The sequence below is a fragment of the Anser brachyrhynchus genome, assembly GCF_964034855.1.
Source record: "Anser brachyrhynchus genome assembly, chromosome: 12".
Lineage (NCBI taxonomy): Eukaryota > Metazoa > Chordata > Aves > Anseriformes > Anatidae > Anser > Anser brachyrhynchus.
In genome coordinates this window covers 15,116,267-15,188,355 of record NC_137707.1, presented here as the reverse complement: position 1 = coordinate 15,188,355, position 72,089 = coordinate 15,116,267, and the positions used below count along the sequence as shown (strand labels likewise).

Here is a 72,089-nt window from a genome sequence, read left to right as displayed (position 1 = left end):
ACTCTGTGAGGAAGAATACCAGGACAGGCTTCAGAAAACTAACAGATTACTCTGGAAGATAGAAGATATTGGTGCATTTCAATGAAAAGTCCCAAATACTTATTATCACCCCTCCAAATCTGATATTTACCTATTACAGCATGACTGTCTTCGCAGATACGTTTGTTATCTCATTATGGTTACTTCAGCTGAACTTCTAAATTATTAAATCCTTAACTTTCAGAAGGAAATCAAGGAACAGGCTGCCTATGAATAGGCTGCTCAGGGAAGTGGTTGAGTCACCATCCCTGGAGGTCTTTAAGAGACGTTTAGATGTTGAGCTTAGTGATATGGTTTAGTGGAGAACTTGTTAGTGTTAGGTCAGAGGTTGGACTGGGTGATCTTGGAGGTCTCTTCCAACCTAGAGGATTCTGTGATTCTGTGATATAAATACTGGCAGTAATAAAGGCTTCATGAGATGTTTGACCTCCTGATAAACTGTGCTGCCAAATGATTCTTAATTTCAGAGCAGTGATAGTGGAGTTTGATAAGTGAGGGATCGCATCTGTAATGTACCCATAGGTGAAATCATTTCTTCACTACATGCAGACTAAAGTCAGGCTTGGGAGAGAGAGAACAGTAGACTAAAAGGGATCATTCACTTATACTTTATGTACCTGCATCCAACCCATCATAGAACACAGTGATTCTTCACAGGATATGACCCAAATGCTGACACACAAATCCAGCTGATATTATTCCTCAAAAATTTATCCTAAATCCCTACAGTAACTAGCTTTCTTATAACACTATCTTATCCATAGTGGTGGAACGTAGAAAGATGCTTATGTGAAGTTGGTTCCATCTTTTGTCTACTACGGACTCTGCATCATGCTTCTTGACAGCAGAAAGAGGTTAGAATTTCCTTGACGAGGAGGAAAATATATATAAGAGAAATAAAAATCAAAACATCTGGGTTTTCCCCCATTTTTTGCTATCGGATGCAAGTCAGGAAGCAACAGGAAAGGAGAAATCGCAAGTTCAAGAGTATCAGGTAAAAAGAATTAGGACACGGGACCAGTAACTCTAGGGTTTATTTTTTCCTTCAGATTTCTGGAACCAGTAGCTTTGCATTGCCCAGAAACTCAGAAGCACTCCTTTCAAGTATGCAAATAGCACTTCCACATGGGAATCAAGTTCAGGAGAAACTTTGGTCCTACAATCCAGTGGAGCACTGTGTGGGAACTCTGAAGCAATCTGGATCCCAATCTAGGTCTCCTTTGCGCCCAGATCCCTTTTATATCTCCTGGTGAACACAGTTACTATATGAATGCACATGGCAACCCCCATCAGGATGCATTTCTGGTTAGAAAATCCCCTGTGGGCCAGCAAGAGCAGCAGTGAGGTCAAACTTCCCCCTCCTTCCCAGATTATTTTGATTTCTTGCTATTTCAGCACTTCCTGCACACAGATCTTAGGCCTCTTCTTCCCCCAGCTCCATTTAAGAACCAAATTCCCATTGACTTCAACAAGGATTCTCAACAGAATATGTAATCTATCCTCAATAGAACCAGCAGAAACAATTCTAAAAATATCCCTTAAAGATTCCCAAGTATTTTCTTCTCTTCTGAAGGTTATATAAGAAAACTAAGGGTAGTAGAGACTTTTAACTTTTTAAAACTTCTCTCTAGATGTTAACCAGATTTGTCTGATACTATTTATTTGGGAGTACGTTAAATACTTTGAAACATCCTGTTAGTGGGAGCCCCTGAGGATGTGTGAAGAAGAAAATGGGTTAATAAAAAAAAAAAGTGAAACCTTTGCAATTAACCTTTGATCAAATGCTGAAAAAACTCAGTTTCATGATGTTGTCTGAGGAATTACAGCACTTGACATGCGCACACATCAAATTTTATTCCCTAAGAAGAATGACTTTAATATTGAATTTTACAAATGTTGTGAAGACAAAGTTATGCCATGCTTTGATGTTATCTCTTTGTTATAATAAATTCCCTGAATTCATTTAGGTGACCTTGATTTCTTTAATCTATAAAAAGGGCAAAGTTCCCCCTCCCCATCATGTTTTAGCCATGGCACATAGCAGATTTACATGTCATTTCCATCAAGAATCCTCAGAATACCAAAAATCTCGGAGCTCAAGGCTCAGACATTGAAGGATGCCCTGACCAATTACTCTTTCATGGTAGGGTTTAGTTAGGCATCATTCCACAGAAGACCAACTTAGTAAATACTTTAAAGAAGAGTTTTCTCCCCTTTTCTTAATGTCTTTCCCATCTGGACATGCATATTTTGAAAGTTGGTGGGAAGACACATCCTTCTGCCTTTATTTCCACTCAGGATAAATCAGAATTGTCAAACTGTAATGAAGCCTTCAGCACAGCTCAGGTAATTAAGGATAAAGCACGAACCTGAGAAAGAGGAAGAGAAGATCAGTGTTAACATTCTCCCCATGTGCAGGAGCAGCTCTCTGAGATGTTTGCCACCGTAAGTGGAAACATAATGAGAGCTCCACTAGACCCGTTCAGTGTTACGAGTGCCGGAGCCAACTCATGGCAAAGCAGCGTCTCTCGTGCCACATCTGCCTGAACACTGCAGTGCTCCTCAGCTGTGTGGTCACTGGGCTTTAAAGGTCACTAGCTCTCTGCCCCATGGCATTACTGACTGTCACAGCAAGTTCACAGCGCCATAGAGAAGAAAAGTTTTTGCTGCTATCTGCGGGTCAGGCATCCCGCACAGAGGTGATCTGAAGAAAGAACATTAAATCCACCCTACAGACCCCAATTCTGGTAAGAGCTGAAATCCCACTGACATCTCTGGGACAGACAACTGTTTAAGCACTTTTACACCACTCCACGATGCCTGGTCATGTTCATACTTGAGATCAAAAGTCTTCCTAAAACTCTGCTGGTTTTCCAGTCAGGCTGTCTCTGTTTGCATGTACTCACTGGTGAAGCCTGAAGAGACCCAGCCACTCTCAGAGGGGTTTCACCTCTGGGGCTGGGACTACTCTGCCCCACCAGCAGCCTGCTATCTCAGTGAGCCCGGACCTTACAGCCACCTGCTAATTACAGAAGTGACCAAACAGCACTTAAAATGCACCATCCAGGTGGGGAATTAATGTAAGATCCACGGACATTTCCACCAGCTGGCAACTGGAAAACCAAGAGAGCAGCCATGCTGGGTCAGCACGGTCCTCAGGCAGCAACACATCACCATCACTGGGAGCAGCGACTAACCGGTGCTACCCAGCACTTTTCAAAGCCAGCCTTTGTTTTCTGAATGTTTGTGAAATACCACTGTGGAGCTGGCTGCAGGTATCTGACCTTGGTAAGTGCATTTCAGAGGGTTTAAGATGTGTTGAGCAACCCTGTATAGACCTGCTAAGCTGCAGTTTTGCTGTGCCGCGCTGGTAGGGGACTCCAAGTCAAACGGCAAAGCATCAGCACTGCTTCTTCCTCTCCTGCCTGCCTGCGATTCTTATCAGGAGGCTTGGGAAGCAGAAACCATCATGACACAAGCAAAGGAAAAAGTGCTGCACTTCAAATATGGTTTTTGTTTTCCTTTTAGTTTTTTGCTTTTAGACGAAAAACAAATACATACAAAGGCTCTTTGCTTTTAAAAAGAAAATAAATGCCCGCAAAGGCTCTTTGAAGGTCTCAGGAAAATACCCAAACAGAAAACAACTTTGGATCATAAATATTTACAGAAACAACTCTGTGCCTATGTAACATCCTTAAGCCTGGGATTTGAAAGCACTGGTTCCAGCGGTAAGCGTCATACTCTGCTCTGCTTTTCCATGCACACCAGCATCCCTTTCTGAGGTCACCAATTTGTACCAAAAACTACCTTAAGTACCTTAAGTTTAATGTGACCTCATATCTGCCTCCCCCCCCGCCTTTTTTTTTTTTTTTTTTTTGAAAGAGCACAGAGGTCACATCAACTGCTCCAAGTAACGAGATGACACTCGGGTAACAGAGCCCCTTAAATCCTGACTGCCATTGTAGCCATTATGCCAAATATTTTCCTCTGCATTGCAATAAAATATTTAAAGATAGCCTGTGTTTAAAGTCAGGGAAGGGAAGTGTGTAAAATAATCCTGAAGATAAACTAAATCCCTCTATCCCATACTAGCTTTACACCAGAAAAAGCCACATCTGACTTGAATTGTCTTAAAGGCTGCAATAACAAACTCCAGCAGCCTAAGGACAGGCCTAAATCACACAGCTTGGATTGATGTTAAACAGAGCCAAGGTTTCGGGTGTCCGTTACGGGACCCTGAACTGTCAGGCACTGACCTACATTTTGGAGAAATGAGAGTTGTGGTTGTACCGGCCAATTACTGAAAATATACAAGTACTCCAAGACATCTCAATTCCTCTGTCTCCTTCATATGCGAACAGTCATGGAAAAGTGCCATTTAATTTCCTTCGCGCCTTTTTTTTTTTTGCTGCTGTTGATAAAACAGCTTTTAACGTTTCCCCAGCTTCGCAGAGGTGCCTTAAATTGCTTTACACTTTTGGCAAGCGTGCAGCAATTTATTGAGCTAGACGTTTGTCGCACGATGCCCAAAGCGGCTTCACACCAGGACATTGCTTCCCAGTGAAACACCATCTTATGCCTCCCACCCCAAAAAGCAGAGCTAACTGGGGGGGGAGAACGCTGCCACCTCGTAACCTTGCAGGCTGTGACACCACCACCTGCGTTACCCCAAGCCCAGGGGTGTCTCTGCATCCCGAACTCCCAAGCGTTTACGTTTCTGCTGAACTGCTTGGGTCAAATTAACCAGAGGAAGGGAAGGCAATCCATTATGTACATGGGCAACTATAACCTAGCTATAGCTTGCAATCAAATACCCAGACTTTCTTAATTGATACAGCCATTTGACAAACTAACCTTTTTCCTTTTTGACACAGGTTCTTCCTTGCAAAAAAATAAAATAAACCTGCAAGACTCGTCACAGCACGTCACAGCCACTTAAACTCCTCTAACAGCAGATCAGTAATAAAGCTAAACTAAAACGTGCAAACAGCAGAGTAATTTGTCTGCAGGTCAATATGGATTCACACAGAAAAACAGAAGAAAACGTTAAGGTACAATTACAGAAGATAGAAATTGCATAGACTAGTAGCTAGAGATCTAGGACCTGATAAACCAACTGTAACTGGCCCAGCAACAGCAATAAAAAGATGCAAAAAGTCACAACGATCTTGCATCAAGTGCATTGATGGACTGACTGGTTAACTTCCCTAACTGAACTGACACTCATCAATATCCCCAAAAGGCTACAGTTGACTTTTAAAAATAAATAAAACCCTCTAAATATAAAAAAAGTATTGTATAAGAGTTTGATTTTTTTTCTTTCTTTTTGTCTGAAGAATGAGTTGCAGCATTATTTCTTGTGTGGTTTCAGGGGACTGTTGATGAAAACTTTCTGAAAATTAATGTAGGGTTATGGAAGATTTATGTTTCTGAGCATTGTGTTCAAGGAATTGCACCGTAAGTAGGCAACTGGGTCTAGTGGGGGCATCCCTGCCCACAGCAGGGGGTTGGAACAAGGTGAACCTTAAGGGTCCCTCCCAGCCCAAACCATTCTGTGATTCCATGAAATATAATCACCAGCAGTTACCAAATTTTACATTAAGGTATCTGTAATTCCTCTGTGCTGGAATGTACCAGATTTGTTCAGAAATACACAGGTGACCCACATAAGCTCTGGATAATTTACGTAGTTCCCAGTTACACTTAAGTCCGGAATGACCATGTAGTGCCAAAACAAACAAATCTACTGATCGACTCCATTGCTACAAGATTTAATCACTTAACGCCTTGAAAGACCCAAAGAAAAGAATTTTCTGCAGGCTCAGAAAACTCAGTTTGCAACTGTTTTTCCTAACTTGAAAAACATCTAGTTGTGGAATTCTCTCCTCTCCATCAACCTAGTTTCATAACTTCTCATTTACACCACCATTTGAAGTGAAATCAACAAGATGCGCATCACCTTCTAGTCACCTTAATGCTTATGGTATCCAACATAAAATCATATACAAATACTCTTCAAAGCATTCACTGCTAAACTAAGCAATATTTTATATATGCATAGAAATCCGCACCCCATGTTTAGCAGAGATTACTACTTCTACACTGTAAATCACAAATGGAGTAGTAAAACAACAATTTTCAAGAATATTTCCAAGACAATGCCAGAACTACTGTCAAAGCTTTGCTTTTCAAACTGAGCCAGCATCAAAGTGTTCAGTTCAGCTCCACAACTGTAGGCATGCACTTATTGACGGGGCTTTCGGTGAAGCTGGCTTCCTTACGTGGGCTTTGTGAAACTGAAAATACAGTCAGGAATCCTCCCAGCTTTGTTCATTTCATTTTGAGAATTTAGGTACTTAGCACCATTAAGAAACCTGCATTGAATTTATGCTTCCCAAAACCCTGAAGTAATCTGTGATAACTTTCTCTCAACAGACAGCTGAGTCTGGAAAGCCAAGCTTGTTCCTAAAGAAGGCAGAAGAGCCTAAATTAAGGTTTGTAGCAGTGGGGGCAAGTTCATCATAGTATCACTTAAGTTGCCTTCATAAGCAACCTAGTGGTGATACTCCTACTCATTAGAAGAAACCCAAATAAACTACATAGTCAATAAGGAATAATGAAAAACACATGGGTTAAGAATCAGCTGCTTTGACTAAAGTCTGAACTTTGCACTGAGATTACATAAATCTCCCTCCCCACTACAAGACACAATTTTTAAACAGGACAAAAATACTTGAGACATGATATTTTGTTAGGAAACATTCCATTCCACACATTTGTTTTCTTCTCAAATGTTGAGAAGTCCAGCTATAGTGTCTGCAGTACCTCCAGGGTCTCCTGGCAGAACTTCAATGTAGGATAATAATCAGCCCAGGCTTAATTATAAGTGTATTATTAAAATAAATAAAAGGCTACAATCATGATTTATCTTTAACAAGACTTGCACACCTCAAAATAGTTAATTAACCTAATGAGAAAAATTGAAAATTTTCAAGTTGCCATATCAGATTTTTTTTATTTTCTGACGTTTGCTTAAGATCACCCAATGGTCAGGGCAGTTTATCACCAAGACATCACAAAAGCACCTAAACCCAGAAACGCATTTTACTCACCTTGTCTCAGGTTGCAGATTTGTTTAAGACCTGCTAAATAGGAGAAAAAAAGTAAGATACCTACAAACTCAGGCTGCAACCAAATGCTTACTTTTGAAGGAATGACAATTGCTACCAGGATCATTACTGTCCCAAATGTAGTTTATTAGTCAGTAGCCTTACATTAGTAAATAACTATCCACTTTATTTTATAATGTTGATCTATAACATTTATTATAGTGCATTTAGAGAAACATATACAGTTACTTAATTTCTGTGTTTGGGGCACATGCTTGAGACTGGATTTTTAACCAGAATAAACTAACACAAGGCTGCTGACCTTAACAAAGTTATGCTATATGGCTTCATTTTCATAATGGCTTTCACTGTTATATAGACACCAACTTAATCCCAAATCAAAAGAAAATATTTTTTTCAATTAGGAACTGAAGAGAAGAACTAAATTCTATTTAAAATCAGAAATACAGAATATTTCTGTTTGAAATTAAATTTTATTTTAGAGAGGTATGAAAGTCTTTTGTTCTCTAACAGGAGAAAAGTTGAGCAAAACCCCTCTGAAAAGTTCTACATACTCATGTTGTCTTTGAAACACAAGAAAACTGACACTAAAAATGACCATTACTGAATAAAATTTACTTTTATCAGATAATTTTTTCAGCAAAGATACAAAGTCTCTCTAACTTCATGAAGATGAACTCCACCCAAGTCAACACAACCTTTCTGGAGAAAGGGAAAAGAAACCTTAGCTCTGCCTAAAATACAGATTATCACTTAGATTTTCAGCTGCTGCAAATGGAGGTAGCTCAAGTGATTTCAATTTCCTTTGACTTTAATGGAGCTCATGTTGAGTTAAAGCAGCTGAGGACATCCCTGTAGACATACTTACTCGTGGAGACCTAATGCAACAAATCACTTGGGGAATGAGGGTCTCATCTGCCCTGCTCCAAATCAGCACAGCGCTGTTGTCAGCTACCATAGGGATGCTCAGGAGCTGAAGGCATTTGTGCAGTTCAGTTCTTGGTCATGTTTGGTTTATAAGCGTCTTGCTTGCTTAAAAGTCAGTGCTTTGTTGCTTTGTAAGAGAATTGTTCTATTTCTCCAGAGAAATAGCAAAAGAAGGCAAGGAAATTTTAAGCACATCTCCCTTCTCAATGATTACTAAGGATGCGGAGCAGAGACCACAGAAGAGTGCTCTTGGAGACATAAGGCCTCTGTTTGCCTCTGTGAGCTCCCTGATACAGTTTCATCTACCTAGCCAAACCTCCTCACTAGGAACATAGCTGCCCGCGGCTTTCTATGCTAGAAGTGGCTCCAGACGGGTTTGGTTTGCTCCAGCACATGGCTCTGCTATCTTTTACCTGGAAAATAACTTGTCTGTTTACTTAAGTTACTTGAATAATGCCCAAAATATCTAGATGGACTTAATGTTTACATGAAAACTCTAAAAATAAACCTAACAGAGAAGATGTTTTGTTACATTTCAATAAACAAGAAACATCCAAGGCTGAGTGATCAGCTCTGCCTGCAATTACCCTGATGTAAGTGAAGGAGGGGGGATATTTGGATGATATGACTACAAGCTAGCCTTGATCTCATCAGATGTAACTGAGAACAGAATTTAGCCTAAAGCTACAAATTGTCCAAGTTAAAAAATAAAATCTAACTTTATCCTCACAAGCAGTCTGCACTGAGCAGACAAAAGCAATAACATGTAGATTTGGCAAGGTACTACTAGAGAGGGAAATGTCCCAGAGCAGCCCACAATAACAAATTGTCACTGTTCAGGCTAATAAGAACAAGCACTTAGCAAAGTTGATGCAGAGAATCGGAGTGATCTTTACATGGCAGCAAGTGACTGCAGCGACAGAGACATTTATGGCATTTGGAACAGTACAGGGAACAAGGGGACCGCCGTCCTCCCACTGTGCGAGTGCCTTAGGCTGTACACAGAAGCATCAGGCTTTAATCTCCTCCGTCTTGCTCAGAACTGAGGCCATAATCAGTCTTAGATAAAGAGGCATTTTCATATTTATTTATGTTCTGGATGGCAGAGAAATGCATGCCATCATTTGAAGCCTTAGAAATCAGATGTACTGCGGGTTTTGAGTGTGTGTCACCAAGTATTAAAGAAAAGGATCTCTCGCTAATTTCCTAAACGCTACGCTAGGCAGTTATAAAACAATTTATCAGCATCTGTTTGTGGTGACTGCTTTTTTTTTCTCTTTGATGTTGCATCCAGATAGTACCCAACAGCAGAATACCTAGTGGGATCATCATCTACCGCATACCTAGGGCTTGTCTGCTTGCTTTTCTGTGGAGCTACTTATAAGCTGTGAGGCAAGCCTTTGTCTCATTCATTTCTTGGTGCAGAATGCCTCTCTCCGACCTATTATAGCTATATTTATTATAGGCATTATACCTATCCTCTCAGGTCTGCTTCCAATTTGTGCATTCGCACAACAGAAAATGGTCTCAATCTAAAAAGATCAGTGTGGTGGGTTTCTGCTAAGTCTGAGAAACTGAACCTCTTTGCAAAGTAGTGCTGCCCCCAATGAAGATCACAAAGACGCATGTAAAAATGTTCCCAAGTTTATGCCAAGAGGCATCTCCAGGTTCCAGTCTTTCTATTCACATCCCTGCTTGGACCTAAGCTTAAGTTTAGTGGGCACCTTTAGTTTAACAACTTAAGAAAGACCACAATAGTTAAAGAAACAGTCTCATTTATCTCTGTTTTGGCTGTCTCTGGTAGTCAAGAGCGCCTAATTAGAGAAGTATATCAGATACAAGAAATGTATAGACTGATTTTTCCTTGTACAAACCTCATAAGCTTCTAAGAGTATGGTTCAGGGGCTGCCAGAGCTGGAAGATGCATTTAGACCACTTTGACAGCAAGTGATTGACCTGTCTTACATGGACTCAGTAACTTTAGCACTGGAGTTAGGATCAGATGTGGCATTATTTATCACAACTCTATATACACTAATTGACATAAACATTTCTTATCTTACCTGTGGGCTGTGAACACCAACTGCATAGGCTGTATTTCACTGCTCAATGATATATATTCAGGCAGCTCACCTTGACACTCTGATTTTGAGGTGGTTCATAATCTTTCTTTCTCGAAAGAGCTCACAGGCCTGTAGTATAAGAGCTTTCATCACCATACATGCCCATAATGAGCAACTCAAGCACCTGAGAAAACACAGCCTACTTGGCAGTTCTAAACAGCCACCACTCTTGGATCTTCTTCTCATGGTTCGGTGAAGCAGTTTTGCACGCTCACCATTAGACAATCAAAGGAAGCACAAAATTTCCAATGTAGCTTTCGGGTCACAGGAGAACTTGCAAACCCGAGGGGCAGCAGTAGGTGCTGGCTGCTCTCTAAGTGCATTCCCTTCGCTGTGTGCACATTTGTGTGAGTCTTCCGTAAGTACTTCTGCAGTCAGTGCGAGCAGAGTACAGGTCTTGTTTGTCTTGGACTAATTTTGAGTTTTTAACAAGGAGAAAAATGTGCAATTTCCTTCTTACACCCTACTCAGTTGTGTCACCATCGTTTACCAAGTCTGATAACACTTACCATGGTTCCTTTCTCCTGACACTTCAGCAAAGAACCTTTTCAGAAGAAAGCGTGACTCAGATTCCTCCTAAGAGTGAAAGCATTAAGGTTTTTCAGCTACACACGACTCCAGCTGATGTGCACTACGCGTGTTGGCAGGAGAGGTGGTAGGTGGCTGAAAGTCACCCACTTTCGGCTGTAACAAACTTTGATAGATGTTAGCATCATTTCAGATGTTTGTGATGCCTTCATTAGTACTTGCTGCCTGTAAACTGTCTTGCACTGGTTGACACAGAGGACACAAAATAGATCGCAACAGTCAATCTTTAGGTCTCTTTTTCTGCCATTGCTATAAATGATCTCTGGGTAAATGCAAGTCTGGAAAATATATATTAACTGTAACCAGCAAATTCTAGTAAGAGAATGGGGAAATTAGCTTCTACCTTTTTTACTTGCCAACTAACTTCACCCATGTGTTGGAAGTATTTAGATGAATTTCACATTCTTGAATTATTTGGGCTCCATATTCTTATAAATATTTATACTTAGTATGAATCCAAGACGGTGTCTCCATCTAAAAATAGCATTCCGATTTGTGGCTTTGCAAACATGAGATGAGGAGTTGGAGCATTACAAACCACATACAGTAAGTGCGTGTGATTATGTTCATTGAAATACTTTAAGTGGAAAAATTGTCATTACCCTGGGATACAAGAGAAGCAGGGAAGACAACGGCTGGATCCTGGCTGCAAGCAACTTTTGCCAAGACCGTGGAATCCCTTCCTTATTTCTAACAGTTTGCTTGGACTGCCAGGGACCTGCCTCTAGCCCCGAAGGCACAGCCCGGCTGCACAAAGCTGGGGCAGATGCACTGCCCCTTCCTGAGTAATCCCTGGAAAAGTACTCCATGGTGTTAGGAAGGCTGATGGGGGAACTCTGGTCTGGACTTCTAAGTGTCAGAGTTGGAATTTGAAAAATGCCATGGAAAAGCTCAAAGCAGGACATTCTGAGTCCTGCTCTTTCTAGACTATGCTGTTTAAAAAGCAATTTGCTTGACTGTAAGTGGAGGATTAAGTGTCTAGTTAGTGTTGCCACTCAGTGGATTCTGCCTACAAGTGGAAGCTTCTGGAAGCAGAAATATAAATGAAAACATCACCATCCCGTAATTGCCATGTGTCTGATATTCTACAGCTGCCTTCATTAGAACAGGCATTTTGTTTTTATTCTACTAGTGTCTGGTTTAGCTTTAAAAGCATCTCTCTCCAGTACACATTTTATCTCCCACACATTTAGACTTCCTCTTTTCCCCCTCCAAACACCTTCACACCGTTTCCCAACGATCCCACTACAATTCTGCACTATGGAACGAGGTGGACCAGGAGCCTTTTTACTTCTCCAGAGGAAAGCATAGCAGGAAGAGCTCCTGTAGTAATGTTTATTCAGCTGTGGAACAGTCTTCCAAAGGAAGTAGCAGAATTGCTAACACCTGAGTCATTTTATCACACTGATCCAAAGTCTTGCAGAATGCATGTCCTCCGCTAGCAGGGGCAGTTTTGTACTGTCAAACCCAATGTGAAATCTGTAACCCCACACTCCCTTGTCTGGAGAACACAAAATAAGACACAAATCAATAAAGCAGAATTTGTGCATTAATTCTTCTTACTAGGGAACAAATGGTTTGTCAAGCTTCTGAGCCTTGTTCATTTCCAATCCACGCTGCATGGAAATGCATTCAGTTTAACATCTTTCCTCCTGATAGGTGACTGTGCGCAGCTAGCAGGAAATGGATGCTCTGGAGAACGCATACTTACTGAATGTCTTAGAGTAATGAAGTGACTGGAATTTAAGACTTTAAATTTAATCCTTCAGCACACTTTGCCCGTAAGTACTTAGTTACAAACCTAATCTTCTTGGTAAACTACTCTCTCTTCCATTCGTCAGGATGTCAGATACGTTTTTAATATATTTACTCCTTCCATTGGCACAGATATGTATCTTCAGGAAACACGACATCTACAGCTAAAGCAATCACAGTCCTGGTGCATGTGTTAACTATAGTGCTTCTGCTGCATCGAAGGTCTAGTTATTTGGCATGGAGCAGAAGCAGAGTTGAAAGATGGCAAATGAGGAAACATGGCTCCATAATGCCCCTTGCCAAACTTTTTCTAAAGGTCTCACCCATTCTCTGCACAAGCATGACAAAGGAGCACACACTTACTGACGGGTCAGCCTGTAGAAGAAGGTCCTGCTTGCATTACTGGATTGCTAGCACTGCCATGGAAAACATTTTAATGACCTAAATATAAACATTTTGGAATGCATTTCATGTTGATATAAGTGCAGAAACTTTAGATTATGTCTGACTTTTCCAATTTGAATCTTCAGAGTAAGAAACACCACGCACAGTTGCTGAACCAATTCAGACTCCAAATGGTTAACCTCTTCCAAAAAAAAAAAAAAGCCCTTCTGGGCTTCCTCACTATAGCTGAAACTGAAAACAGAAGTGCCAGAGTACCACAATAAAGGCTGTTCTTACCGTATTTTTGAACTGACTAAAAGAGACAGGAAGATCAAGAAACCCTGTGAGAGATAATAAAAGACAAGCACTTGAAAACTGAATTGTGATGTGGCCACCAGAAATACCACTCTCAGAAGCAAAAATACTTGAAAGTTCATCCCCAGAGAACGGACTGCCAAGCCCTGGCTCAGCAGCTCTGCTCTTTTTTCAAACTAGATTATGCAAGAATTGTCTGCGAGCGCGTGGAAGGAGAGGAGAAAAGCAGCAGTGGCTTTTGTCAAGCATCAAACTATCATGAAAATCTAGGAATTACCATATTAGATTAGGCTGTGCCCCCTATCAAGTTCCTCTTAGCAGTCATTAGCACCAGATGCTCCAGAGGAAGCCAAGACAGCTCTAGTATATCATATCCCCCAGGAGACGTTTCCCCCTCCCTCTCATGGTCAGCATTTGGATAAAGCACTGCAGCACCAGAGGACTGCCTCCCTCTGCGCTCAGAAGAGCTCGGAGGAAATGCACAGAACTTGGCCCCTGACTGGTAGGTCTCTGGATCCTCTCAGAGCAATTCAGGGTTAGCTCTAGTCCAAAGAACATTTCAGTTGTGAATGTTTTCAATAAAGTGATGGAAACCACCCACGCTCTGCTGGGACAGTACAGGTTTGTGTTTCTGAGCTTTTGAACCCTACATGTGAGGTGCTTCCCTTGCAAAAAGCTGCCATGTGCTGGCACCCTTTTACACGTCCTATCAGGCAGTAAGGGACATTTGCATGGGGAGCTAGTAACTTTTGAATAAAAAGCATGCATTAGCTTTTATTAAACTTTTTTTTTTTTTTCCTACAAACACATACAACAGCAGCCCCAGCTCAAATATTTCTGCAGGATGAGTACACAGCCCACTTTCTTCCCTATTACCTTTTGAGAGGCAGCCTCAGGCAAGCCTCTGTCTCCTTGGGAACGTCACTGGGGAGCTGTACCACTTCAGACTCCTTCAAAATAGGAAAACATTTCAAAACCAACCACACACTTTAATTACTGGCAATTAGAAATTCCTGGTTTTGTGTGTTTACAGCTCAAAAATGTTAATGTGTGCCAGTTGTGTCAGAAAGTTTGATTAAGCTCTTTAAACTGATCTTGAAAAACTTAAAATGTAACCACTCCGTGATCAGAGCATCTTGGGGGCCTTCCCAGAGCGGCTGGTGGAAGTCAGAGCCGCTTTAACGGTCTCCTCGCTGCTCCCAGGGGACCACAGCATGCCTGGCAAAGACACACACCCAGCGTATTTGGCAGAAGGCATTTCTATCTGTCAGTTTTACAAAGGCTGGGCAACATCTTAATCACTCTAGGGTCACTATCTGAATGGTAAACTGGAGTTACTGCCCAGGTTCGTATGAGTATAACTGGTGTGGAGGGAGGGATAAGCAGCTGTGAAATGACCTAAAGGTAGGCTGTACAGGTTAGTTTCTGGTTTTATTAATCTTAGAAAATTAACACTTGAAAGAAACGGCATCATTAAGAACTTGATGTTAGAGTAAGTCCATAAGCGAAACACCAAGAGAACAAAAGGTGCATTTGCTGGCCTAACAGAGGTGGTATTTCCATAGGTACGTAAGGCTGATGATGAATGCTTGCTAAAGAGCTCTCCAAGTGTCACGAAATATGAGCAATAAAATACAGTCAAAGAATTGAAAAGACAAATGACAAGCCTCTGTGCATCATTAATGAATGATGAGGGTAGAAAGGCAGAAGATAACCTTCCATGCATATAATAACGATGTCTTTGACTGGTGGTGCTTCTCCATGCTCGCACGTTTAATAAGATGTGTTAGAATTAAAAATTTAAAAATCAGGTTCATGTGCTCCATAAAATATGAGGGAAGAAGCAACTCCAGCCTCAGTTAAGATCTCAGCATTCCACATCTTGGTGAAGAGTGAGATGTACTGATGTATGCAAGTGCTCCTAAGTGGAGCATGGCAGTATTCTCTGCTGGTAACACAAGTCACACTGTCAGTAACCTCACGTCTCGTTAAAGAAGAGTTTTGATACATAGCAAAGGGTTGGTAGTGCACAGGAAACTATCCATTACTTTACCCACTGACATTTTGCCAGTTGCTTTATACCTGAAGCCGCTACAGACACCAGGCTAACTAGCAGGGTACTCATTTTGTCCTGTCCATGCATTAGAGAGTTCCCGTTTTGCTTGTAACACTGTCTGATCCTCAGACAGAAACTTCTCCAGTTGTAAAAGGTTTGGGGACTCCTGAAAAGCAAGCCTTCAAATGGAGATGCCAAAGAACTGGAGGAGCAACGGGCAGATCCCTCAGCTCTACCTCAAAAGGCAAGGAGACATCAGCCACAGGAGATGTACTTTGCTAGGAGGCAGAAGTACCTGCAGCTCTCTGCTGCTGGTGGCAGGGGACCCAGAAGACAGACAGATTGGGCTGAGATTGTAGATCACAGCGTGGCTAAACAGGATGAAGCCCTGCCCGTTTGCCTGCATTTTGCCCAGCTCAGCGAGGAAACAGCAGCATGAGGCTCAGAACCTATAAAGCTGTGATCTTAAGGGGACAATTGCACCTCTGCAGTGTCCAGTGACAGTGATCACCGACCTCATGAGACCAGTCCCCATCCCACACCGCAGCACCGGAGCTGTTAGCTCCACCGTTTACAGAGGGAGAGAAATGGCCTCTTACACCTCCAATAAGCTGCACAAGTACAGCAGGTATTTTATCAGCCTATTGGCTATGTATTTAGTTCTATCCCAAATATTGCCAGTTAGACCACACCGAACAGTACCTGGTGTTATCCTAATCACCCCCTGACCACGCCATGTTGTTTCTGATAATCCAGCACCACTGCATGTCATTTTTTTTTCTGTTCTCATTATGGGCCCGTTCAAAAATGTTGGGTTTCACATTCTTCTCTGTCTGTCTTGTTCATCTCCACACAGCTGGAGACATCTCCTAACCTTGCGTTTGTGGCCTGTCACATTACTATCGTCCCTGCGTCTTGTTCATTCAACTATTCAAAGTTCAGGAAGGAAGAGGCAGAAATCTCCAGTAAAAACTAATATTTCCTGTACTGTAGATATCGGGACAAATAAGGGTGTTGGTATTGCTCTCTGGGACAGATTCCACCAGCCTTGGCTGCTCAGTCACCATAACCTCAGCTGAACTGGCTGACTAAATGGCACTGACAATTGTTTAGCATTACCAGGCAGGAGAACAAAAAAAAACAACAACTTGCCAGATCTAGCCCTGTGTATTTAAAGAGAAGAGACACAGCAGATACTTCGTGTCATGTGTACAGTGTGGGAATGGCTCGGCTCCCCTCAAAGTTCATTTGATGCTGTTTTCAGACTTCGGACAGGTATTCTGCAAAGCATGCAGCACGGCTGGGACCTCCCAGTAACACATACATTGGAGAAAGAAGATGGGGAGTTTTGGAAACGTCGTATCTGAACAAAACAGTAAGTACAGGTTGTTTAGAAAACTGGGATGTGGCTGTCTTATGGAGTGGAAGGCCCCTGGCTCACCTTGACAACCCTTCAGCAAGTGCCTTTGACCAACTCATCACCAACACCCCAGTGGCTGGGCCACAGCAGCTCAGATGCATTACAGCTGGTGCACCCCATTCAGACCAAACTCTCAGAAACAACTGCTCTGAATTCTTCTGTACCGTGACCTTTGCAACAACAAAAACAACACATCATAAAACAGCTAACAGAGTAAGGGCATGGTGGACTGTCCATCATGGTTTCTCTCATACCTTGACCTTTTTTTCCCCACAATCACCATTAGCAACTCTTTTTTTCTCCCCTCCAAACTCTGTTTGAACTTAAAAATGGAAATGTGCTTTAATGAACCATTAGTGTCTCTCGATGTCTTCCAGGCTAAGTCTACTCAATTTACAAAGCAAGCCATTTTCTTTTCTCGTTTTTTTTTTCCTTCTTCATGCTGCCAGCTCCTCAAACGTAACCTGGAATCTGAAGTCCGATCCTAAGAGCTCGAGTATCATCACCAATAATAAAAATCTGGTAACTGAAATCTACCTGAGAGTGATGCTGTTGATGTGCCAGACAGAGCAGAAAAACAGCTCACTTTCCCACAACTCTATTGCCCCTTAATTGTTAGCAACAATAAAAGCTCATCCCCGTTAAGTAAGCAGATATGTCGGACATCTGGGGAGCAGGTCTGTGAGGGTGAGTGCTGCTGCTTTACAGCCAGTTCCCTCACTGTTATAGCATTTCAGAAGAAGTTACTTGTGGCATATGAACGAGAAGTGGGATATGCATGCGGACGGTGTGTCAGAGACAGCTGGACTAAGACTAGCATCTGGTTTCTATATAATGGAAATCTTAAACCTTAACACAATCAAAGTCTATAAAGGAAGAGACCCTGTCCAGCTCCCCAGAGAAATGGATGGCCAACCTTCCGAGGCCTCCGAAAAGAAGAGCCCACCAACAGGGCTGCAAGGACCATAATTCTGTTCCACCACACTTGGCAAGTTCTTGGTCAAAATGTGAAGATCTGTGTTGTGAAGAACTCATAATGTCGGGGTTCTTAGTTATGCGTTTTTCCTTAGGAAATAAAAATAGCAGAGTTTACTACATAAGGAGAACAGAATTATTTTTAGTAGTATTTTCTACACGAAAACAACTGTCAAAAATCCACCCCCAGACTTACAGAGGGGAGAGAGGAGCACCTTTAGCACCTTTAGACTTGGCAGCCAGTATTATACAGCCGTAAGAGGGGAATGGCTTTCCAAAGTCTTGCCCACTCACACATTTCTTTTAGCAGTGTACTGCCACTGGACAAGTTGACTTGACCAGTCCAAACTTAGTGCTCAGCCAAAGCAAAAACCAGAATGAACGCAATAAAAATTTAAATCCACTGCTTGGTGCTATGGGAGCGGAAAAGGCAAACTTCTTATTAAAACAAAACAAAACACTTGGAGAATGGTAAGAGCTGTACTGAAATCGTATTTTTAAAATATTTTTATCCACTGAATGACAGAGCTTGTCACTTCTATACAGTATAAATGACTGAAGAGATGGGATGAGCAGTAACACCCTGGCAGATTGAGTCAAACCAAGATTTGATTCTTAGCTCTGCTACCAATTGATGCAGATAAATCATTCAAAGTCTTTGTACTTTGACTCTCCCATCCGAGAAAGGAGATATTCAGCTTAGTTCACGGAGGTGTTGAAATGTTGATCATTTTTATGCATACAGCAATGTGAACTCATTGGGTGAAAGGTGCTTTGGAAGTATTAAATATTCTTCTTGCCATTCCGCCTGCTTTGCTCTTCACACTGTTTATGAGCAGTGCTATTCTTTTGACTGAACTTCAGCCCATTAGATGTTGACAGTAGAGAATTTGCATCCTTTGCAATGATAAATGCATTTAATTTTCTCCCAGCAAATACAATACAATCCAGCATTTAAATATATGACTGATCTCTTTTGTTTCACATGACTATTGAGTACAAACAAGTACCCAAGTGCTTTGTCAAATTGAGGCCGTAAGAATAAAGTGCCTTTGGCAGTCAGACCCTGTGATTTGCAAAAAGTTCCAAATCTTGAATAAACTGTTAATAATTTGGTTACCATCCCACAAGGACGGACATGGCATAGCAACTGGCAAATATAGGTTTAAAAAAAAAAAAAAAAAGATAAGAAAATAAATAACCAAATTTCCAGTCCATCAAAGTCTTGATTCTTCCCCTAGAGCTGCAGTATTCCCTGTTACAGCTTGCTAAAAAAGTTTGAGGGAAGAGACAGATTCTTCCCTTCACCACCCTTACCAGAGTTGGGGTTTTCTTTCACAGTTATATCTGTTGTGCTGCATTTCCTAGAACTAGGAGAATTAAATACACCAATGTATTTGGCCTTTTCTGCTGCCTGCATGTAAGAAAAACAAGTATTACTGTTGTGTAAAACAATCAAAAAATGAACGAGAGAGACATGCACTAGAGACATGCACTGAAATAAGCCATATCCATGCATATTTTGTTGATTCAGATCTGTATATTCTCATTAATAACAAAAGATTGCCATGAATCAGTTCTCGTGATAACTGCAATAAAACTGAAAGCAGTGTAAACAAAGCTAAGACTTGTTTTCCTGAAACACTGTATTAAGTCAGAGATTCACTGTGATGAGGGCAGCATCTTGTAATCTGCAACATTACAGATTATTAGAATTTCATCTGACTTCAATATAAATAGGTTTCCTTGATTAGAATTAAATCCAGAAGGCTGAGGATGATCTTCCATTTTTTTCCCCCATATCAGAACTCCGAAATCCTGAGACACGACAAGCCCCAGCTCCATACACAGTACTGGGAAGCCTTAAAGAGCATCTTGCAACTATTTCATCAGCTTTACTGGAAACGCAAACTTGAGGAGCTTAAGTAAATCAAACAAAAATGGAAGTTTCTGTACTTACAAGCTATTGTATCTATGAAATAGCTTAGCACAAAGCACTATAGAAGTAAATCATAGTAAGCAACATAAATGCAACTGTTCCTTGAAAGAGTGAATTCTGGGAGGAAAACTGGGTCTGTTCTCTTTGGAGCAAAAAAATGAAAGAGCTCATGTGCAAAAATCTCCAATGGACACAGTGCAAAACCTAATAAGGCATTTGAGAAGCTGGGACAACAGAAGAGCCCTCTTTCCCCCAAACTCAGGTATCATTAAGTTGAGCAAAAAATAAATTCTGTCTTCACAAAAGGCATTGGATCAGTTCTCTAAGAAATATATTCCAGATTACCTTATGCACGACCCCCAGCAGCAAATATGAGTGTCACTGTGCTCCAAAAGGGTTTGGGGAAAAGGGAGGACTGGGTCTCAGACCAATGGTGTAAAAAAGCTTCTTGTCTTAATTGATGAGATATCTGTAGACCAAAATAAATAGTCTTATTTCATTCCCAAAAGAAGCCTAAATGTCCAACCTTCCCCCTGAGAACACAAAGTTGTTTTTTTAAAGGTTACAGACTTCTGATCCGCAAGTTACTTGACAGAGCTTTGCAGAGGGCAGGCACAAGCACCAGAGGAGTGGATAAAAGCTCAGTAAAGCAGCACCCAGAATGAAACCAGTATTGGCAGTAAAACATCATGTCTCAGCCCAGGTGACCCGGGGACTGCCCTACCCAAAGCTCTTGAGGAGATAAGGAGTAGAAGAGAATCAACTCGGACTGCTGAGGCTGCAGAGCCTCCCAGTGTGAAGAGCTGAAAGTGAGAGGACTTGCTGGATTTTGAAGCATATCCCTTCCTGGAACAGGAAGATGACTCCATCAATGATGGTAATACTGATTAAAAAATAACAAAAAATAAAGAAAACTTAGTAACACTGCCACGCCAGCATAGAGGACGGCCTGCTTTCAGTAATGCCTTTTAATCCATCATAGCACACAGAAGTTCCTACTGCTTATTTTACTTTCCTCAGAAAACACATATTGATTTACTTATGATCATAACTGCTGATACAAAGCCTTGTATATGACATCATGGCGGGGGGGAGGGGGGGACCCAGAAGAAATAAAAACAAAATAAATTTTCCATTTAGATCGCAGAGTAAAACCTTAAGCACTTTGCTCTTTCTAAACACAGAAAAATGTGATCCAGATTTTGTGTGGAGCAGTAGCAGCAATATTTAATATTACCTTAAAATAAGGAACAAAACACAGCACCAAACCTGTGCAAATGGCCCTAGGATCAGTCTCCCTGACAGGAAAATGTAGACATCCTCTATGGCCCATCAAGTTGCCTCTGGAAGTAGTTTAGCCATTTATTTGGCCTGTATTAATAATGGTCAAGCATGAAAGAAATTAACAGCCCATAAAAAGCATAGGAAGAGTAATAAAAACGTTAAAAGACAAAAAGTTGGAATTCAATCCCTTTGCAGCAACATTCCCGCTGCCCATTAAAATGCTGCCTTTATTCACTTCCCGCATTAAGGGGTGTGCAGAAGGCTGAGGGACAGGCAGGTGGTGCCGCTGGTGCAGGCTGTTGCCTGATGGAGGTTTCCTTTGAACTCAATAGCCGCCTTGTAAGCAGACAGGGCTGTTAGACTTCCCTCACTTCTCCCTTTTGGGATTCCCACTGGTCCCTTGTTTTTTCTCCTTTTTGGTGTCTCTGAGGTTGTGGTGCTGCTCCTGAGCGCTCTGTGATGGACCAACGACCTAGCAGTCTTGTTAAAGGAAAATAAGCTGACCTTGATGCCTAATAATACCAGAAAGTAAGTCGCCAAATAAAATCCATGAGCCTTGGTTGGCTAAATAAAATCCATGGTTTACTTACCAGCCTGTTCAGCCAGCCCCTGCAACATGTGCAGTGCCTGCAGCTGCCCAAACAGCCTTGGTATAGACACCGAGCACACTTCTGCATATCTCATCTGAAAGCAACCCAAAGTTTTTCTAACATGATGCCACGAAATGCTGCTCCATCAGTAAATAAGCTGCAGTTGGATTACACGTACTTTAACACAGCAAGCTGCCGATACAACCCAAAGAAAAACTCCAGGTAAGTCTTTTCCCCCCAGTTGTGCCCAGGATTTAACAGTACACAACCTGCAGTTATAGCAGCAGGTTGAATTACTGTGTGAGAAGTCAGTAATATAAAACTGACCACATTTTTGCAACATTACTAGGAACAACCACTGAGGAAATCAGGTAACTTTGCCTTTCCAGGGAAGTTAGCTTGTAAGATTTATTTCTATTTTGGTATTTATAACAGAAATTATTGCCGCTGTAAAGATGTCAACTAGAGATGTTTGAATTACGTTCAAAATATATTAAATGCAGTTTTTTTATCAACTGTTGAAAAATTATTTGTGAATTGTAGTTTCCTACTGTTAAACCGTTTCCATAGCCAGTAATTTCTGCATTTTCACCAGCTTGCAGTGACTAACTTATTCAAATGCTACCTTTTCCATTATTCATCTCTCAAGGCAATTTCTTCTGTGAAATATCCTGATGTGACTTATTGATCAATTTCCCTTAAATCTACTCAGCTGTAAATTCTGTTCAGCCTATTAGCTTTCGTATATGTAACAGGTAGTTTAGGTTTCTTGTTTCTGAAGGTAAGATCGTGGATTGGCCTCCATACACAGGATGGGGAAACTCAGCAACCCCAAAGGAAGGTCCACCCCTTAGTAGACCAGACAATAATCCTTAAAACACAATCCTACAACTATAAAATCAAAGCCACAAATGTTCTCTGAATTTTTACCCTAAGAAGGCGGAGAAAACAACAAGACAAACAAGTCCATTCAAAAAACTTCACTGCAGTAACGGGACAGCAGTGTATGTCCCCTAGATAAAACATACTTGATACGAAGTTCAGGTGAATCACAGTACACAGTAAGACCAAATTGAAACAAATTAAATTGCCATAAGAAAACCACATTCTGCAGCACTACTTATGATCTAGTGGAATGTATTCTGTTACATATTTGCCTAAGTTCAGCTAACATAACATAGGCCAGAAAAAAATATAATCAATCACTGCACTATGCTGAATTTTTCAAAAATACATTAATTTCCCCTTCACTCTGGCTGAAAATGGTGGTTCAGTTTCCCTTTATGTGCAATAAGAATTCACTCGTTGCCTTCACAAGAGTCCTAGAGTGCGTACCTGATCCATACACAGCATTTTTACACGCCATCTGTATAAACAAGGAGAATGTAAGCATTATACAAATTTCTGTCCCTTTTTTTTTCGACTAATACAGACATGTAAAATATATGAGGATTTTAGAAAGAGAAAAGGGGGGCAAGGAGGGGGAAATCAAATGACTACAGGCCCCTTGGCCTTACCATTTTCCAGAGTCTATAACAACAGGGACCTCTCTGTTTCGAGAAAAGCTCATTCTGTTCTCTGAGTGCTGTAATGAAATGGAATTTGCATTCAGCATACAGCGCTAGTGGTCAGAGGGAATCACTTTCTCCATCAAAGATTGTGCACTTTAAATCCTTTGCTAGTTCAACTGCTATATATTTGATTTTAATTAAAGTTCTGTCATGAATTATAAAAGACCAGATCTTCAAAGTCATTAATTAAGGCCCCTCGGTGTCTGAATCCTAGCGTTATAATGACAAGTGAGATGTACAGTGCCTATCAACAAGCGGCTGCTCGGCAGCAGCAGCAAAGCTAGCAGAACCATTATTCTGACCTGTTCGGGGTTGTTCCAACAAAGATCTCGGCCATGAACACATGTACAGTGGGGAACAGCCCAGCTTTGGCGTGGCACTGTTTGTAGGTAACGTGCACCTTCGTGGAACTTGGTAATTGGGTCACTCGGCGAGGTGCTCCTTGGGGGCTCTCTCTGAAATTCAAGCAGCAGGAATTATGTAGCTCTCTACGAACAACAAGCCAGCGTCAATATGGACGCCAGGACCCATTCCCAGTGCTACTTATGATCACACCAACTTAACCAAACTTAAGCAAATACTGCAGCATCAGGACTTCGGTCTTGATTCAAAGCTCACTAGATGTCCCTTCATCCTACCAGGTACTTAAAATAGAAGTAATTAAAACATGCCAGAAGTACACCAGGAAAATGTGCAGGGACAAGAGTGGAATTTACCCATGGAGCTGCCATTTTAACCCTTCTCAAGGATAGCTGGCAGTGCTAAGTAGGCACATAGAAGTTTGTATGGGTGACACAGGTAAACTTGGGTTTTGACCAAAGTAGTTCAGCATGTTTCCACTGAACTAATCAACCCGACAGAAGCTTTGCAATGCCAGTTAACACCAGCTGAGGTCCCAAGCAGGAATTTCTGGTTCAGGCAGAAGCATAATGAACAAATGCAGTGAAAAACGCCTTGTCCTGAGGTAACGGATTTACTAAAAATTCATTTCTAATTTAGCAGCAAGCTAACAAACTAAATCCATGTGTCAAAGGAACTTCACGTCCTTAGGACCTAACTTCCCAGAACGGAAGGGATGAGAGAAACAAAAGCAAAAATGTAATTGCTACCTTAAATGCTGAAAATCACATCTGGTACCAACTGCTGACCCTTTGTACGTTCTTCCGTGCTCCCCGGTCCATGCAAGCACACACACGCAGGCACTGATTTCCCAAGTTTAAAGACTCCCTCATGTGGTGGTCAGATACGGTGAATTGGATCACGGGTTGAGCCAGCCGTTGAGCAGGCAGAAAGCACATCCAGATAATAAATGATGTGGATGTTTAAGGCTTACGCTCTGTTAGGATCAACTCTTCACCGTATGTGTCTTAGAGGAGCTCACTTGGCTGCAGTATAAATGAGTTCTTGCTGAAGTTACTAATCCCTTTAAACTCAAATGGACGCTGCTGTGACTAACCACTGCTTTCTGGAGACAACTTGACTAAAACAGACAAACTGCTAGTATTATGTCTTTCTCTGTTCCTACACGGCCACTTGTCTCCATCAGCCAACTGCAGCTGGCACCCCCCACTTCTTTTCCAGGTGCAGAATGGCAGATGCTTGGAGCTCAGTGCCTTCCCTGTGCAAAACACCAGAAGAATGTATTCCCTTTGTATATTAACACCACCACCTGCATAGATGGTATGTCTTCAGCAGAGGTAGTAGTAGGAAATAGCAGCGAATATGAAAAATGAAAATGAGCTGTGTGTGCCCCGGGTTCAGGCTGGGGGGCTTCACGCTGGCACCACCACGGGAACTTTGCAACTTTCTACTGCAGCACCCTACAAGTCAGACATGTGGCAAGAAGCAATTTAAAACATAAAAACCCACTATGAATAATGAAAAAGCCACTAAGAATAAATCCATCATCCTCCCATGGACTGTGCTCACTGACACTCTGCCTAATGTCTGCTCTGAAACCACTAGGAAATCATCAGCTTTTGATATAATTTTGGAATTAGTGACAGGAGGAATTGCTACAGTGTATTTCTAGAGGGTTGACTACTCTGTCAGCAAATTACCCAGGACACCATCTGAAGTCTAATCCTGAAACTGCTGAGTGCTCCTGAAACATTTAAAAAAATAATTTTCTGGAAACAGAAAAATCCTTTGATAAAAGCAGCATGTTAATGCATACTCATGTGTCTCTTATCACAGCCAGATCTACTAAGATATGTAGCTTATGGCTCAATAACACAAGACATCATGATTCCCTTTTTACTATTATTACTGAAGTATGTCCTCAAAAGAGGCATTTGACATCTCAGAATGTGTGGTTTCTGCCATACAGTTCCTATTAATGAATGAAAGTAGGCACTTAGAAAGCAAATCTGGCATCTTACTTATAAAGTAGATGGTTTTAAAACCTCAACATGGAGTGGTTCTGATCTGAAACAAACACAATAACTGGAGAGTGGCTCTCTATGACTCAGGAGAGATAAATTAATGTGTATATTGCATAAATGTCTTACCTAATGTGGAAGTTATGTGCAACATTGAAATGATTTTTTTCCAGAAACACATAAAGGTTGTAGATGTGCTTATAACTGTGTTCGCTCTCTGTAGCTAATCCAGAGGTAGCAACTCTGTGCATAGACAAAAGTATCTTGCAGATCAAGTATTAAGGCAAGAGATGACCCAGCTCTTCCATGAAGCAGGTAGAGGGCCTTATGTTACCTTCTCAGGGGGTCTTATTATTCTGCCTCTTCATTGGCTTTTTATTGTTTTCCCCTTCCTTTTACCTTCCAGGAATCAGCTCACTAACTGCCAGCCAGCATAAAAGGAAATCTCTTCAGAGCTTGGAATGACAAGGAGCATTTATGAAGTAAACGTTAACAGCAGTCAAACTGTACGTCTGTAAATATCAGAATACATCAACTCAGGTGTTCCTCCCTGGTTTTGACCTTATCTGAGAACAGAAAACACACCATAGCATGCCATTTCAAATTCAGCAGACTGGTAGGACCATGGAGTAATTCAGGCTGTAAAGACCCTGGAAGTCATCCAGCCCGATTGCGGGCTCAAAACAAAGGCAGCCCTGAGGCCCGAGAGCAGCAGGAGCTCCCTGCTCCCAGGATTTAGCACCGCTGCAGTCCTCGCCTGAAAAAAACATCACCTCCATAGCCCTCTGAGAACAGGATGGTACTATGGAACTCAAAGAGAAGTGTAAGGAAACAAGAAATATTTTATCCTGAACTTAGTCATATAATGCTAGGACTTCTACTCTTGGCTAGGATCTCATAAATTGCTACTGATCTCATGTGATAATGGATGACACCACCTTTCAGGGAACAGTCAATATCTGGGTTCACCCCAGCGCCCATAAATCCAGTATTCCATCATGCATTATGCTTCCTAATTGCACATAACTCGCTTAACTGCTCGCCAGCTGAAGCCGTCCCAGGAAAGCAGTTTGCCAGCAAACCCCAATTGAAGGTGAAAAACAATGTTCCACAGCAGATCCATATCTGTTGCTGATTTTTTGAGAAAATGTGTTTGAGAAAATGTGTTTAAACTACACCTACTGCCGGCAAAGATAAGAAACTAAATACAGCAAGATTCTCAAGCTGCAGGGATCTCACAGCCCATTCACAAGTTTCCTCATCCATTTCTGATTCTTCACTCATCAGGACATGTGAAGAATGTCTGAGCATTCATGAGACTTCAGTGAGGCCTAGAAGCACAAGGGGAAAGTGCCAGGACACATTTGGCTTTAAATGGCTTCGCTGCAGTACCCTTCAAAGTGAAAGCTACTAAGCCATCTTAAAAGACGTGAAAATTCCTACAAAAATGACGTGGTTTGTATGCTTTAAGATTTACAGCAGCCCTCGACCTACCCTGCAGCAGAGATAACTGCAGAGCCTTGCAGCATAGCACGCAATATTTTTACTTGCTTCATTAAGGATAAGATAAGAGTAACTTGGCACATCTAGTGAGTCTTTCCTAGCTTTTGCTCTCTTGCAGTTTTGTGTAGCCAGACCCAAATAGGAGCTGTCATCACAAACAAGGCAGGAGAACTGTTCCCCACAACAAAAAGCAGGGCTGTGGAAAAACGTGATCACATTTTCAGAACTGCCATTTATTAAGGCAATGCTTAGAAAAGAAGAGGATGTAATTTCAAAGCTGAACCGTTAGGGGAAAGTTGTTCACTGTAACTCAAGTACTTTTAGGATCATATGTGAAGGGTGGGAGAGCTACCTGCTTACAAAGAGAGCCCCACTCGTGTTCAAAGTTCCTGCAGCTCCTTCTTCTCCCTCGAGCGTTACGTGCTGCTTCCCACGGCTGGTTCAGCCAGTGGCTGTACATACAACTGCAGTGCCTGCTTTTCACCAGAACTGCATGGGCAGCAGCAGCTCCTGGGAATGCTTCTCCCTGAACTGCCTGGCCCCCAGCTTGAAACTGATCATTTGGTTTGCAGGTGATGGGCTGCAGCTGGCAGAACATCTTGGTATTAGTTAAGTCGAAGAACTGTCAATATCAAATCTCAAAGTATTACTAATACATAACCGAACGCCAGCAAAATATTTCCTTTTCATTAAGAGCCCTACTTGGTAGAGATCGTCGTATCCAGATACATTTCGTTTAGCAACATTCAGGGGAAAGGTGCCGCAGCCTTGCTGACATAGGGCTCAGAGGAACCCTGGTGGCTTGACTTCCGTTTAATAGGAACTGTTCTGTGCCAGTTGGCTGCCCAGAACACAGTTTGCATTCATGCAGAATTGCCAGCCTCCCATCTTAAAAAGTCACGAGGAAAGCCCCTAGGACTGAGGATATTCAGCTAAAATAACATTTAGCTTGTAATAACACCTCCATTCTGGCGATATCATGAAGGACGGAGTAAGAAGCTTAGCCATGACAATGGCAATACTTGCACCAAAATTTCAGATGAAGGCAGCTGCACCAAGGGACCAAACTCACGGCACAAGCCCTGAATTTTGCACAATTCTCCCGACACCGGCTGTTGAGCACAATTTCTAATTGCAGAAATTGCCTGATTCTCTCTTACCCCACAGAGAGTCAAAGGTTACCTGCCATGCACATGGTGGCAAAGCCTCGAGCTGTCTACAAACACCGCACCAATCCAGCCCCAAGAGTCTCACCCAGAGCTCAGCACCCACGTTCTGCACCGAGCAGGGAGAGAGCGATGCCGGTGCCCCGTGCCAGTGAGCCCCACGCACACAGACCTGGGGTTTGTGCAGCAGGAGGGGAACGAGAAGCCTCGCACCGCTCCATGCAGGGGCTGCCTCGAAGTACGTGATCCAAGCGGTTACTGAAGGGTAGGAGCGTAACCACATATATGGCTAAGGCAGGTTGTGATGTCTGTGGCAAGAAAATAGGCTAAAAATAATGCAAATACTTAGGCAGGAAAATAATGTTTAGTGTCGTCTTTTTTTTAAATTTAAGGTTTACATTGGACACTTCAATATGAAGTATGGTCTCGCCTTTTGCTGCTCTCTGGCATTACTAACTGCTCTCATACATGCAAATGAGGAAAAAATGTGCCTCTTTCAGGAGTAATAAGTATCTGCCTGTTGCTACCTTAAAATCACAGCAATCACATCTGGTAACTGCCTTTTCTCATGTTTCCACTAGTTTTCAGACTTCCTCTTGTGGTAGCTTGAGACTGCGCATCTGGATGTTTTAAACATACAAAGGAATTGCTAGAGCAAGCAAAAGAGAAAACGGTGCAGAGAGTTAAGATGTGCAGATAAGCAACTGGTGTACTGTGCAGCTAAAGTAACTGACAGCCAGTCGGGAAAAAGCTTTTTCCAAAGAGCATAGCACAAGTTTAGGCAGAATGAAGACTCACATTGTCTTTGGCTTCGTTTTTAAAGTCCTATTAATCCAAGTGTATCTTTTTAACAAAACTTTAGCTGCACCGTCACCAATCATTAAGTTTCCGGGAGACAGCACTCCAAAAACAGACAAAGAACTAGCAGTGGTAAGTGTTGGTTTCATCTTTGCTTCAGATTTATATTGTTGTTTCATAAGCAGATGTTTCTTTCTTCTTTCAGCTGGGGCTAGGAAATGACTGCAGCATTCTCTCTCTAGAGTCTCTGGAAGCGCTTGCTAGCGAGCAAAGATATCAGCTTTCAGAAGGGAAAACTAGAGCCAAATAATGTTTCCTCTCTTAAAAATTTTAAAGACAGCAAAGAAAGTCTTTTTTTTTTCCTTAAGTCTGAACATAGAATGTACAAAATAATGTCATTAAATCATCACGGCTGTAATCAACAGATTCCAAGGGTAAGAAGGGAAAAGAGCAAATAGAAATGTCTGATTTTTGACTTAAATCAAACAGAATGGAGGGCTGTTGCGACTCACTTATGTAAACCTGGGCTTAATGCATGCATCATCCAGCTCTCAGGACTCTGCTTTCAGATTGTTTGCTGTGCATTGCATAAACAGCTTTAAGGGACAATTACAATTGAAAGCTGGCTCGAGTTTCAGAAGCCATCATGACTGCTTCTGACTTCAAAAAACAAAAAAACTCAGACATTTAAAGAAATAGTCTTTTCCAATTCAATCTGGAACAAAAAAAAAAAAAAAAGAATGTGGATTTTTGAAAGTGACATTAGCAAATTATAGCTATAACTCTACAGCATTTTATTCTAACCTGATTTTAGCCCTGTGGACCTTCATAAAAGTGACATTATGGGAAAGTCCATTTAAGGGGAGATTGAGATGGATTAACCTTATTTTAGCATGTAAATTATAGATATCTCTCTTCTTCAGCAACAATTCAATATTAAGGAAGATTGAGATAAATTCTCCTTATTTTAGTATATAGAGGCTTGAACGTTGGTCACTTTTCTTGAGGAGCTGGTGTGCATCCTGGGAAAGCTTGCCAGGTTAAAGAAGGTCTGGGGGAGGATAGAGAGACTTTCCAGATGGGGGCTGCCGTGGAAAGTTTTGGAAAAACAGACAAAACAGCCCCAAAAGGGGCACTCCTCAGCCTGTAACTAAACACATTCACCCAGGCTTTTGTCTTGGCAGCATGGCAGCCGAGGATGGGGGGCAGCACGTGTGGTAGAGGAGAGTGGGGTCAGACATGTCTAATGGTAATTTAACCACCCTGAAATAATCTATGTTCTTAGACACAGTCAGGCTTTTATTCAATAACAGCAATCCACATCTCCCCTCATCTCTGTTTCTTTCAAACAACCTATTTATTATGTGTACTCAGAGGAAAATTACAAGCTGCTTTAACACTGCAGTTCTTCTTTGTCTTTCTGGTAGTGTCCCTGGGTAAAGCTCACTGGCTGCCTTTCTCTCACCCCCTCCACCCGCACAGCCCCAGCACTCAGCATCAGGACACAAATTGCTATGTTGCAGCTGGACCCCGTTTCATTAATGGGCTGGATCAAAATTCCTGATCACCACAGCTCCCTGCTGACTCTGGGGAAACTGAATTTTGCAGCCTAGGCCAAGATGTGGTTTACACAGACACTACATTTCCTTCAGGATTCTCTCCTCATAGAACAGCTGGTTATGTTCATTTCTCATCTTCACTAAAATCTCCATTTTAGGAAAAACTGAGAGGGGGTTAGCTTGTTATTTAGAATCCTACCAAATACAATTCTTTATCATGCCTCATTTTCTATTTTTTTCATTCTATACCATGCTTGCAAACCTAAAATGGCAAGAGCAGCATCCTGTTTCTTCAGTAAACTTCAGTTCTGATGTACAGTCTGTGCTATGTCACGGTACATCATAGGCAGATACAAACAGAAGCATAAGACAAAAAACTATCAAAACTACGTTACAATCAGGATAGGAGCAGATGCTCTAAATGGGTCTGTTTGATCATGTTCTTGGTGCATTGCGCATAAGGTCACTAGGCCCCACTAACTCTGAGCAGACAGAGACTTACTGGCAGCAATGGTGAAACCATTACTTGCCAGTGCTGCAGCCCCCAATGGAGAAATACCACATCAGAAGACGTCGTTATAAAAATCATAAAGACTAAGCATAGTCTGTGCTTAGTCAGGAGGTGGCTAGAGGATGTCCTGAAGGAAATGGTGTAATATCTTGATTAAATCCTTTTTCTGAGTAAACTCTGAGCCATTTCCTAGGCAGGATAGAATGAGGTACTCCAGGACTTAACGAAAAGGTTGGTAAAATCCATGTCCTGACCAACTGCAGTCATCAAATATCCTTTCCTATGTTTTGCTGATGTAGAGGTCTTACCCCCCCCATCTTCTGGGTGAAATTCAGTCAATTAATTAACGACGTAAAGTAAGGATTCCCTTGGAAATAATTCACATCACAAGGATTCACATGTGCTGTCATTCTGTCAAGTTTCTTGGATTTCTTGGTTAAAAATAATTCCCTATGATATTTCAGATAAAGTTTTGGAAAATACACCTTTACCTTATCTATTTGGGTTTCTTTCCTGCCTTGGATTTGTAGTTAATATGTTGGGTACAGTACCTGAAGGATGCTTCTTCCTCTCCTACAAACAGTTTTACTGGCAACCTTTCTGTCTAGCAGCATCACCAGCCACAGCATCCCTGAGCTCTGTGCCTCGCTCAGCACCAGTGTGGGAGGCCCTCACACCAGTTTGGGAACACCTGCCATTGGACATGGCTGTAGCACTCCCTTTAGAGCTAGGCACAGAGTATAGCAACCCCAAACTGCAGCCTGCAATTCCTGAAGTCTCTGTGCACATAGAAGAGAATGGGAAAGTTCACTCTGTTGGATAAAGCCTACAACGCCAGATTGTTTGTCAAACTGTTTGGACTCTATGAATGAAAATTATTAGATGGTAGTAGGCAATTATTATTCGGGATGCTCCCAAACTAGCATCTTCACCTGAATCCATTTATCTACTCTTCAGTGAGGATGTGCATTCAACTATCTAAAGCTGTACCTATTCTGAACAACGTGACTGAGCTGGCCTTTCTAACAGTCCGAGCTAAGGCAGCAGCTTAAACTAGAGGTTTTTACAAATTCAGTTTGGATCCCAATGCTGAATCCAACACCTCTAAGCAGCCAGCAGTCTGTTGTTTGGCCATATCTGTTATTCTCCAGTTAGGAATAGAGCTGATTAAGGATTTTACACAGTTGCTGGAGATATAAGTGGAAATTTTCTTGTTTGCTTCGTGTGAGGGGTCACGCTGTTACTTGGAATGGCAATGTTTTCATGGCAGCTTTCACCACGTGCTAGAGGCTGCCAGACATTCCTGCAGGGTTGGTCCCTGCCTGAAGAAGTTCAGTTATTCTGGCAGTCAACGCTGAATTTAAGGAGAAAAAACTACTAAACCCTAAATTGTTTGTGTGAGCTCACTTGTGTACTGCATGGAAGATGGGGAACACGTATGGATACTCAGGGCCACAGCTGCCTATCTCCAGTTTAGTTTAATGTAAATACATGGTTTATCAGCACATATTTGAAAAATAAGGCTGCTTAACTGTAACTGCTACCAGGGAACAGACTGACCCCCCGCCCCTCTGGGATGGGGCAGCAGATCACAGGAGGCAGATTTAACCACAGTGGAACCACAGCGGTGTGTCTGCAAAGTGCCTCCAGAGGTTCAAAGGCATGAACTGATGCCTCACCTGCTCTTTGCATCATTTCTTTCTTTTTTTTTTTTAACTGAGCTACATCTCCTAATTAGGTGACTAAATCAGGTGATTGCCAATCAAAATGGGAACTAGGGAAGACTTGGGTGGATGTTATTTTGGAGAAGAGATCAAAATAATGGACTTGTGCTGCCTTTTTGATGCTTTATGACTACCGTTTTCTAAGGAGAGAAAATGTTGTCATCTGTCATCACAGATGCACCAGAAGGCCCAGCCTAGCCAAGATCTGCTGGAGCACTCGATGGTCTTTAAAGCACGCAGATATTGTTTGGCCACTGTGTCCAGGCAACTGAGATGTTACAAAAGCCTTTCTTCCTCAGGTCTTTGCAATGGCTGACTCAAAACCAAACATACACAACTTTCAAATAGCTCTACGTGGTTTGAATAAACAATGTTGGTTTTTTCCTTTTCAATTAATGTGCTCTCATTTGTGTGATTGCATTGATACCTTAACTTGACAAGTTTCTCAATAATCCACAGTCTTCCAGAAAAAAAAAATACACCAAATCTAAAACTGTAAGCAGATTTATACATCATAAAGAAACCAAAAAAAGATAAACTCATTTTTACTTTGTAGTTTTACATTAAAGCTCTATGCTCTACTTGTTAATAAAGCAATTCATTAAGTAAAGGTGATAGCTAAAAGTGAAAATGATTGCTTAATTAGCAATGTTGTGTGATCAAGGATGGTTTGTGTCAATTAAGGCGATTCTGCTGGTCTCTCAGTTACTAATAGTAATTTTGAAAAGAAAACTTGCAAATTACTGATGGAAAGCTAACATGGAATCACAGTATTTATTTGTAATGATTACCTATCACTTTTATGAATCTTAAAGTCTTTGTTCTGTGCCTATTTTTTTCCCCCTTCAAGCAATACCTGAATAAGTACTACGGATGCCCAAAAGACAACTGCAATTTATTTGTACTGAAAGATACCTTGAAGAAAATGCAGAAATTTTTTGGGCTGCCCGAAACAGGAGACTTGGATCAAAATACAATTGAGACAATGAAGAAACCCCGCTGTGGTAACCCAGATGTGGCCAATTACAACTTCTTTCCAAGAAAGCCAAAATGGGAAAAGAACCACATAACATACAGGTACTGCCTGATGATGCGGGGTGTTGCTCATACGTAACCAGAGCACTTTTAAGACGCGATCAAACAAGGCACTTCAAAGCGGGGGAGTTGTTTAGCAGCCTACAGAGGATTCCTTGAATTATGATCTCCTTGTGTTTGGATAACTCCTAGATGCTTGAGCAAACATTGAAATTTCTAATTGTAAAGGTTAAGGAATAATCATCTAAAGCTCAGTTTTATGGTTCTGGTTGGGACTAAAGAGATTTTGGTTTTCTCTGCTCTGCTGCAAGCATCCTACGGGATCTAGAGCAGCAGTACCTTACCTGCCCATCTGCTCGGTGGGACCGCAGGACTTACAGACTGCAGAGGACATGGAGGAGGACAAAGTCCTCCGCATTCAGCAGCCATAAAAATTGAGATCTTCAAATAAACTTTAAAATAAAACAAGCATTGTTTGTTTATCAGCTTACAGTAGTAAACAATCACGAACCCAATGAAGTGAAATTCACCTTCAGTAGCCAACCAATGAGAAAAAAGTAGGAGACGACAAAGGGAGCAAACGCTGCTACCTAAATTTAAAATTAAGATCTTTTGTTATTAAACAGATGATCTAACAACATGAGGAACAGGAAAACCTAGGCAATATAGCATTAAAACTTAGGCAATATAGTATTAAAATAGTGTGTCCACTATGTGCATTATTTCTAAGAGTTTAAAAATGCCCGTTTATGAACACAGAAATTTCTAATTGCTAAGATGCAGGCAACTGCCACAGCCTGGCAAAGCACCACGCTTAATTAATCCGCTGTTTCCATACCTTGTACTATGGCAAATGCAAGGGATTTCAGCCCCAATGAAAGAAGGCTGTGCCATCACACAGTTGTTTGGGGATCTAAGCAGCCTCAAAATTGCCTCACAGACCAAGCACATAGATGTGAGCAGCAGTTAGAGGTCAGGTGAAATGATTTAAAGCAAACCTATTGCAATAGGTTCGGCATATTTTCATTTTTAACTCTTGCCCTAGAGGGTTATGGACCAATATAGCTCTTACTGAAGTCCATAATAAAAACATCCCATTGGCTCAAGTGGTCCAGGACAGAACCTTTGGCAGGAGAGAACGAACAGCAAATTTGTCTTAGGTGCGTGACCTGGCGTGCTGCTGCCTCACGAGTCACGATTCAACATATCCTGCATTCTGTGACCACCTAATGAATGCTTAAAAAAACCTGTGGCAGCTCTCACAGCTCCGTATGGCTGCTATGCTTCTTCTGATAATGTTATCCCTACGCATAAAGTAGTTTCATCCCTTACACACAACAGCAGCAAAGGGTTAGAAACTTTTCTTTACACAGATGTTAGCTGGCTGTAATACAAGGCACTAATAAGTCCAATCAGCACATATATATTAAAAAAAAAAAAAAAAACATATTTATGAGTTTTCCCTTTTTTTAAGTCAGGTGTAGGACTTTATCCCACATGCTTTAACCTCGTGCTTCCTACCACCAGTGTAACCAATGTACTGGTGGAGACTTAATATTCACTTGGCATAAAACAATACATAGCTAGCTACAAAGGTGAGGGAGAAGGGCTGCTTTTTTCTTGTTACTAGAGAAAAAACAATCCAGTCTTGAGACTTTCAGAATTATATTGAGCTTTTTTTCTGGCAGCTAAATCTTATGAATCAGGGATGCGCTGGTATGTTCATGTCTAAAGTGAGAGCATGACCTGCGAGCTCATTAAGTAGGTCACAAAAATGTAAGTCTCACATCTAACCAAATGAAAGAACACGAGGTGTTGTCTTGCCAGCACCCCAGCACTGATGCAAAACCCTGAATATTTTGTGCACGGCCAATGCCACGCAACTTTCACAGCCTCTGGCTAAATAATTCATGGTGCTGTGTCGATTCCAAAGGAAAATAAATAGTAAGTGCCACATCTAAACACGCCTCTGAAGCAGCATGAAGTCCGGACCTCACATGGAGCAGTGTTACCTCTTAACCCGTTTCTAAGTCTGTTCAGCATTAAGATCAGTAAGCAACAAATACTGGGAGGAGGCTTGTGTGTTTCTTAACTCTTCCTTTTACCTCGAAGGATTATAGGCTATACCCCGGATTTGGATCCCGAGACAGTAGATGATGCCTTCGCCCGAGCCTTTCAAGTCTGGAGTGATGTCACACCGCTGAGATTTAACCGAATACACGATGGAGAAGCAGACATTATGATTAATTTTGGCCGATGGGGTATATTTTTCTGTTTTTCCATATGTTTTTGGTTTTGTTCCTTTCATTAATCCTTAGTATTGGAATGACTTACCCTCAATAAGTAGTACCCATGAGCCTTTCTGGCAAACCTTGTCCTAGTTTGCACTTGGCTTACACAGGCTAGGATCTAATTTCACTTTTTTTCTTTTATATATGAGAGTCAGAGAAAAATATTTATACAATATCCTTATTCTATATTTATCTTTCCAAAAGAGAATTGCTAGGGGCAACATTTTATTTTTAAATTTACAAATCAGAAATAGAAATGGGAAATATTGGTACAGATCTTCAGATGGTGTGAGCTGGCATCCCGCCACAGAAGAGAATGAAATGCCATCGTAGCCTTCATTTGTAGCTCCATGCTCAGTTTTCCAGTAGTAGTGGCAGAGGTCCTAACGTATGGGACCTTAAAAACGGATTTGAGCCTTTCAATTTTAACTCCATAGCTGGTCTCTGTTCTTTAGCATAGCAAACTGAAGACTTTCAACAAATTCTTTGGTCTTGAAAAATTTCAAAACATGGATCTTAAGCTAAATTCTGGTTTTTGCTCAGCTGATGAGCAACTTGATTCATTTTAGTTGTACATGCCTTCTCAATTATTTTTGGTTTCCTCTGAAAGAGCATACATAACTGTTCAGTGTATACCTGAGGCATTTTAGCTTCTTACAGACAGTCATAGAATTTTTAATACTAATGAAGATACTTGTACAGCCAGTCACTTGGGAGGTAGACTTGGGAAGTGAAGTGAACAGTTCAAAGAATAAGTGAGCTCTTTGTAAAAGCCTCCATTTCAAGCTGGTTTTCTTTACTTTAGCTACTGATGAGTTGACCTCAAAAGCTTCAGAGATTCTGTACAGAACCCAAAACTTCAGATCCTCATCCAGGCTGGCTTGGTTCACAAGAAAGAAGTCTTACAAAAGCAGAAGTGTTCCTGCTGATTTCAGTACTTGCTGATTATACTCAGCTCAGAAATAGTGGGAGAATTTCTCCCACATTCATTCATTCTTATCACCTTACTGCCTACAGATTCACAGGAGTTGGGACATCCCCAACGTTGTTCATTTTCAAGCAAAGCATGGGAGTGAAGTATCTAAATTCATGTCAAAATCTCACTCCCTGGACAACTGACACACTAGCCTACTGAAATGAATGAACTGAACTAGTATTAAGAGGCTGACAGCAGCATGAAATCAGTGTAATAGAGCAGAGAATCAGGCCTGTGTATTGAGGGCTTCTGCTAAATGGCAAGCCATCAGACCAAAAGGCCTGAAATGATGCAACTGGAGATGCTGGCAGCCAGCTTTGAAGCACAGGTCACTGCGGTGGGAAAGCTATGAATACCAGGGTTATGCCCTTGCCAGCCTGCCTTACCCACATGCGGTGTACTTCCAAGAAAAGCCTACAGTGCAATTACAGGAGAGCTACTTAAAACGTTGTTGCCCTGTGAGCAGCCCGAGTCTCGGAGTGGTTGATGTGGAAGCGGGATAGGCTCATTCAGAGGAAGCAGGGCGCTGAATAGGAGCTAGCTTTCCAGACGCTCACTGCTAAGAAACATGCAGATGATTTGCTTTCCTGCTTAAATAGTCAGTATCTTGTGCAAAGAAAAAAGCACAGCAGTCTGAGGCGTAGGAGACAAAAGCAACCTGCAATAAGAGGTCTGCCTTTACTTTTAAGTCTGTGCTGGGGACCAAAACAAATCCTCCGAAAAATCTCTCTCGTTCACAATGTTTATTTTACAGCTCCTACTAGTCTCCATTGAGAAATAACAGTGTGCATGCAGTCGTACATTCAATGTACTACATTTCACTGCTCTTCTCGGTCTTTGAGTCCCTTCCACAATACTTGTGATATATAAAACAACAGCTCTGACAACCGCAGGAGTGTCACTTAATGTTCTCCGTAAGAACTGGCTTCCACTCTTCCGGTTCAGTCTTGCCAGCCCAGCCCATACCACTCAGTAGAATATTCTGCTGCTATCTTGGATGGAAAAGTTCATATTATAATCATCGTTTGTGTATACACTCTGACAGAGTTGAGGTCATCAGAAATTGCTTTTTTTGTCTGCTTTCTCCTGCAGAACATGGCGATGGCTATCCGTTTGATGGCAAAGACGGTCTCCTGGCTCATGCCTTCGCACCGGGGCCAGGAATTGGAGGAGACTCCCATTTTGATGATGATGAACTGTGGACGCTTGGAGAGGGGCAAGGTACCAAACTTAAATGCTTCAGAATGTATGGTCTGCTGACTGCTCTGCTTTAGTGCTGCTTCAGGCACTGCACTAAAATGTTTTCACTGACGTGTCAATAAATGTTAGGGGAAAGTATTCCTACAAATGAAAATTAATTCATGCAATTTAAATTGTTCTCTACAAAATGCTTATGTAATTCCTGACTGTTTTGTAGGATTTCCCTTTCTGTTCCTTTCTGTTCCTCTACCATTACCCCTTGAAAAAACTGAATTAATAACAGGCCTGATGCTGCCTAACCGTAACGAAGGGTGGGAAAATTACAAAGCCAGGACTGTGATTTTGAGTGCTTCAGTGCACAGGTGGCAATACCTTGTTCACTTGTAAGAGGCAGACTATCCAGTGCTTTTCTGCTGACCTCCCCTTTATGATGACTTAAACTGTGGCTCCATTCTTTAAAAATGGAACCATCTACCTGAATAAGAATGTATATACTCATGGTATTTGTCATAAACAAATGAAATATAAATCCCTCATGCAGAGTGGATTAAGAACAACTCCTAGAGTCCTTAGCAGGCAATTGCCTATAGCCTTTTACAATGAAGCAACTGAAGTCCAGAGACCATCACCTGACCTAGACAAACAAGACCAAGGATTAGTAGTTTGGAACCTGTTTTATTCTGCCTAAACTTCACCACAATCATATATTACTAATTATAATTCTCTTAGTGTAAAATAAATCGGAAATCTTAGAATAAGAATGAAAATTCATGTTTACCTTTCATTTCAAAATCTAGTTTTCTCAGCTGTCCTCCCACCGAAAAAAATAATTGAACTTTAATACCAAAATAGTCAAATTCCTTCTGTTTGGCTTTCTTTTAACTTTAGCAGAACCTCAACTGGTGTCTATAGTAACTGGACTGGATTCCTGCCTCAGAACAACAACGAACAGGAGGAAACTGTTTTCTGTATCAGTGGATATACTGCTTAAGTAGCTACTGCTCCTAGAAGTGCAACAGATAAGCAAGTTATTTGTACAGTAACGTATGCTAGAGCACCAGTACTGCAGTCTTAAGAAAAGTGTTTACGTGTGACAAATGGAAATAAAACCCGGGACCTGGGTGTGCCTGCATTACCACCACATCCCCCAGCGCAGCAGATCTCGTTCAAGTCAAATTGCAAATACCAAAGCGGTTTATGAGGCACAAGGCATAGTCAAGCTCATGCTCAACTGGAACCTTTCAAACTATACTGAACACTTTAGACCACATTACCAAAGAGACTAAATTACTAAATGTATTAACAGCATGTTTATAAGTTCGCATTGCCATAGTAACAACATATATATTTTTCTGGGCTGATTTTAAGGCCTGTTCATTCTAACACTTCACCATGAGTAATATCTATGTAATTCTCTCAAAATTACCGGTTATTATTTCAGCTATGATCATCTTGCCAATAGAGAGACTAACAGCATACAGAATTTCAAAGCAGAAATCCATACTACACTTCTGTATCAGTATTCTCCAGAAAAAAAAAATAATGAGGGAAAGAAAAACGGGTCCAGAGACTAATTTTGATATTGGTTGGTGACTAATTTCCCCATTGCATCTGTTCTCTTTGCAGTGGTTAGAGTGAAGTACGGAAACGCAGATGGTGAATACTGCAAATTTCCCTTCTGGTTCAATGGTAAGGAATACAACAGCTGCACAGACGCAGGACGTAGCGATGGGTTCCTCTGGTGTTCCACAACAAAAGACTTTGATGCAGATGGCAAATATGGCTTTTGTCCCCATGAGTGTAAGTAGAAGTTTGTCTTCAAATGTTTTGCTCCCTGATAGGTTGGTCCTTGTTTTGTCTATCCCTTCTCTCTGTACTTTTTCCAGTTCCTTTCTGGTAGATTTAGATTTATTGGTCTTTAATATCTCCACTTTAACACTCCCTAAAGAATTCCTCAGCGTAGAAGAATTTGTAACTGACAGTGACCCAAGGCCCACTCGTTTCCTTCAAAACAAGGACACACTGAAGACATGCCTGAAGCACACAGGCCCCCCTTATACATCAGGGGTACAAAGGTTCAGTTTCACAACCTGGGAACAACCAACCACATTTTAGAATAAGGATAGGGCCAAATCCAGACATAAAGCACACTAAAGGACTGAAATCTCTCCCCAGATCACAAGCCATTCCACTAACAATTGTAATGGCATCTCCTTCAAGAGCAGCAACTGAAAAAGCCTGACAGTTCAGGAGGAACCCCATTAAGCCAAGTCTCTGTAACCTCATGTACCAAGTGACCAGTTTTAGCAACTGCTAGCCCCTGCCACCTGAGTCTGGGAGCCCTCTTTGTGCAACATGACACTGTTAGTGTCACAACAACCCTTTAAATGTCCTTTTACTGCTTTTCAAAATGAAAATGATTGAATTGCAAGTGGATGTCAATGCTGGTAAGAAGTCATTAATAAATTGGCGCACTGCAAATTGCTAGCTAGGAGAGCACTCAGGTTTTGAGTTTAGGGTTTTGTTTCAACACCTGCCTTAGGACTCTTACCCATGAAGCAGCTCCAGTCGCTCACTTTAGGTACAGGAACACTGTATTTCAGAAATCCTACCTCTGTATCAGCATCTGTACAAAAGTGGGTCTAAGACTGCTAAAATCATACTGAATTTCTAGCTTTTTGAAATCTGAACAGAATCCTTGGCTTTACAAGCAATTTATTTTGTAATTGGACTTTTAGGAAACATTTGCAGATTAGACAATTTGTATAGTGCTGTCACGCAGACATAACTTTATATAAAATACACATAATATCATTATCTTTAAAATGAAATTATATGATAACGTGTTTCCTGCTAAGCATTAGGAGTGTATTCATACACTTGAAACTCTTGATGAACCTACTGGATATAAGATTTCTGCTAATTCATTACTGTGCAAGCATTAATTTGATCTTCTGTATAGCACACAGCAAGGAAACTTTACAGAAGCAATGAAGTATAACTGGCTGTAGCTGCAGTGCTGACTTATCAGAAGAGAGAAGAGCAGAGAAGTGAAGGGGCTTTTAACCATTTGTGCCATCTCCTGATTGCCGGCTCAAGTGCTGGCACCTGCATTCCTGTACACTCCCCATACTGCAGTTTCCCACATCCATTTTTGCCCTTTGTACACAACCAGTTGCTACCAGCTTTTTGCAGCAGACAGTGTTTCATCACTCCTGTTACCTGACGTCCTTAGCAATGGTCCCACAGCATCACTCGAACTCCTGCCTGCTACTGCTAGGGCATAGCAAGTAATAGCAGAGCTATGAAAGACATCAAAACAGAGAACAGTGGAACTTCTGTTAGACTCGTGATAATCCTGGTTGGAATAACAGCGCTAAACTTATTTATAATATTACGGTTACATGAAGTAGGGGGAAAGAGAATGCAGATTGCTTAAAGAAAGTTAGTGATGCTTAAAATGCAAAGATATCAAAACGAGACATGGTCAGGGTTTTGCCAGGGCAAGAATGCACAAGCACAGCCTGACACATCCCAGGAAGCCTCAGCAAATACTGTAGAAACATGTGTGTTAATATGCATGTGTCAGTTAAGTACACATTTTTTTACAGATCACAAATATGCACGTGTAGAAAAAGTTTGCATACCCTGTCTTCAGAAGTTCTTTGCTATCTCTGGTTTAGTGTTGTAGCCAAACACTAAACAGATGGGGAATTTCTCAAGTTCGGTTTCAGGATTGTACGCTTTCCAATGTAAGTTTTTCTGTATTAGCATGGCAGCAGTTTGCAAAGAAAATCTGTTGTGGAATATAATCAGTCTTCTAGCCCTACTATGATTTAAAAAAAAAAAAAAAGTATTTTTTTTAATTTCCAAAAACCTAATTGCTCATTATGTGTCACACCATGGTAGATCCCAGCTCTAGATAACAACTATTTATGACTATAGCAGGTAAACAAGCAGGGGTATGAACTTTTAACAGATTTCAGTTAATCAAAATATATATATATAATTAGCTACACCCCTTTCAGAACTAGCCTCCTTAGCCTAACATTTACTTGAGTAAACTGCATGCACGCACACAACCACAGAATCATTCTTTCCTCAAACTTTGTCATCTCCTTTGTTCCCCACATTTCCTCAACTCTTCCCTCTCATAGTTAATCCTTCCAGCTGGAAAAGCGCAAAAGTGGGTTTATTCTTTTAAAACGCATGAAATTGTATCTTCATTCCTCAGATATTGTAGGAATGAAGCCCAGATTATAGGTTGCTGGACAAACAGACATTCACATGCCATGACTGATACCTTTGTAAAATCCTAGAACCATATGAGACAGAAAATGTGAGCAGTGAAGCACTCTCAGTAAGAGTTGGTTCAAGAAATTGGTGTTCCTGGAAATGCTTGTGTCAAGGTTTCTGAAACGGAACAGAAGGGTTTCAGCCTTTTGTTTCTGATGTAATTGTTTTGCAAGATCCTTGAGCAGTTATCCACAGATGTTTCTTATTAAATTCAGAGCAGCATTGTTCACTCATTATTCCAAGACTCCATTTGCTAACCCCTGCTAATAAATTCAGATAGGGAAGGATTTACATCATATAGCCTGCGTTGGGGGCAACATTCCTAGTTGTCAGTGTTTGTTCCTCCGCCTGTTAATTCACCAAAGTTAGTTTCAGTTCTTCCCAATATGCCACACTGCACATTTGGAAACATTTTCCTTAGGGCTGTGGTACTGCACCAGGCAGTCCTCCGACACCTACCATCGCTGCTAACTGCCTAACTCCACGACCTCCACCATCAAGGAAAGACACCCACCCTAACCAGCTGGTCACACATCACAGAGAGGTGGCTGGGGTTTAACCCAGCTTGGTTTTCCCTGTTCTGCAATTTTTCACACCAAGATCTTGATTCAAGGCAGTAGGCTGTGTCAGACCAACTCAGAAACCCAGGCAGTGTCCTGAATAGGAGGAACAGAAAAAGATGTTTCCTCTGCAAGCCCTGCAGCCCAAATACCTCCCTTGCACTGGACACCGATCTCGCAGGCTGGCACTGCTGCTTGCCTGCTCTCCCAGGCAGAGCCCTCACCTCACAGAGCTGCAGCTACCTCCACCTTGGGTCTGTGCCACTGGGTTTTGAGCAGCCTTCCAGCCTGAGGTTTCCTTGCATCACAGGAGGCTGATTTTTCTGGGAAGAACCACCAGTGCAGCTCATGGATTAGCAGTGTCCAGTCTGAATCTGCTGTCACGGCTGTAGAACTTTACTAATTCTTAAATAGTTGAACTTGGCATGATGCAGAACAAGAGTCAGGCCCTTTTAAGATCTTACACGTCACTAAACCTTTTGTAATGTTTTGGGGGAAACTGATCTCATCTCCTTAATTTTCGTTTACATTAAAGCAAAGCCTCTTCCAGTTAATCGGGGAGCAGGGGGGTGTCTTTGCAATCTTAAACCACTGAGGTTACCATCACATGACGTTACCTCAAGCATAATTAAAAGTTGTCTTCTGACTGTGACTCAGAAGGACTCCTTGCAAAGCAGTACGAGACTGACTTTCTATATGGTCTCTGCAACTGAGCCATGTTTAAACCAGTTCTAAAAAAAATAAGCCATTAAAATACAGAGCATGCCAGGTCTCGAGCTGGAAGCAGCTCATGTGGTAAATGAGTCATCTAAACAACTCAGCTTAATTTTGCTTTCCAAATCTATCATTTAAAAAAAAAATGCATTTTTCCAATCAGTATAAACACAATCCTAGTTAGTATGTTCCCTAGCTTGTAACAGAATACAAGAAAAATACAAACATTTGCAGCTTGTTCTTTGGGGAAGACACAGTGTGTGTTGCAGTTACATCGATAGCACCTTTTGCCTAGAGACCAGACCTCTGTGGCTGCTTCCACGTGAAGGATGCAGGATACAGAGCTTGGCAGGACCAGAATTGCAAACTCACCCGTGTGAGCCAGGCCTGCAGGGTCCAAGTCCTCTCCGTACTGGGACTGGAACTTATTTCAGTAACCTACTGGTTCATGCCCCTGATGCAGTGGCCAATTACTGATTTAAGTGGAAAAGGCAAAATGAATCAATCACTCATGTCACAATATCCCATCATCAGAACCATTCTCAGTTGCCCTTCAGCCAGGAAAGGTCTTGACTTTTTATTTATCCCTACTCTAAAAAGTGAAGCATGTTCATAAACAATGTCTCTTCCCAGCAGTGCATCAGACTAAGCAAAGACAAAAACGCTCAAAACCTACACAAAGGCACTGGGGCTACAAGAGCTTTTTGGTCATCAGAAACGATAACAGCAAAGTTATAAACAAATTAGCAAGCCTTCCTGCATATGTGTTTGGGTTTTAGCTTTGGATTTAAACTGGGGGAATGAGAGAGAGGTGACCCCCTGGGCATCTTAAGAAGGCCACGTTTTGTGTTCTTTATACTGGGAATTCACACAGAGTTGTTTCTTTTCAGGGTGCTGTTCTTAAATCTCAAGGAGAATTAGCATATGGCTGTATGGAGGATTTTTTTTGGTTTCAGTTCAGTGCAGGGCCTGACCCATTTTGTTGCCCTGAGGGCTTCCTCCCACCAGCATGCGGCACTCACAGACACTGAGGATTCTTGGAGAAGTGGCCAGGAGAAGAAACAGGCAGATTCAAAAGACGTCAGATGCTCTGAGACATCTGCATTTTCGCATAATTCCATTTGGACTTCCTTTTTTTTAAAAAAAAATAAAAAAATACAAGATTATATCTGTCTTCCACTGGATATTCCAGAGAATTTACTAAAATTCCAAAACAGGTCCCAGAACTCTTGGCTCAGTCTAACCTATCCTTCTTCACCCACATGAGAGAATTGTGATTCTCAAGGGTGAGCCCTCGGGACCTGTCTGTGTATGTGCACAAACAATAAACAGCCCCTAGAAGACCTATGGCTGCTTCAGCTACACTGGGGACCCCTGACAAGGCAAAAGGCAGGAGGAGCCCCCAGCGTTCAGCTTGGTCACAGGACTCGTGTTCTTCCTGTCTTGCTTATCTAGGGAGTGCCTGAGCCCAGCTGCACAGACTCTGGAAGTGAGAAGCAAAGCCTACGGGAAATGCCTCCAGGATATATCATCTGGCTAACTCTGCCATAAGCCAGCATCTTAAAGAAGCAGAAAACTTAAGCACATGACAGTTAGGAAAACCAGTCTAGCCTGTCCATGGTTCTGTACGATGTTTACTATCCTAGCTAACATTCCAGCAGCTTAGATTTTCTTCATTCCCAGTTCAGTTATAGCAAGGCGTTCCTTTGTGCTCTTCATTCCCCTACTTGAGAGACTGCACAGCCCTTGTCTTCTTGTCAAAGCATTTCCTTTTTGGTGTAAAATAGAGGTTTTAAGTGAAAAGCACTGCACACAACGCATAACTAATCACAGTCAAGACCTTCACACGTCACCACTGGCGCATTATGATTCCCTGTGGATATCAAGCATTGGGCATTGACATTTTCCCCTTTTGGTTTCCCAACAGCACTTTTTACGATGGGTGGCAACGGCGATGGACAACCGTGCAAATTTCCCTTTAAATTTCAAGGCCAGTCCTATGACCAGTGTACAACAGAAGGCAGGACAGATGGATACCGATGGTGTGGAACCACTGAAGACTATGATAGAGATAAGAAATATGGATTCTGTCCAGAGACTGGTAAGGGAAACGTCGTTTGTGTAACAGTCTCATTTGTCATTGGTTTAAGTAATGAAAATTGAAGGGTTTTTTTGTTTTGCCCTTTTTTTTTTTTTTTTTTAAACACATACACCAGAGCATGTAAAGGTCAATGAGTAAAGCACAGTTTCCCCATTGGTGGCCAAGGAAGTAACTAAGACAAGCAATCTATTTAAAGGATACTGCACGTAGCATACAGTACTACACCAGACTTACAAGGGATACACGGAAGTCCTTGAACCATAGGGATAAATGTTAATTGAGTAGACTACAATTTGTTAATGGCCCTGGAAGAGAAGTCTCACATGACAGAAGAAAGCATGACTGATATTTTAGCTTATACCTGTCAATAACTAACACTTCACATTTACATTGGAAAAAAAGGTAATCCTGTTTAGTACGGTAAGCTCCAGCTGACAGATCTTCTTAGCAGCTCAGGAAAACTAAGGGAAATGGTTTACCCAGGGAAATAAATATCTGCTTTCTTCACAATTTTTGATATTTTGAAACGTGAATTTTATTACATAGAAGAACAAAAATAATTTATAGCTTGGCAGGTGTTCAATTTAGGATATAGGCTATAGTCATAGCTATTTAGCTGCTGCAGTTCTAAAATCTCAGCCTTTTACCAGAGGCAAGGCACAGCTACGGTTCATGCATGACAGACCATAAACTTCAGCCCACCGCTGGCACAAAGGCCAGCTGAGAGCACACAGATGCACCCTGTATTTCAAGTCTTCTGAAAATAGCCTAGCCATTTCAAATGTGGATTTGTATCAGTGTTTGGTTTCCTGCTAGTTCTGACATCCAGGTTTAACCCTTTAATTTTACCTTACAGATGATTTAAAAAATAGAAATATAAAGGATCAAATTCAATATAACTTGCTACATAGTTAGGAAGGTAGAAATCTAAAGAATGGTCCAACAAGCAGAAGAACCAATATATCTGGAATCAATACAGCAGAACTCCTAGATAATAGAGTCTCTATTACTGGAACAATAAAATGGTTTAAGTTTTTTTTCCCCTAGTATAAAAGGTTATTGCTTAAGGCAGCTGTGCTCATTATTTTCTGATTTATTAATTAATAATTATCACTAAGTAATAATAAATAATCAGGGAGACAACCAGCTTTATCTTTGTGCTGCTCTTCTGTACCTTCTAAGAAGACAGACCATAATTTGAAAGGAATTATAATTCCTAAGTAATTCCTATGTAATTGTAATTTCTAGGTAGTTTTCCTATTTAATTAATTAAATGAATTTGATATTCTTTTCATATTTTTTGTGATACCTACTTGAACATGTAATTTTTGGTTTAGTTTTAAGCTCCTCCCTCTAGAAAATATTTGTATGTGCACATACACAAGTATATTTCCTATATATTACTGCCATATACTATACAGCTGAGAAAGCAGTTGCAGAAAGTCTTGCAACTTTTTGCATTAGTATTGTCAAAAGAAAAGAAAAACAGCCACCCCCATTTTATAACTATTCCATGAGAGAATGTTTGAAATCATATGCTTTCAAACTGTACCCTGCTGTCAACATACAGCATTTCCTCAGTTTATTAGGAATTTATGACATTTTGACTACTCTTCAGGACACTTTTTTCCTTGAAAGCTTGTACTTCAAGTGGGACAGAATCACAGAATCATCTAGGTTGGAAGAGACCTCCAAGATCATCTAGTCCAACCTCTGACCTAACACTAACAAGTCCTCCACTAAACCATATCACTAAGCTCTACATCTAAACATCTTTTAAAGACCTCCAGGGACGGTGACTCAACCACTTCCCTGGGCAGCCCATTCCAGTGCCTAACAACCCTTTCGGTAAAGAAGTTCTTCCTAATATCCAACCTAAACCTCCCCTGGCACAACTTTAGCTCATTCCCCCTCATCCTGTCACCAGGCACGTGGGAGAATAGACCAACCCCCACCTCTCTACAGCCTCCTTTAAGGTACCTGTAGAGAGCGATAAGGTCGCCCCTGAGCCTCCTCTTCTCCAGGCTAAACAAACCCAGCTCCCTCAGCCGCTCCTCCTAAGACTTGTTCTCCAGACCCCTCACCAGCTTCGTTGCCCTTCTCTGGACTCTCTCGAGCACCTCCATGTCCTTCTTGTAGTGAGGGGCCAAAACTGAACACAGTACTCGAGGTGCGGCCTCACCAGAGCCGAGTACAGGGGGACAATCACTTCCCTAGCCGTGCTGGCCACACTATTTCTTATACAAGCCAGGATGCTGTTGGCCTTCTTGGCCACCTGAGCACACTGCTGGCTCATATTCAGCTGACTACCAACCAATACTCCCAGGTCCTTTGACAACTACCAACCAGTTGATACTCAGTAGCCCTTTAACCTTCCTGACACTAAACCTACCACTAACCTTCCTGAGACACTTTAAAGCATCATGAGAAAAGGCATTATCAAAGTGACCCCACAGAAGTACTCGCTGTGCAGTTCTCTTCCACAAAACACCACTAACTGCTTCTTTCTCTAAGCTGTGCACCTGGGTCCAGGGCTTGTTCTCTTTGCCACCAAAACTAAAGGCAAGTTCATTGCAATAGACATTGCTAGCCCTCTTTTCTGTGTCAAAGGATTTTGTTCTTCAATATTAGTTTTGATCATACTCGTTAGTTAAGAGGATTGCAAATTTTCTTTCGCTTTTTCACGTGTAGCTTAGGAGAAGATGCATCAGCTTAATCCTACAAAAGGGATTCCCTTCTCAATGTGTTTTACTACCATTTTCCACAGCCATGTCAACAGTTGGTGGAAATTCAGAGGGAGCCCCTTGTGTATTCCCCTTCATCTTCCTTGGGAACAAGTACGACTCCTGTACTAGCGCAGGTCGCAACGACGGCAAGCTGTGGTGCGCTTCCACCAGCAGCTACGACGACGACCGCAAGTGGGGCTTCTGTCCGGATCAAGGTAACTCCGCTTGTCAGAGCCATGCAATGGAAACAGCACGCTGATGGCACCACACTCCTGACAATTTCATTCTCATACCTATCACTCCTTTCTATGATACTTCTCCCCCACCCAGTATCTGAGCGAAACTCCTACATTCAAATGGGAGAAAAACCTTAACGAGTCATCCCAGGGCTCATCTGCCTGAAACATTAAGTTTCCCTAAAACTGCAGTGGAAGTATATTTCCAAAATATAACCAAACCCATTTTTTTTTAAATAATTGTAAAAGTGTTTCTTTCATGACCAATTTTTCCCTCCAAATCCAAACTCCACAAGGACTATAGTACTTCTCTAGTTACGCAAGAACGAGAATGACATTGGACAAACTACAAACAAAAGCTAAATGTAAAAAATGAACACACTTGTGACAGATATTGCTAGAGATGAAGAAAAATGTTTAAAAAAGAGAAAAAAGGAGGGAACTTTATGTTATGTCTGTATGGTGAATACCAGTATTTAAAGTTATTTTCATTAATATTTGCCTTTATTTGTAACATGGATAAAATCAAATAAAGCAAAAGGCATTTTACTCATCTACAGACAAGTGCTAGGTTCAGGCTTCTGAATATTTTCCCTTTCTCCTTTAGGAGGAAAATAAATGCCATATTTCAGAGACTGTTTGGACATAATTGATTAAAAGCAATCCTATGATAAAAGATATTTAACTTAGCATTTGGTACAACAGTGCTGATTCAGGCTTTGTTCAGAGACAGAGGCATACAGACCTGTTAAACATTTCAGTACCATTTCAGGATAGAAAAAGATTTGAGATCTAGATTGCAAGTTTAATTCTTCTGTGCTTAAAGAAAAATCTATGATTTGATACACTTCCTTTTTTCACGGTACTAAGACAAAGTCACAAGTGAGGCTGTAGCAAACATCAGCTACAGCAGAGGTTTTAGACTCTCCACTGGAATATTTCTCAACGTATCTATGACATACATAATTAGAGGCTGTAATTACTAATTACTGTGTTTATGATTAGGAGATTTTCCTGGATAGCAAGGAAAATAAGGCCATGACTAACCTGTGCGGTACATTTTTGACACAAAGCAGCTGATACTAACTCGCTGTTACTCAGGATACAGCCTCTTCTTGGTCGCTGCACATGAATTTGGCCATGCTATGGGACTGGAGCACTCCGAGGACCCAGGAGCTCTCATGGCCCCCATCTACACCTACACCAAGAACTTCCGACTTTCTCAGGACGACATTAAGGGGATCCAGGAGCTATACGGTAAGGCCTTCCTCATCAGCAGAATTCAGCAGAAGAGCATGCAGCGCAGGTTGAGTTTGGGGACTCAGAACTTGCAGGGGATTTCATACTGCCCAGTATCACAAATGCCACGGACATCCTGTTGTTTCACGTTATTACCAGGGCTCCTACTCCAAGCAAGTATCACAGTTTAAGGATAACGAGTCACCAAATTTACTGAACTACTCTCAAAGCTCCCCTGATAAATACACCCAACTTGTAGATTCCAGTTCCTCTTGCCTCTACTAGGACAATGAAACATTGTGCTTTTCTCTAGCCTGAAATATCCGATGAGGGTGGTTTTGTCTACATCACCCTGAGCTTCCCAGATTGCAACTGTCTGTAGGAGGGGAAGGGGTTTGCTTCCCATCCCAGCTGGAAAAGAGTTCCCATTGACTTCCCACTATTCAGGTTGTACAGGCACGATAACATTTGCAGATAATGTGTGGAAGATGATAGCTGTATATAAACGTATTTGGCAAGCTCCTGGAGAAGAAAGTGTTTTTATGCTGGTACATCTTTAAAATTCATTACTTTCTCCACAGACACACTTAGTAAAATGCAAAGGAATAATTATGATTAAAGTTCCTTCCATTTATATATTTTCCACCTTCTGAAGGCAAAAATACACTAGTCAATTAAGCAGCCTAGGAAAATCCATACCGTTTCTCTTTCTGTACTTCACCCTTTTCTACTGAGATATCTTCCTAATTGTGACTACATCCTACAGTATTTAAGACTTTAGAAATGATAAGAATACACCAAAATGATTACCACAAGAGACCTTTTTATCAAAAATCTGATATAAATCTTTTCTTTTTTTTTTCCCCTCTTGTTCTTAGGTGCTTTAATTAAGACTGGGAATTGAGACATGGGCAGGGTTAAGTGAATTTCCTAAGCTTGCACACCATATCACTGAGAGAGTTCAGAATTTAACCCAATTTTCTCAAGTCACACCTCAAAAACCGAGACAAAACTATCTTTCATGCTTCTTTGTAACTGAAATAACCCTTACACAAATGGCTTTCTATATAATACAATTGTTTGGAAAAAAAAAAAAATTTCTTCCATTTCTATCACCTCAAACCCACTATATGCACATTGTGTTTAGTGAAGTAAACCAGCCTGATGTCTAAGAAAAAGTCAAATGCCTCTTAACAGCCAAAAAAATAGAACAAAATAAAATAAACCTGATGGCAAAGAGCATGTTCTAAAGAACACATTTTGATTAGCGATAAAGACACAGAGGCCACGTACAAATTGCTCTACATTCATCTTCATAACTTGCAACCACCATTCTTTATTAGACTTTTAATATTAGAAGTTTTTTCCCCCTTTGAGCACCACCTCAAAATCATTCCCCTTCTATAAATTATGTGACTTCATGTGCTACCCACCCAGCACTGCCTTTCAGTGTAACGGGCTATCTCTGTTCACCATTACAGAAGTATCCACCGATGTCGAACCCGGACCAGGGCCAGGGCCAGGACCAGGCCCACGTCCTACCCTTGGACCTGTCACTCCAGAGCTGTGCAAACATGACATTGTGTTTGATGGAGTCGCACAAATTAGAGGAGAAACATTTTTCTTCAAAGACAGGTAAGTGAGATACATTGTTTACTGATGCGCCTCGAGTGGAGGAATCTGTCAAACCTATTTGGCAAAATCCAGAAAGTTATCATTGGGCACAACCTCTGCCTTTTCTTCTGTATGCTCAGGGATAACAACGTGTCCTAATCAGCTCCTAGGGGAAAGAAATGGCAAATTGTGATGGTTTTTGATTTCTGGCTTCTGCCTACCCTGGGATTGCTCATGCCAAGATGCTATGACAGCAACTGGGCTGGTAGTAGTTATAGCCAAGATCAGAACAAAATGCCAGTAGCCTCACAAAAAAGCCTGTTCTCATGGTATCTTCAGCCCAGTTTTACAGATTAGAGAGCCAAAATTAACCTTGGTGTCACAATCTGCTGGCTTCTGTGGAATCACATAAGGGTTGCAACCAGCTCAAAAGGGTCAAGTAGCTGGGAAAAGCATCCAAACTTCTAAACACTTATGCAAACCACATCTGGCCCCTCCCTCCCCCCAAATCCTTAGAGATTTACACATCTGTAATATTAATCACAAAATTAGCAATGGAAGAGATGCATTAGTCAGTCTATTGCCTGCCAAACAAGGATTCACTCCCTATAAAATATTTCCGGATGCTGACTGTAGCAAGAACTACAAGGATTGTAACTCGGCACTGGAAACCCCATTACTTTTGGTGAAGTAGAGCTCTGGAGGCGCTATCCTTCCTGATTTCATTCCACATACTCTGCAATCCGGAGGAAAGTTTCAAATCTGACTGCAGGAAAACTTCTAATCCGAACTTCTAAAAACACACCCCAAAAGAAGCACACCACCCAGAGCTAGTGGCAATAACCTCTAATGCCTCCCCCACCAGAGACTGTTTTAGGAAAACTTCAGTGTAATCATTACGATGGCCTGGCCTGAAGGGGGCCTGTCCTTTTCCTGTGTTCCTAAAGACGCAATTATGGAAATCTGTCAGCAAATCTTGTCTTTGAATGGTTTAATACAGGACGAGTCCAAAACTCATTAATAACAGCATTATGTAACTCAGGGCTGCGGTAACGACACATCAGAGATGTTGATGATCAGGATAGGCAGCAGGAGGGCAAAGGCCCCAAAGCAGAAGACACAAGAGGCTTTTCTTGTGCAAGAGCAGAGGTGTTCCTGATAGGACAAGGTGGCTGCACAACTTCAGCTCCTTTGCCAGGGCCCTGTTATTGCCCAGCTGCTCAGCACTGAACAGCTTCTCCTAAAGACTATGAGACTTGGCAGCACCATGCCTGAGAGACACAAAAGCTCTTTCTTCCCTGCCATAAATCAATGTCCAACTTTAAATCATTTACCATCAGTTGCTCTGAACATTCTCCCAAAGCAACTGAAGATCTGGGCCCGTGTATATTCAACGCATATGCCCGAATCAAACATCTCCTAGCATATACAAGCATAGGCAAGCATCTGAAGCTGATGGACGTCTTAAAATTCACCTTTTCATTGCTCCTAGACAGGTTGTTTTGGATTTGAGTGTTTACAATCTGTATTGCATTCTTTGTGTTTCAGCAATGCAGAAACTGGGATTATATTCTTCTAACTGGGAATTTTTAACATTACCCATTTCTATTACGACCGCTATGCGCAAAAAGGATTCATTCAACACGTCCATGGGGACACCTAGGATACCTTCTGTACTATTCCTCTGGGCCCTATCAGCAGCAGGCCCAGATTCCATACAACCCAGTGATCCTGGATCCCTAGTAATGGCTAGCAATAGCCCTCTCTTGGCCCAGAAAGGGCCCCACTGTACCAGCAGATCAGCCTCGCAGGAAGCCAGTGCTGGGCCCCTCCAGTAAGCAGTGCAGAGCTGGCCCCACCACCCTGGCTTAACAAGTTTGCCAAAAACAGTGCAAAAACTTCTGCTAGCATAGTCAGAGAGCTAAATTATTTACCTCATCTCAGTGCTTTCAAAAGGAAAAACACATTCTTACAGTGATGAAGAAACCTTGCAAGTTCCACAGTGTTCACAGCATCCTGATGTCCTTTTTGCTCACTACACAAATACTAAACCAATCTGTTCAAACTGGCTCATTCTCTACCCAACGTTCAGCAAAAGCAGACAATTGTTTGTTTTCCTCTAGAACAGATTTGCCTGTCAGTCTTGCAGCATTCAAAATACCAGGCAAGCAACATTATGACTCACTTTTGGAATCCAAAAAGCAAAATGTCTATCATGTCGTGTGACTTCTATGATTCACTGAAATGACCCTAGCATCCAACTGTCACATTACACAGCCATAGGGAGCAAGTAGCAAAAAGGAGGTCAGATCAGATGAATTCTTTTTAAAAAATTGTTTTTCTCTTCCCCACAAATCACATCTCAAACCAAAGAAATCAAAGGGAATATACACCCAACAGTTGAGCCTTTCCACTGGGCACAGAATTCTCCAAGCAACCAGTGTCTAAATACGACCCACTGATTTGGTCCCTTTACATAGCTGCACATAATCATAATAAATAATAATAATGACATTGATTACGTTAAAATATAATATAAAAAGCATAAATATGTAATATATAAAAAGCATGAATTCTGTCTACAAACCTAATATTAAAATATAACCTGAATGACTTAAAACGTTTTAACATTTTCAAGTGAAATGAGAAAGCGAAATTAATTTCACCATTTCCTCAATGACAAGAGTAGAAATAAAAATACCTCTTACCCAATTCAGAAACAAAAGAAAATTCAACTTTGACAAAGCTTCCCTTCCCACAGAAAACCTCACCATTTTAACAAGTCCCTTGAAATGTGGTCTTTAATTAAAAAAAACCAAAAAAACCCAGTGTTCAAGTCTCCATCGACTCCAGGAAGTTTTGAATTCATGCAGATAGCAATTATTAGTGCTGACTCAGCCATGAATCAGGTCCAAACTTGACTGAGAATCCTGTAACCTGGCTTTTCAAAGGAGCTTTTTTTTTCCTTCTTCCTTTAAGGAGATACTGTTACGAATGAAGTGTTGGGAAAATTTGTTACACGGATTTCTATTTCATATCATATTGGATATGCTTTTCTGTCTAAGATGAGATGCACAAAATATATTTTATCATTACCTTTTACAGTGTTTCATGTATGCCGAAAAACTATCACAAATAAGAGTAATTAGCTAACCGCCCTATTCTTTGCCTCTTTTTTAAATGAAAATGATGCGATATACTCAGAAATTTTTTTTACATGTTAAAAATAGATTTAAAAATGAGAGTAAGTTTATCTACTATCTTAATTATTAGTACCATATGTCAGGTTAAATTAATATGTATTTTTAATTAAGAGAAAAAAAGACGCACTTTGCCAGTTGCACTCTTCTTCATATCAAACACTACAGATGATCATAATTCAGTATGCGGCAGCTAATTACACTTGCAAATGCATTTCAAAATGTTTTATTTGTCCTAGCTAATGTTGTTTGTTTCAAGTCAAATTTCTGTTGATAAAAACACAGCAATTTATTGTATAAATTTAGGACTGATGCTCCAAGTTTTAGGCAAAAGCAAAATTCAATTTCAGCTCCTGAGTTTCTCAAGCTTTTGCTTATTCTGGGTAGGAACGAGTAATGACAATTTGCAGTCTCCAAAAACTAAGGTGCCAGTAGCATCTCGATCTTCAGCAACATAATAATGGTGAAAGCTGTTTGACCTTATAATTTAATAGCTACAGCTTGGTGGTATCACTATACTTAGTGGTATCACTAGCCTGCTGAGTTTCGTTTATGACAACAGCACAACTTTTGTTCTTCTGAGGGAAAAAAGTTGTTTGTTCTATGGAGGAAGAAACTGCAGAGCTATTTTTAATACCAAAAGCCCTCAGTACAAAGCTCTGCCACTTAAAGATAATTACAGCTTTTTAAAGCTTAAATCAAATGATGATCCTACTTATCCATAAAGTAGCCAATAAATCACCCTTTGCATTTCTCTAATGAACATTTTTAGAGCTGGCAGTTCCTTTTACAGCCCAGCTCACTTCCAAGCAGTTTGATATACTGTTATTAAATCTGAACTTTTAGTCACTACAACAGTAATTGCAAGAGCAATTCATGGAATACAGATCTCTGCTTTTGTCAAACACTCATCCATCTGTTCCATACACAACAACAGGAGAGCTTTAATAGTTTAAATGCCCTGTAAATGAGTTTATTTGTATAATCAAAGCACAGACTGCATTTTGCTCTGATGGAAAAAGCAACGTGAACTCCAAAGCAATCAGTGTAAGCTATTTCGTCTGCAGTCCAGCATGCAGCTCATCGTGCAACTGTTTCAGCAACACACTTCTAAGTGAACAGTTTGGCTTTCCAGTTGCTGTAGGAAAACAGTTATAAGTGTGTGTTGCTGCTGATGTGGGCGCGCACACATGCATGCACGCGCACGTGGCCTTTGCCAGGAATGATGAGAAACAGATGTGCTGGTGAATTAGTTCATTGTAAATCTCATACAATTTTGTGTTCTGCTCAGATTCATGTGGAGGACTGTAAACCCTCGAGGAAAACCCACGGGTCCTCTTCTTGTTGCTACATTCTGGCCTGATCTACCAGAGAAAATTGATGCTGTCTACGAGGCCCCTCAGGACGAGAAGGCTGTATTTTTTTCAGGTACTGTTTTTTAGCTTTAAAATGTAAGTAGTCATTTGCATAAGTGTTGTGTTCGGCTTGGTTTCCTCTGACTTGTAACTGGGCCAGGGCACGGCCTGCCTGGGAGCCAGTACAGCCGCTGGTAGGGGTGGCAGATCTCAAACGCCCCGTGCCAGCAAAGGCTGGGTCTAAAGGCTCTGACCAGCATTCAGCCCCATTACAACTACAGCACAGGGGAGCCACAGGCCCCTCGAAGGATACATTCACCAACAAGCAGAACTAAACAGGGATTAGTACTTCAAACACAAAGCAACGCAACAGCAACAGTGGGAGCTCTCTTTCACCCTGTGTTTCTTCCTTTTCCTCTCATTTTAAGCTATTGTCTGTCCGGGTTGCTTGAGAAGACTGCATCCTTTTTTCCCATGCCTTCCCCAGCCTTCTCCTCCTTTGCCAGAGGCTGACTTCTGCTCTGGCTCCCCAGGACCTGCCTTGGTGGCTCACCAGCAAGGACAGAGGCAGTCATGCTTGTCGCCTCCACGGGACGGGAAGAGCAGGGGAAGGGCTGCTCTGGCCACCCTAAAGCACACACATGGTTCAGCTGTGCTGGCCGAGTTAGCAGAGCTGGGAGGCTGCTTTCAACATGACAGACTGAGCCAGCAAAAACTGGGCTGCAGTATCTCCTAAAAACATGACTAAACATCTCCAATCATGTAAAAACCATATGGCCGATGCTGCTGTACGTTTTCTGTACAGGATGGAAAAGAGTAATGATAATCTATTCCACATGTCTCAAAGGCTGTTTGCTTTAGTTTACATGGGGGAAAGAAACACTTTAAAATGTTTTATTTCAGCCAAGTCAAAACACTTTCAATATTGCATATACTACACTTAATCCTATTACATCTGCATCTCTCTCCCTCTCTCTCACCTATGTCAGTCCCCTTGTTATGTTTTCCAGAAAAATGTAACTAACCTGCTTTAAGTAAATAAGAACTATCAAGCCATCAAAGATTGGTTTGAAAGTCACCTGAAACTCAGCTGTCTGAAAATACTTGCTGGCGAGAGCCACCCTTTGCTCCTGAATGGTGAAATGGCAATTTCACTTTTTTTTTTTTTTTTTTTTTTAAGTATTTCTCAAATACTGCCCTTTACACCTGTCTCATTAAATATTTGACTTTCCTTCCCACTAACTATATCACAGGATCCAAGAGACATCCCTTCATGAACAAAACTTTCCATGGTGTTAAGTGAATCCAGTTGGGGTGTTTACTAAGTAAATTACAATTCCACATAAAGAATGCAAAATCAGACCATCTTCCACCAGCACATATTTGGAAAGACATTAGAAAATGTCATATGACAAAAGACAACAGAAATAGGAACTCTGGGCAAAAGCTTCCTGGTAATTGCTCAATAAAATCACTGAATAAAACAAGCCAAGGAGACAAATGGCAGAATAAAACAAATGAATAATGAATTTCTGCATTTAACCTTCAGGTGCCCATGTCTAGTTTCAGCCCATCTTCACCATACAAAAAGTTACCAATATTAACAATTTATTTTTACAATATGCCAACTGTTGTTTGTTTGTGTTTTTTAAAAAATAAAAAATAAAAGGTAAAGAGCTGCACATTAGGAAGTCTTTCCCTAAGAGTTCAGAAAAATGAGACAGACAAGAAGAAAGAGGAAGAAAAAGCACACTGAGGTGATATTTTACTAAGATCAAGCTACAATTTAAGGCAAAAGCAGAAACTGTGATCACAGTACAACTGCACTCTAGTGTTTCATAGATGGAAAAATATTAGAGAGTCTAGTATTATAATTAGTACAACAAAAATTCCCATATCACAGTACAAAAGAAGAAATATTCCTCTGTATTTGATCAATAATCAGAGTTTGTTTCTTCCCTTTCTTAGGAAATGAGTACTGGGTTTATACAGCCAGCAACTTGGATAGGGGCTATCCAAAGAAACTCACCAGCCTGGGACTACCGCCTGACGTGCAACACGTCGATGCAGCTTTTAACTGGGGCAGAAACAAGAAGACGTATATTTTTGCTGGAGACAGATACTGGAAGTAAGAGGCATAGAAGTGGTGGTGGTGGGACGTTGTTAGCTTGTATCTCTAGGGCTGAATGCACACTCACGTGCAGGAGGAAGGAGTCAGACTCACAGGTTTCATCCTCTGGAAAAAAAAAAAGAGGGCTGCTGGGACAGCATTGACAGCGGTAGTGAGTGAGGATGCTGAGGCAGGGGTATGGCTGGAGAGCACTCCAATACAGTAGTGGGAATCTAGCATGTATTTGAGATAACAGCTTGCTAGGGAAGGGGAGATCTGGTGTCTCTGCCAGGCTGCTCACCACCAACAACCTATCCCTCCAGCCCTGCGTCCCAGCAACTGTCCCACATCAGTCCCAGGCTCTTACAAGGGGCAAGTTGTTCCTGTCACCAGCTCACAACTAGGAGAAAGCTCTGAAAGGACTTCCAAAAAAAAAAATGCTGATCATCAGTCACTTGAAGCGAGATTGCCTTTGAAATTCTTTCACTAAGCCATCAGGTCTGAAGGTGCTGTATGCAAAAGAAACACCAACCTGCAGCTAGCAAAGCTCACTGGGGATGTGGGGATGACTGTAATCCTCTTGGCAGCTGATGTACCAGTCACTCACACGTTTGCTTTACTCAGAGTTGGCACTGAGGAGATCTGAACAAACTGCAAGAAGTCTGTTAGTACTTCGGGAAAAAAAATCGCAGCTTCAATGCGTTTTGACAGTCTCTGCAATCCTTTTCATGTTTCCAGTGCGCGATCAGGGAAGTTTTGTTGCAAAGAAGTCCACAAATACCCACAAATGCCTGTAAATGTGTACTTGCACTAGGGTTCCTGTTCAAAAGACTGTTTGAGAAGCAAAATATGATGCAACATAAGCAAGTAAACTCGCACCTTTTTATTAAAACAATTATCATATTGTGATGTGGCCGAGACACCCTAACCAGCATGGGATCTGTGTTAGTATAATCAGCACCCAGTAATTCCACCCAAGGCTTTATGTTTTAGATAGACAAAGCATAAAAAAGGAAGACACATGGGCTTGACTAAGGTTATACAGCAATCCGTGACAGAGCTGGGCACTGAGCTATATTTCTAAGTAAATTTCAAGGTATCTAAACTGCAATCAAGGTGCAGGTGACCTGCTACAAGAACACGCTCTGTCCAGGAAAGGTATCAGACTCAGAGATGAAGAAGGAATGTCTTGAAAATGCCCCAAGACTACTGCAGTGTTAGAAATAAATATCCTGCGTTGCACCTGATGAAGAGTGTACTAAGCTTATTTAATGGAATTTTACCGTCTTAGCTGGCAGGAAGACTTGGCACAAAAGATGATCTTACAAAGCAGACGTGCCTTGGTGCTTTGATGAACTGGGTGAATTACCTCTGTGCTGCCTATCAGAACGGTGTGAGACCAGAACAGAGACACTAACTTCTGCTTTCACCATCCGAGGTCTCTTCCAGGAACAGGACTGTACTCCAGGAATGCCACCATTAAGCAACAGGCTGAAAACTGAATCACTCATTAACTGACAATTTAGAGGAAAGCTAAAAAATAGAAACAGCAAGAGAAATCTAAAAGATTCTCCAAGCTATAAGGGTCCCTTCTGAGAGATGATCTATATAAAATATCAAAGGAAGTGTCAGTGAAATTGAGTCCATTTTATATGTACATTAATTTCATGTTATTATCAAATTGGATGAGTGTCTTTTTTATATCCTAATGGCTGTGGAGTCCTGTAAGTAAATAAAATACCCTTTTACAAGTGCCACTTAATCATAACTTTCTTTCAATTACTTTGAAGACTCTACTCTCCTCTATAATTTAAAGGAAAAAAAGAACTTAAAAGCTAAAGAACATTATTCATCTTTTAATGTCACAGACCATTTTGTTAAATTATTTCAAGTAGTTTTAATACCGCCATTTGCAATACTTCTGATTCCTATCAGAGCCTACAGACTATGAGGTAGCAAAACTGCTGGGCTCCTCTGTACCAACCACTGTTGTGATTAACTGCACTCCAGGGCCTCCACGTAATTCATCACTAATCTCAGACCGTACTCCTATGCATTCCAGAATGCATAATTTATTGTTAAGAAATCAAAATAAGCTTAAGGAATTTCTATACGTTTAAAGATGAAAGCAAACTGTTGACAAATATTTGAGAAAAAAAATGCATCCCCAACAGATGCAGTAACATTTAAGAATGTGCTTGTTTCATTTTATTAAAGGACTTTGCTACATAGAATCAAAACAGTTTCATACCATAATCCTTTTTTTTTTTTTTTTTTTTTTTTTGCTATTATCACACTTGCTTTTAATGGATTTTTGGAAGCCTCCTCCTCTCCCTTCATCCAGCCCCGAGCTATTTTAGCGTTATTATAACGAGATTGTTGAACAAAGTGAAGTTATGTGAGGGAGAAGAAACGGAGCTGGCTCAAATTCCACAGCTCAAGTTTTAAATCTGCGCAAGAAGACACTAAGATTTTCTTTAAATATCCAAAGAAAATACAGGAAGTAATTTAAATTCATTATATAAATTGATTTTAACCAACCTACTGCTCAGTTGTACCAGTGTACCTTTGGATAAAATCCAAGTAGTTTCATAGTGCAGTAAGGAAAAAGTGACCCAAGGTACCTACAGATGCGGAGAAGCAGAACACACGACCATAACACTTCCCTCCTGCCAGCGCCGGTCCCAGAAGAGCTGTCTGAAGCCTGCCCTTTTTGAAGAGGTGGTGGTGGAGGGACTGATGTCTCACGCATTGGAAGCCTGCTTCAAGGCATGTCCTGTGTTACTGCTCCTCGGGACATCTCCCCTGCTCCAGCCCAGCAATGACTGCAATCTATACATCAGGAAAAAGGGGAAACCAGGCTGCTGTCTTGCTACTTTCCTCTGAACAGTTAAGGATCTTGCATATCTGGGACATTTATTCCCTGTGTACGGAGATGGAGATTCTGGATTACTTGGGGGTGTGCAGAAATGACTCCACACTGATCTACCTTCACCTTGTACAGTGGGAAACAGAGTCAATGAAACAACTGATCGTCTATCAACGTGGATGCACACAGGCCCACTCACTTTTGAAGGACACTGAAAACTAAACCTTAATTCCTCGGAGTTGTGTGGATTAGCATCAGATGAGGCTTCCTCTTCAAAGCAGTGCACCAAAGCCTTTGTGTTTTTCAAATAAATGCATGCATTTTAACATGGCATTTACCTCTTGAACATCACAAAGAGAAAAAGGACTGTGAGAAAACAATAGGGTTTTTTAACAAAAAATTAAGGGAAGAATTAGGGTGGAATTTGTAATTTAATAGCCATCCATCAATTACATGGACTACAAGCTTAACTTGTTAAATAAGATATTTTTTTTTAATATATTAATTTCTCATTAAAATCTGATATCTCCATATGTCAGTTGCTGCCTGAAAACAGTCACCCTTCCTAGAATTATGTTTGGAATTTTAAAGCTCTATTTCTGGAAAATGTTTTGCTTAGCAAAATTTCAATGTAGCACAAATCACAGTTCCAGAAGAAAGGATTTCACAGGGTTTTAAAGGAATTAGGAATAATAATAATTAAATGTAAACAATGTTACCGTCTTGGTTATCTTTTCTGTTTGATTGTTTTATACGGTCACATGAGGACTCCCTGAAAAATTATGCTAAATGTCTACATTAAATACAGATATGTAACGCAGAGATATAATTTGCTTCAGGTACAATGAAGAAAAGAAAAAAATGGAGCTTGCATCCCCTAAATTCATTGCGGATTCCTGGAATGGAGTTCCAGATAACCTAGATGCTGTCCTGGGTCTCGGTGACAGTGGTAAGCTATAATCTGATTTAAGTCTCTAACAAGGTCTCTTATTTGTCTCCTGTGACGCTTATTAGATACTTACAGACCACAAGGAATTGAAGTAAGAGCCACTGCTGCTCAGATCTGCAAACTACTAGATCAAACTAACTTTCTGGACTCTCTTTTTCCATTGAACATCAGTTGATAAATACCCTATTAATCACAGCTCAAACTATTTTAGATTAAACTTTTACAGAAAATAACCTCTCCTGGAATACTTTTATACAAATAAATAATAATAGTTTTGCTAACATTTCCTTTTCACAAAGCTCATTGAATTTCAACCTACTACTCTTCTTTATCGTTTACTTCCTTGATGCTGAACACTTTGCAAAAACTAAACAAGGCAAAAATCAGTGTTCAGTTGGATTTTTCCTCTTTTCTTCCTTGCTATTTTCTTAAAAATAGTAAAAGCAAATAATAAGGCTATGCATGTCTTGTCAAAGTGTCTTGAAGCATCTGAGTGCTTTCCATTTCTTTGTTGTACTGCCCTGGAAGCCCACTACACAACCGTCAGGCTGTTATATAAATGGAGAAGAGCTACCAATGACGCAGTCACTTTGATCTCCACACGTCACAGCCTCAGATCCGGGTTTACTTTAGTTTTCTGATATGGGCATGGGGAAAAAAAAAATAAAAATAATCAGCCTCCTGGCAAATTTTTTATTTAGCATAGTTTAAGACAGTGACTAAAGCATCTCCAGCCACCCCACGCCTGAGGCACAAGATGTCCAGCACCAAAGGCTATGACCAGGCCTGTCCCTGGTGCTTGAAAATTTCCCAGCCTCTTGACTGTTCTGTAGGCTGTTCAGGATTAGCACGCAGCCACAGCACTCTTTCAGCATCCTCCTGCTCTAGCATAGCAGGAACTAGAGTATGATGTTCACCTTGATCACAAACAGGTGGTGTTTTGCTCTTCTTTTTTAATAATAATAATTAAAAAAAAAAAAGCACTCCTAGCAACTTCAGCTGAGGGCCTGGCCCACGGCATGGCCTCATATTTTGCACAGATATGTGTAGAAGTTTGGAAACATCGCTAATATCACGAGTCCCAACTTGATTACAGTTTCTACAGCAATTTTGCCAGCAAATATTTCTACCCAGAAAATTCTGGCTCACAAAATGGTAAAGCGACTTCAGGTTCTATTTAGGACAAGACCTTTGTTCTCCAGAATGGGAATTTCTATTTATTTTTTAAATAAAACTTTTTTAATGTATGCAAATGCTTCACGAATAAGCTCTTACAGTTCATTAAGCTCTGTGAAATCAAACAAAGAAGCTTTGATCAAGAGTTCCGCACTCCGTAATCTAAGCATACTGTTTTATTTACCTTCACAGGGTACACCTACTTTTTCAAAGACCAGTATTATCTACAAATGGAAGACAAGAGTTTGAAGATTGTTAAAATTGGCAAGATAAATTCTGACTGGTTGGGTTGCTGAACTGTATGAAATATTAATAACCAAATATTTACTTTTTTGTTATATGCCTTATCTGTAATTAGAAATAGATCTGAATGCTAATTACTGGACCAGTCTGGTACTGGCACCAAAACATTAAGTACCAGTACTGTACACATCAGATAATTTAAAAGTGGTTGCCTCCTCAGTATACAAGAGATGTTTACGTATATATTCTGGTACAAGTTTTCAGTTTTTCATGCTAGTAATAGTAATGCTAGTAACAGAACACCCCTCGTTCTTTATTCCCCTGGTGCTTAAAGAAAGCATTGAAACCATTGGAGACTGGATCAGGCCTGTGTTATCTTACATACATCCCAAATAGCCTCAAATGAGATGCGAGATGTACCAGCAGTGCACTTTGATATATATTTTTTTTAATACAACTCTTTTATAAATAGTTGGTTTGTCCTGATGTTTTTCACCCTCTTGAGAGTTTGATCATTACTTCCATTTATTTACATAATACAGAAAGACTGTCAAAGGCACAGGTTGCCTCGGGATTTGATTTGTGTTGATGCATGATGGAATCATGGCAAGAAACTGTATTAAAGTATTGTTTTAAAGTACTTTTTATTTTAATACCGTAGTTAAGTTTAGCAATTTGCTTCATGCACTTTGTTACTACTCTGTAACTTGTTTATATGGACAGAAGACTCAGATTTTTGAAGTCAATGCGTTATACATAAAAGCCAAGTATTATTGTTTAACTTGTTTTATTTTTCCGTTCTTTCTAATATTGGGTTTTTGTTTGGTTAGGTTTTCTGCTTATGCATTGGGCAACAGAAAGTGTTCTTTTCCCATTTGATGGAATGTTTCTCATTTAAAAACAAAAAAGTGTCCCACACATGAAGTGCCAATGATACAAATAAAATCAAATTACACTGTCAACATTTCTCATGGCCATGCTTTCTCGTATCATTTGGAATAAGAAATTCAGTAGCATGTTACAGTGGATACCTCAAAGGAAGGGCAATATTGCCCCAGTATATAACTGTATACTGGACTTATTTAGAAACCTGGGTTAATTTTTCTGTTTGTTCTAAGATGAAACGGCAGCAGCTTGCATTACAGAGATGATATGGCCCCACATATCAGAAGGTTGGAAAAGACCTCCAAGATCATCTGGTCCAACCATCCCCCTACCACCAATATCACCCACTAGAGTATTGTCACCTGGATGAATCACTACTACTGCCAAAAGAAAAGATTGATATCTCCCTTCTGAGCATCCTTGTTCCCTTCAGCCACCATTAACTGCCTTCCTAACTAGTTCTGCACCACAGTTAACACGTTAAGGCATAAATCAGAGTAATTGTAACTGAAAAATGCTAGAATTTCAGTTTTGCAGACACCTGGCAACCTTCTCAGGACCACAGGATCTGACGACACATTGCAGGGATGTATGGTCTGCCACAGACATCTTACACTAGTGGTGCAAATACTCTGTTGTTTTCGGGACTGCCAGGAATTCCTCCTGAGTGTTGCAGTAACTTCAACCCAGGGAATTTAAGCACTTACTGCTTTAAGCATCCTCAAATAACCACTCCTTCAAGACTTCTGGATTCTGTGTCAAGACTGACCCAAACTGCATGCTCTAACATCTGTATTTAATACAAAGGTTTCCAAACATTTATACACCAGAAGAACACTTGCAATGGGTCTTTCCAGCTCTGAGCTTGCTAAATCACATTTCTACTGATGACTGCAAGAGTTTCCTGTTCGTCTCCAACTTACGTGTATGTTGTGCAACACTGGCCAATCCACCAGCATACCTTCTGTAACAGTAAGACCGTAAACCTACAAAACCCTGCACATCTGGTGGGTTTTAAAGAGTTCTGCACAACTTCTTGTTTTGTTCTTGCCCGTGTAAATCCATTCCCCAATGACTACATCACTGTCAGAAAAACAGAAACAATTTTTTTTATCCTTAAACCTACTTACTCTTCTTTCAATTCAGTTTCAGACTGGCAACCTTAAACTTATCATAGGTCATTTGTAAACACATCTATTTCTGTTCATGAACCGTTACATATGTAGGTGACAACCTGGCAAGTATCACACAAGCTGGAAGAATATACTGACCCTTCCCATTAACATTTCATAATTGATCACTGAAATGCCAAAAGTCACAAAACATCCTGAAAAAGCCCCTGGGATTCATTTCACTTGTGGACAGCCACTTTTAAAATTCAGTTGGAACCCAGATACAACCTGCTCTGCCTCACAGATCTCACCTAGTCATAATCATGGAGAAGCAGCTCTAAAATTACTTCAAAGCATTTTCCAGTTAGGGATGCTATTTTTTTTTTTTCCTACAGCAAAAACTCAAGAAATCATACATTTCCTCCCTGATTTTGTAGCTCTTTGTAGTGAGTAAGCCATGAGATAGAAAGTCCTTTCCCAAGCAGCTCTGCCCGTGTCCCACACCAACCCATCCAGCTCGCTTCCCTGGTGGGCCTTGGAGCTGCCCCATCCCTGTAGGCTTTTCTGGAGGTCCCTGAGCTCCTGGATGAAGCTTATTACCCTCACCTGCTCTCTTCGCCTTGCTGGGGCACTGCAGGACTGCGCCCTTGGCAGCAAGACCACTGCCCCTGCCTGCCCTGCTGCCACATCACCCCTTAGGGAGCAGCCTATTCTTCCTGCCCTCTACACTTCTCCTAAGACTCTGTCAGAACTGAATCAGCATTCTCACCCCCCCCCTTTTTTTTTTCCCCAACAGAGGAAGAAGCTAAAGATATTTTTTTTTTTTAAATCAAAGTCCTGTAAACCCCCGGCACAAAACTCTACGAGCCCCTTACCTAACTTGCTCTGCTTCCACATTCCTATTAAATGGAAGTCAGGCTCACTTCAGACTCCTGGTGTCAGGGCAGGCTACACATGTGCTGCACAGGGGCTCGCTGCAGCATGGACAGAGCTGAGGCACTCCTGCTCCTTCAGCTGAAGGACGTTTTCTACCAGCTGTTCACAGGGCAGGCTCCATGCCCTCAGCAGGGCAATTCCAGTCCAGTGGAGTAAAGGGCAGTGGTTTGGTGACTGCTCTGTCACAATACATACAAGGCAGCCAAGGCTCTAGCGAAACACCGCAGTCTGAACACTAAATAGAAACCCCAGCCAGAGCCGTGAGTCATGCTCAACAGCTTATACCTCACTAACCCTCTGCTTTTGTTAAAAATGCATTTTCTTCCTGCTATTTTACCACGACTTTACAAAGCAGTAGTTACCCATAAATTTAAGCAATTGACAGCACTGTGCTGTTCTTTGAATCAGGAGGAAGTACATCCTTCAGGCCTGTTTTAGACAAAGTATTTCTACTGACAAACACAGATGTGCATGCTTTTAGCAGCAAGGACGGGGTGAATGAACATTCAGCTGCTTTTGGAAGTGACTAAGCCAACACATGACCAGGCACCGGGCTCTGGGGGATCTCTGCAAGTGCAGAGATTTATGCCTGCAGGGGAAGCTGTCTGCTCCATACTGGTTATGTGGAAACTCCTCAGTGCTAAGGTATTTCAAGGTAGTGAATTGTAGTAAGGGCAAAAAACACAGAATGGGAACATACTCCCCAAAATAACAAAACCCAACAACTCAGAGACTGACAGAAAAATAAAGCAGGGGCAGGCAGACCTGGAGGCGTCTCAAAGCTGCCAGCAGGGTTTCTGCACATCAGGCCTGTCAGAGCCATGTGCCATTACTTGTAACCCATCTCCCTCTGGCACTGCCTTTTAAAATAGAACTGAGAGCAAAAATGGCATCTTCAGGTAAATTATGAGATGTACATTTGCACATGATGGCTAGGATTTCAGGCACAGCTGGCAGGGAAGCTAGCTGCCAGCCCCCTCCCAGTTTAACAGCAAGCCCCTACTTGCAAAGACATAGGCTCGACTTTCCCAGCTGTATGACATTCAGTATAAACCAGACAATTCAACAGCATTCCTTCATTCTCATCATTACATGAAAAATGTTTGGGGTTTTTAGTAACATCTTTCATTAGCCTTTTCTTAATGGAAACAAATATCCAGAAACTCATTGTCTCAGAACTTCTTAATCTAATGGAGAAAGATATGACCAGAATCTGAACAAACAACAACAAAGCACATTAGAGCTCAGAATAACAAAGAAGAATGACAAACCTGGGTACCAGGCTACCAAGAGAAGTCAATTTTTTTTTAATGTCTTTAAATCAAGACATTACTTTTTGGAGAGAATCTTTCATTTAAACATAGTATTTCTATAGCATTAATCCAGCATAACTTGGAAAAAACACCTGGCCTCAGCAGTTTGGAGACTGAATTTAGTGAACCAATGGTCTCCTAACTTTGGACTGTCTTCGGATATAAAACTAATTTATATATACATCTTTATTTAATACATTTTCAAAATTATGTATTAAATATATGCCTGCATGTATACATGCATATACATGCACAGAAATAATTTTTTGCTATACTACAATGTTTTATTTTATATTAATAGGATAGCATGAATACTTTGATTAACTTCAGGCTAATCAACCTTAATGACCTGCTCAGCACATAGCACTGGTTGTTCTCCACAGAACACACCACATGCTGTGTGAAGGCCAACAAACACATTGATACGGCCACAAATACTGGCTCTGCACTGAAGGTGTTCCTTCTTGGTGGCACTGGTACAGGTAACAGTTGACAGCTTCAGGCTTCAAGACTCAGTAGTTAATTTGCCCATAGTTACACTAGCTCAATGTGTAACAGCAATTTCTGTGGCAGCCTAACAAGCCCTGGGAAGGCTTTACCCACATTACCAGCTGATATAACCTCAGGACCATCCTTTCACCTTTTTCCAAGTCCCCAAATTCCTGTTACACTTCTAAAGCCGTGCTTTAGCCAACCTCATCACTCCCACACTCAGACTCTCGGAGGCAACCAACAAGCCACTCTGAAAGGATAGGGAGGAATAAAAGGCAGCACGTCACTCCAGTTCTGCATGTCCCTTGCAAGTTCTGCTGCAGACTCTGCCTGCACAATGAACTGGAGGGCGACAAAAGAGAAACCTGTTGAGCTTTCAGCTTTCTGTTATTGCCCAGCACTTTCCTCTGGGACTCCTCAGAACTGCTCCTGAGTGACTAACCCACTTTGCAGTTAAGAATTTCCTACCATTGCCAAAATAAACGTAAAGTTTTAAGAGGATAATTGTTTTAATTTGTATTAGCCTGGAGCTTGGCAGCCTGTCCCTGGAGTCATTTGGAGGTGGTCTCCCCTTCTAAAAGACAGGAATTCACAATATTAACCTATCCAAGTGGGCTTGTTTTGGGGGTTTGTAACCACTGCTTCAACCTTAGACCGCTTCACAGCTTTATTCTGCCTTCCCTATGCCCCTTACAACAACCATAATGCTGCTGCCAGAAGGGCTGAAGCTGGAAAGCAGCTTTGCACTTTGTAGTTGGAGGCCAGTCAACAATGAAGACCCGGCACCCCCGCAGCAGCAAGCTGCTAATCACCACGAGCCAAGGAATTAGGAAATTCAACCGCAGGTCTCCCATCCAGCGTCACATCACACACTCAGTTCAGCCACAAAGCCATGATTTCTCCTCTTGCATTTATAATAGATGATTCTGGCCACTGCCTCTCTCCATTGCTCCCTTTTTCAAGTCCCTTAATCCAACCTACGCTGCAGCAGAGTTCACTACCCCAGGCAGCAGCTGACCATAGTATTGGGCAAGCTGACCTGAAGCAATTCACCAAGAGGCAAGGCTGGCCTGCAAAGGGAGGCAAGTCAGTCTGCTTTCTGCCTGGGGTCAATGCTTTAAGTGTTGAGCCAAGTCTTCTAAAGAAAGGGAGTGATTTCTCACTGTTTGAGGACTAGGCAACTCTCATTACATTCTCCTATCTTGCATTTCCATGGTTTTCTTTTCCATTAAGAAACTGTGCCTTTTCAAGGCCACTGGCAGTTCTCTTCAACAGCTCAGAAGTATGAAGTAGGATGGCTTCCCCCCAAAATCTTTTTTCCGTTGTTTCCCATGCAGTCAAAGAAGTTTGTATTCATGTCCTTTTAAAAATCCTCACCATCACTTTGTAGCACTCTGTTCTTCCTGACTAATGCCTTTCATCCATTCTTACATTTAGACACCCTTCTAGGGAGCACTGTGTGGCATTCTCAGTCCTTTGTCTCCTCTATCACTGATTACAGTTGTCTAATTATGGCTTGATTCTATGCTCAAATAAGTAAATTCCAGTTCCTCTCACTTTCACACAGCATTTTGAATCTAGGAACATCCTGAAGCTAACGAAAGTTTCCAACCCAAAGGTAGGACACTAACACAACAGATCTTCAGCTTCCAGGTTTTGCTTTGGCTCTTGCTTCAAGCAAGTCCTTTGAGAAAATGCATAATATATCAAAGCACTTGCGGCCTTTACAGATTTTGTTTTGGTTTCACTGCACTTTCATCTCCTCTTTACTCTTTTGTTCTTTTACCTTTCTTTCTAATGTAAAGAACTGGACACTGGGAACAAAACCAGAAGCTGGCAGGCAGGAATTAGCCATTACCTGTAAATTCTGAGTTCAGACCCACTCTAGGAAACAAGGCATGTCACTCTTGGAGATGAGACAAGTCACCTTCAAATATTTTTGTCTGCAGACACTATTTTTGCATGTAAATTCTGCATTGCAGACAGAATAACTGAGAAATTAGGGGCAGAAATTGCAAGAAAGGTAGATTCTGTGCGAGATGTGCTGTATTTTTATTTTTAGTGAACTCATGACGTCATCAAATAGAGCTTTTTTCATTTAAATCTCAGTATTCCCTCAGCTGTCGATAAGTCTACAACATACTCTTCTACTTTTCAGTGAGAGCTCAGAATAAGGGAGTTTTACCAATACGTATTAAAGCCTGAAAGGCCATGTAATAGTTTTAATTACAACTTTTTATTATATATATATATTAATGAATATGTGATGGTATTTATGTATATTTCTATTTCCATAAAACATTATATAACAGCATGAAACAGAAATTCACAGTTGTAAGTGGACACTTGTTATGCAATGCATGGTAAACAGACAGAACAAGTGTCTATATGCCAGAAATCCTGACGCCTAAAATAATCAAGAGAAGTAGCATTGCAGGAACAGGAGAAATTAGGTAGTGTAGGCCTTAGATGTTTATTCTATCTAGATCTCACAGAAAATCTGCTACAGGCATTGGAAATCAATAGTACATCATGGTTTAGATCACATATTCTGAAATATTTAGGAGCCAAAAAAACTGCAGATTAGCCTAAGCAAGACCAGACAATCACCTCCTGCTTAACCCCCTAAAACATTTTTTAAAGGCCTGGCAGGTCTACCCACATCGTTTTGCCATGGTATTTTGGGGTTTTATACAAAATCACACACACTGATGTGGTTGCATTAAACTGAAGACTTCAAAATAGTGTTCTTTTACATACTTTTGAAAACTATTTACTCTTCAACAAAAACTGATGCTTTTTGCAACAAGGTCATGCCCTGAGCAGGTACTCTGCACTTTATCTACTTTAAACACAGCGCATCTTACAAACAATTTGGTGGCAAGCATGCTTTTCTGAAAGACAACCAGGCATTTAATTAAAAAATTCAAACAAATTTAAAGCCTGAAATCTATGAAATTGTCACATGAAAATCACAAATTAAGTCACCACAGAAATGACAACTCCAGAGCTTCAGATATCCTATTCAGGGTCTGAATCTGTACTTCTTCACTTTACAACCCCCAGTGACTTTCAGGGGTGAGAACGTAGTAAGGAGCCAGATTGACCATTCCCAGGGGTTTGCACCTGAAGAGGTGTGGACACTTCCAAATGAAGATGACAACATTAGATACAAGCAGATTTTAGCAGGGAAGTAAAGAGTAAAATCTCTTTGCTCATAAATTAGCTCAAAGTTAGAGCACTGTGAACATTTCAGTATAAATCTTTTATTCTGTACCTCTACACCTGTAGATATAACCATGCGCTCGTGTACCAGCTCCATCTGAAAGACACTTGCAGATGGCATTCTTATCAGGTTACCTTCAGTACAATAAATACAATTGATTTTTCCACTGTGTTAGCAGTTCCTCACTTTACATTATTGAAAGCCACACTCACCAATACATCCAGAAAGGTATTAAACATGGATTGGTTATAATACTATCAGATCTTTATTCACCCACAAAATGAACACTGCAGTGGATTTTAACCTGTTGAAGGCTTTCAGGGCTAATAACCAAACCCTGCAAAAGCACTCAATCTGTTTTCACATGAGAATAAAATGGGAAGCAGCTAGACAGGCAGGGTAAAACTCTGCAGGCAAACTCTTGTCCAAAGTGGGAATCTCACCTGGCAGTACTGCCAGTGCTAAATAAAACTACTTGCACTCACCAAATGACTTCA

The 72,089-nt window shown here is 41.1% G+C and overlaps 2 protein-coding genes across 2 annotated transcripts in view; one reads left to right on the top strand and one right to left on the bottom strand.

The window, feature by feature from the left end:
* Nucleotides 1-10,364, bottom strand: part of LOC308176830 (uncharacterized protein) — a 472,043-nt gene extending 461,679 nt beyond the window's left edge. The window contains exons 1-2 of the mRNA XM_080553100.1: nucleotides 7,724-10,364; nucleotides 7,152-7,184 (exon numbers count right to left, since the gene is read on the bottom strand). The gene's annotated coding sequence lies outside the window, so the exon portion shown is untranslated. The remainder of the gene's footprint in view (nucleotides 1-7,151; nucleotides 7,185-7,723) is intronic.
* Nucleotides 10,365-28,749: 18,385 nt separating this feature from the next.
* Nucleotides 28,750-64,590, top strand: MMP2 (matrix metallopeptidase 2). The gene is made up of 13 exons (XM_080553026.1): nucleotides 28,750-29,076; nucleotides 33,589-33,815; nucleotides 35,886-36,034; nucleotides 38,133-38,261; nucleotides 39,867-40,040; nucleotides 45,738-45,911; nucleotides 48,679-48,852; nucleotides 49,975-50,130; nucleotides 51,594-51,747; nucleotides 56,218-56,354; nucleotides 58,250-58,409; nucleotides 62,100-62,209; nucleotides 63,578-64,590. The coding sequence occupies exons 1-13, from the start codon at nucleotides 28,933-28,935 to the stop codon at nucleotides 63,679-63,681; spliced, it is 1,992 nt and encodes a 663-aa protein (XP_080409152.1). The 5' UTR covers nucleotides 28,750-28,932; the 3' UTR covers nucleotides 63,682-64,590.
* Nucleotides 64,591-72,089: the final 7,499 nt, after the last annotated feature.

Bases quoted from the DNA above. Each gene is read 5' to 3' on its own strand.
- MMP2 (XM_080553026.1), top strand. From the start codon at position 28,933: ATGAAGACTCACATTGTCTTTGGCTTCGTTTTTAAAGTCCTATTAATC. The intron at 36,035-38,132 runs GTATATTTTTCT...TTTCTCCTGCAG, and splicing joins GATTAATTTTGGCCGATGGG to AACATGGCGATGGCTATCCG. The intron at 56,355-58,249 runs GTACTGTTTTTT...TCCCTTTCTTAG, and splicing joins GAAGGCTGTATTTTTTTCAG to GAAATGAGTACTGGGTTTAT.